At 38.7% G+C, this 72089-nt stretch overlaps 1 pseudogene; it reads right to left on the reverse strand.

The window, feature by feature from the left end:
* Positions 1 to 6842: 6842 nt before the first annotated feature.
* On the reverse strand, positions 6843 to 35157 carry LOC149190593 (uncharacterized; annotated as a pseudogene).
* Between the last annotated feature and the right edge of the window lie 36932 nt (positions 35158 to 72089).

Genomic DNA, 72089 nt, shown 5'->3' on the forward strand with positions numbered 1-72089 from the left:
TTTTTCTCTCTTTTCATGCGTAATCGTGGCTGCAGGGGAAATGGCTAACAACTACAGTTGCCTTTCACTAGAGAAAAAGTATCCTCATGTCTAGGAGTCATCCTTTGGACCTTGTAGTATACAACCATAAAAAGATATTGTTCATCCCAATGAGAACCTTAGCATGTCCTACTAGAAAAATCTCGTAAAAGACTGTATATCGATCGAAAAGAAAGAAGTTTCCAAGACTCAACTATGGAATTCAACATATATCACTAGTCATCGCCATGGAAATGTATTTTTGTTATTATTGTTATACAACTAGTTCTACAAGTGAGTTACTTGTGTGACTCATTGGCTCAACCGAATTCCGGAAGAAAGAAAAAGCTTAGCCTTTGGAATCTTCCCCTCTAAAATGAGTACCCCTCTTTTTTCCTCCTACCGTCATATGACCAAGAAAACAATAAACAACTCCCATAGTAATTTTTAACCACCGAAAACCTAACTACCTCTTCACAACTAATTTGCATTAAATTAATAATCTTTTTATAAACATGGAATATTAATTCATAATTTTATACATATATAATTTAATTATAAAATTTATATTTTAAAGTATTTATCTTATTTTTTTATTATAAATTTTAAAACTAACAAACATTATAATTTAAAAAATATTTTATTTTAAAATGAAATTAACATCATTATTATTTTAAAAACTAAAATTAACATGTACTTATACTACCTCACTACAGAACTAAACGAAATCGGAAAACCATATTTTCCACTGATCATTTATAATTTTTTTAATGATCATTTAAACCTTAAATTAATGGTAGCTTAACCAAAACAAGTTGTGGTTTAAGAGGCTCATAACTTTATTACGAGAAAACTAAGTATTTTGTAGTTAAAAAGTTCAACAAATTTAAAAGCATATAATTAAAATGAAATTTACTTTAGGGGAATATTGTTATTTATTTCTCTATTTAGTAGCTTAACCAAAACAAGTTGTGGTTTAAGAGGCTCATAACTTTATTAGGAGAAAACTAAGTATTTTGTAGTTAGAAAGTTAAACGATTTTAAAAACATATAATTAAAATGAAATTTACTTGAGGGGAATATTGTAATATATTTTTCTATTTATTTTAAATTTTTTATTATATTTACTAAAAAAAATTGTGATATTCAAAATATTTTATAATTTTTAATAACCAATAATTTAATGTAAATAATTAGTAAATTTTGATGAAGATTTTACAATCAAATAAATAAATATATTATTATAATAAAAATAATAAATATATTATTTTAATGTAATATAAAAAATATTTATTAATTTAAAAAATCTTAAAAAATTAAGATATATTTATACTACTAATACGAAGAGCTTCGGCATAAATCACATAAAGAGAGACATTTGTCGAGGCGTTTCGAACAACTTGTCTTGACGATGAACCACACTGGTTGGTTCGAAACGCGTCGACAAATGTCTCTCTTTATGTGATTTACGCCATTTAAATCATTTTTTTAAACGATCATAAATAAATATATTGTTATAATAAAAATAATAAATATATTATTTTAATATAATTTAAAAAATATTTATTAATTTAAAAAATCTTTAAAAATTAAAATATATTTATACTAGCTCATTACAGAACTAAACCAAACCAAAAAATCAAATTTTCCAATGATCATTTAAATTATTTTTTTTAAATGATCATTTAAACTCCTTAAACTCCTTACTAATAGTAGATTAAGTCAAACAAGTTGTGGATGAAGAGGAAGATCATTTTAAATATAAATAATTTAAAAAATAAGTTGGAGATGAAGAGGAAGATAATTTTAAATATAAATAATTTTAAAAATAAGTTGTAGATTAAGAGGAAGATAATTTTAAATATAAATAATTTAAATGAAATAAATAAATATATATATATATATATATATATATATATAATTAAAATAAAATTGATTTTAATTAAATATTTTTTTTTTCCATTTTTTTTACTTTTTATATTACTAATAAAAAAACATAATATTTAAATTTTTGCTCATAATTTTTAATATATTAAGATAATTATATAAAATAAATAATTAGTAAATTTTAATAAATATTAATTTATAATAAACATCAAAATAATTACTTTATAATACATTTCATATTATTAAAAAAAAAAAATTATTATAAAAATAATATATATTATATAATTATAATTTTGATATAATATAAAATAAGTGAAGCAAGATATCTGATATGAAGTCACGATAAGTAAAATCAGAATGCCACCTAATCGATAAGAATTTTGATTATCTGGCTTCCATTCCAAATCTTGTATATAAGCTCCAATGTATCGTTCCCAATGAAGAGTATTAACAGTGATTTCCCTGCAAAATTACTACAGTGATTTAGAATTATTACAAATGCATTAAGAGTATTAACAGTGATTTCCCTGCAAAATTGTGTATCTTCTTAAACACGCACATGTTTTCAGTATGTAGGTTGGCATGTTTTCAGTATGTGGGTTGGCATGCTTTCTCGCAACTTCCCATAATATTGATTAGTTTGGAACATGGATTTCTAGCGAAAGATCCCATTTGTGAATGCTATAAACAAATTCAAAATCCTCGGTAGATTTAGTTATTTATGTGAAGTGGAATATGTATTACATTCATAGAACATCAGCTAAAAGGGATGAGTAATTCAATTTTTCAAGAAGCTTAGTTAAAATCAGTATTAACCTTGTGTGAATCAGTATTAACCTTGTGTGTATATGATTATGAATATTTTTTTAGAAGGTTAATTTTTTTTCGATTTACTTAATTTTTCATAAAAATAAATTAAAACTATAGAATGATAATTATGAAATAGACACTTTATTAACATAAATATTTGATTTATATTTTAAAATCAATAAAATTTATATAATTTGAATAGATTTAATGGTGAAGAATTAATATTTTTTCATAAAATATCATAAATATATATTTATTTGGAATTGAACTCTAGATATAATTTATAGACTTAACTTGATGATTTAATACCAAAGAGCGATTCACTGCTACACCAAGGGCACTTTTAAGACATTTTTTCAAGACAATAAATCTTTTGTCTTAAAAAGTCACTTTTTATTTTAGTTATTTTACATTAAAATTTAATATCAATTGAATTGTCTTATATAAAATTTAAGACAAAAACAATTTGAGACATAAATATTTTAAGACGAAACTTTATATTTAAGACGAAAATAGTTTAAGACAAAAATATTTTAAGATAAAACTTTAAATTTAAGACAAAAATAGTTTGAAACAAAAATATTTAAAGACAAAACTTTATATCTGAGACAAAAACAGTTTAAGACAAAACTTTATATTTAAGACAATAGCCACTTAAAACGAAACACATTTAATACAATTAAGACAAAAACATATCAATTTAAGAATTGACTATGAGGATACATTTGCTCTTGTAGCTAGGTACCCATCCATTAGATCAATTCTTGCTCTGGCTACGCAGATGGGGTGGAAGATCCACTAGATGGACGTAAAAACAACATTTCTAAGTGGGGTTATTGAGGAGGAGTTGTACATTGAGCAACCAAAAGATTTTGAGACATTTAAATGAGAATCTCATGTGTGTAAACTAAAGCAAGTGTTGTATGGTCTCAAACAAGCACCCTGTGCTTGGTACACCAGGATCGATAGTTATCTCACTGGTTTGGGCTTCACGAAAAGTGAAGTGGATGCAAACCTCAATCACATCTTGGTAGAAGGTAAATTGCTTACTAATGTCTTATATGTTGATGATTTGGTTTTAACTAATGATGAGCAACTGATGAGATCTTGCAAGGAGGACCTTGTAAGGGAATTTATAATGAAGGACATGGGTCTCATGCACTGCTTTCTCAAGTTGGAAATATGGAAAGATGACGGGGAATTGTTTGTCTCTCAAGGCAAGTACACAAATGAGATACTGTAGAGATTCTGAATGGAGAGTTGTAAACCCATGGAGACACCTCTAACAAACAACTGGAGGAAGGAGGATGCCACTTCAGGTGAAGAAGTGGATGTTACCATTTATCGCCAACTAGTGGGTTCACTCATGTATCTTGTGAACACATGACCATATATGTGCTATGTAGTCAACCAGCTAAGCCAAGTTATAGTTACGCCGACCAAATTATTTTGGAAGGTAGTTCAGCATGTTTTACGGTACCTCAAAGGTACTACCCAATTTGGACTATGTTATAGATAGGCAGAGGGACTGAAGTTGTGTGGCTTCACAAATGCAAATTGGGCACGAAGTCCATCACACCGAAAGAATACATCAGGTGGAATTTTTAGTGTTGGGTTTGTAGTTGTTGCTTGGTACATCAGGAAGCAAAAAAATGTGGTGCTTAGCTCGGCAGAAGCAGAATACATGGCTGCAAGTCAAGCAACATGTGAGGCAATATGGATGAGAAAGATACTTGTTGGATTTTTTGGTAAGATGATGGATACAACTGTGATCTATTGTGATAAACAAAATTGCATCAAACTCTCTGAGAATCTTGTATTTCACAATTGATCCAAGCATATAGATATCTGATATCACCATTTACGGGATAGTGTGCAAAGGCGGATAATGTTGCTACACTACATTCCGACAAAGGAACAAGATGCTGACATTTTGAAAAAAGCTTTGTCAAGAGGGAAGTTCAAGTTCCACGGGTGCAGGATAGGGGTGGTTGATAATCCCTTTCTTGTTGAGAGGGAGTGTTTAAAAATGGAGCAAGAAATTCTCAATTTGATTTTGCATTGATTAAATTGATAAAATTTGAATTTCCACATCAACATACAACTTGGATGCAATTAACTTATGTGACATGGCTTGCGTCACTCGATTTAATCAGTAAATTTGAGTTGGAGGAGTTAGATTTTATTTAAGCATGTGTGATTTCTAATTTGTATCAATCAAAGTTAGACTGTTATCTCAATTTGTTTTCAGTTAAACTAGTTCCAACTGTTGGAGGAACTAGTGGAAGGTCAATTGTGTAGTGGGACTTCAGTGGCGAGACACATGTCGATGGTGACTACAAAGTGAGTTGTGAATTGATGAATCCAACAATAGACATTGTTGATGATGGTGAAGCTTCCAATAAAAAAGTGAATAACATGTGTGATCTAGTTGGTATGATTGTAGTTGATGATGACCTCTTTGTATTAGAGTTTGAGGCATTTAAGTTTGAGAATAGATTCAAAAGATGATATTATTGGTATTGACTACACCTTATTTGGAGACATCATTTGTATTGTAGGGGTTGGTACCTTTCCATTGGATGTGGTTGGTGATGTGATGACTACTCAACTTATAGTAAATATTCATACTGACTCTAACAAGCCTATGGATGCTTGTTTACAAAGGGAGACCCCTCTCGACTTAGCTCATTAGATTCTTTGTTTGTTCATGTCATTTGTTGTTCTCAACTTTCCTTCTCCAAGGGGTTGAGACTATCTACTTCCTTTATTTACATGGACCAGTGAAAGAAGAAGAATGGATCTTGTCTCCACAACTTTTCCGTTTCACTAAAGTTACAAATAAAAAGAGTCCAATTCTATAGCCAATAGACTAATAACCTCTTGATACACCTTTAGTGAGCTATGCATAACTCTCACCTATCACTGTAGCTCAATGAAATGGAATCTAATAGCTCTAGCGGGAAAGAGTCCAATTTTATGCCCAAGACACTAGTAGAAATGGAGTAGTTGTGAAGGCAACAATCTCCATTGGGGATTTCCATTTTTGCTGCAACAAACAAGAAGAATCTTGGTGTTGGAGGAAGAGATAAAAGATCTCTGCCAAAAACACAATATCATCGCTCTCTTGGTGCCATTAATTTTTGTTAACTCATTCGAATGCAGGTAATGCATAAGTATTTGTTAGTATCTATGAAATTTTCTCTCTTTCCAATAGAAAAATAGGTTCATCCTAATATTAATATATAAAATAAGGTTCATTAATATGTATGGTTCAATTTTTTTTTATGATCCTATTTCTCCAAAGGATATCCTTTTTTTTTAATTTTGTTTGGTATAAGATATGGTGATACCTTTAAATATGAGGTAATTTTGGGTAAAATTAGAAGTGGAACAACAAGTTGGGGTTTGAATTTCCTTTGTAGTAGTAGGCTACATGAAATTTCTATCGAAATGTTTTGTTGTGGCCAAACATACAATAACCTTTGGATGGAAAGGTTTGTTATGGGTGGTATGTTTTTTAGCCCTTCAACTCATTAAATTATTTGTTTGTTCATGGTATTTGTTATTCTCAACTTTCCTTTTCCAAGGGGTTGATACTATTTTCTTTATTCGTTTGTCATGGCCTAGTGAAATAAGAAGAATGCGGCTTGTCTCCACAACTTTTCCATTTCACTAAGTTACAAATAAAAACAATCCAATTCTATATCAAAGAGACTAATAGCCTCTTGATACACCTTTAGTGAGATATGCATGAAGACCTTGGATGAGGGTATAACTATAATCTAGGTTTTTGAACTCAAGAGTTGGTTGTTACATGCATTTAAAATCTACCCCTTTTCCCATTTGATCATTGTTTTCATACTGATTTTTTATATTCTAGATCATTTGATTAAAATTTTTAAGTATATCTAAATGTATTCATGATTTGGTAGACATATTTTGATGTAAATGAAGCTTCTATATCTTCAAGAAAGACCTTTCCTAGAGTGGAAAATGAGGTAGTGCAAAAAGTTATATGTTGAAAAATGCTTTGTTCCTAGTGTTTGGCTTATTATCTTCAATTTATTGGTTATATCATTGTTTCCACTTCTTTAATCTTAAATTACTTTGTTCACATTTTATGCTCATGTTTCTTGGGCTATATTGATCTCATTTTTTTGGTTTTTCTCTAGATATCTTAGTGAATTGTTGTCACTATATTTTAAATCAATGGTTGTAGATTCTTCATTGGCATCATAAAGTGGAGGCAAATAGCTGCAACTATTTTTAGTGTCATGGTTATATTGTTCACTGTTGTATAAGCACTTGAAATATCCTAAAACAACCCCATTATAGTTGGAATCAGATTCCCACAATCTATCTATGTTAGCATGATCAACAGGATCCAATGTTTCATGATGAGAATAAATTAGCAACACCATATTCATGGATCTCATGTGGTCACACTCATTCATGGATGATGTAGTTTAAGTCCATTACTTTTTTCTTAATTTGGATTATAAAAAAAGGATCCTTAATTTGGGTTCAAGATGTTGTAGCGATGCAATGTATTTGAAACTGGGAGTCCTTGAACCTGCATACCATTGTGCCATTGTAATATATATTGCAAATTACTGTTCTTACATTTTTTGTTTCTAGAGATGGTTAAAATTCTTGAATTTTTAGTAGCTTACTCTCATTATCGAGAGTTGCAGATTCTTCGAACAAGAACTATGGAAAATTAATATGTACTTTGAAAGCTTCAATATTCTTTGAGATTATCTCACCCTTAACAAGCTCTTTCTTTATCCAAGAGTTCTAGTAACTCTAAATATCATTATCTATTCTTCTAGGTGGATGGAATGCTATGTATTCCCACCTGCACATATTTAATCCATTAAAATATATCTTAATGTCAATCCTTTAATGCACCAACACGAACTAATAAATCGATGAAACTTAAACCAACCTGTTTCTAAAAATGGTATGTAGATGAATGATAAGATTGTATTCATTTGGACTAAAACTACCTCACTTGATATCAACTCTCAAGTAGTTGATCCATCATAATCTGTAGCTCTTTCCACAATGAATGTTGAATACTTGCAATGAAAGTAAATATGAACCAATGCACAATAATGCTAAGAAAAACCATAGTTTCAGTTGTTGTTAGGCATCTTATTATTGGGTAAGGAGGGTTTATAGCAATAGGCATTGTTGGTCCCACATTTGTTCAGCTAAGATTTGTGCAAGGATGGAGTTTTGGGAGTCTCTCGATTTATTGGAGATTTGACAAAGAGTCATGGCCTTACCTTCTCCACACCGAAGGAACCCTTGGAGTGGACTCGCCATGAAGAGCCTTGAAAAGCTATTTTCCCTACTAGACTCATTGTGCAAAGCCCAAAAAATCTATTTTTCAAGCTATTGATGCGATGATTAATTAAAGAAACTTTACTGACTACATTGAACGGTTATGTGCTTAAACCCCATGATAGGAGAATAAAAATATTCAAATCTGATGAGTGAGGCCCAATAAATGACATATGGCCAAAGCTAGATCCTTCAGAGGAGAGTCTCAAAACTGACCCTATCTTCATGACTCATCATTCTCTCTCACGGTTGAGGTTGCGTCTACACTTATGTTTACTATGCTATTGAAAAGGATCTATTAGATTTTCCACAACATAAAAAAAGCAAAGCATGTTGTAACATAGCCACAAATTATGGAAGTGGGATAGAGAAAGCGTTAAAGATTTGCCGCATGTAACAACCCTCACTAGGGATTCCTTGAAAAACCTTAGGAACACTAGATACTTTTTTTTTTAAATAACATCTTTAAAGTGCACTCAAAACACACTACCTCTAGACAAAAAATAACATCAACCATCTATATATATATATATATATATATATATATATATATATCAATAATTACAAAAATCAAAATCTTTCAACATAGCAACAAATTCATTGAGAGTTTATTAATTCATTATAGTTCATAGTCTCTCTTTAGAGTTTGGACTTTAATCTGTGAAACATGAAGATCAGAGTATTTTTCTTATTAGTCCTTGTCGTCTACGACATGGGACTATATTAATCGATTGTATTAGTTAGAATTAGTACTTATGCATATTAATCCAAAGTTTTTATGAACTTTACCCTATGCATAAAATGACAAATAGTTAGAACTAGTTTAACTGGTCATAACTCAGTAAATTGAGTTCATCTAATTACAACTCAAATAAACTCATCCTTGACCCCTAAAACTTAGGGAGAACATATACATGACTACAGAAATACTTCCAACTCAAAATTCCTAAGCTAATTAAGTTAATTAAACTTATTTAACTATTTACAAGTTTCCATGAGAATAAAATTCGATTTTAATTCTTAGTTTAATTCAACGACAAATTTAAATGGAATTTCTTGTTTCCAATTCTCAACACTCCCTCTCAACAAGAAAGGGATTATCAGATACCCTGATCATGTCTATGTGAAACTCAAATTTACATCTTCACAATGCCTTTGTAAAAATGTCAACATCTTGCTCTTCCTTGGGAATGTACTCTAACAACATAATCTACCTCAATACAAAAACTATGAGATGATGATAACGAATATCAATATACTTGGACTGATCATGAAAAACTAGATTTTCAGAGAGTTTGATACAAATTTTATTATCTCAATAAATCATTGTTGGATCCATTTGCTGACCAAACAAACCAACTAGGATCTTCCTCATCCAGATGACCTCACAGGCTACCTGACTCACAACCATGTACACAGCCTCTACCGAATTGAGTGCAATCGATCTCTATTTCCTGCTATACAAAGAAATTGTTGTTGACCTAATATTGAAGATCCCCCCTGATGTTCTCTTCCTCTCGGATGGACTCCCTACCCAATCTGCATCGATGAAGCCTTGAAGCTTTACTGCCTCTATATTTTTGTACCACAACCCATATTGAGAAGTGCCCTGAGGTATCTCAACACATGATTTTTCGCCTTCCAATACAGCTTGGTAGGCCTAACCATTGCTTGACTAAGATGGTTAACTGCATAGCACATATGCGGTTGTGTGTTCACCAAGTACATGAGTGAACCCACAAGCTGCATGTAAGCACTATCTTCCACTATTTCCCCTGAAGTGGCATCCTCCTTTTTCCAGTTACCTGCTAAAGGAGTCTTCATGGGTTTTTTTCTCTCCATGCAGAATCTCCTGAGTATCTCATTGGCATACTTTCCCTGAGACACAAACAACTCCCCATCACCTTGCCATACCTCCATGCTAAGAAAGTAATGCATGAGCCCCATGTCCTTCATCTCAAACTCTCTTGCAAGGTCCTCCTTGCAATACTTGATCAGTTGATCATCACCTATCAGTATGAGATCATCAACATAAAGTACAATGATCAACAATTACGTTACACCACTATGTGGTACAGGTTCACATCCGCTTCACTCTTCGTGAAACCCAACCTGGTGAAGTAGCTATTTATCCTGGTGTACCAAGCACGGGGTACTTTCTTCATCCCATACAACGCTCTCTTGAGCTGACACACTTGCGACTCACAGTCAAAGGTCTCAAAAAATTTAGGCTACTCTATGTACACCTCTTCCTCAATCATGCCATTAAGGAAGGTTGTCTCTACATTCATCCGATGTATCTTCCAACCCATCTGTGCTAATAGTTCCAATATAGATCTGATCGATGAGTACCTTGCAACAGGAGAAAAGGTCTCATCATAGTCAATCCCCTCTACCTATGAAAAGCCACTAGCCACATATCTCGCTATGTGCTTCTCCACACTACCATTTGTAGCTTTCTTTACTTTGTAAAGCCATTGGGATCTCACCACTGACTTGTCCTCTGGTCTCGGGACCACATCCCAAATACTGTTACGAACTATGGAGTGATACTTCTCCACCATGGCATCAACCCAAAATAGATTCTGCACTGCTTCCTCAAAGGAAGATGGCTCTATCACAACAAATCCTCTAATAAGATCCATGTATCTAGTGTACCTCTCAGGTGACCTCCTCTGCTTGCACTGAGATGTGGGTGCTCCCACATTCTCCCATGCATCATGCAACAATCTGGCAGCCCCTCTGGTGTGTTTTCTCTCATCTCTAGAAGACTATGTTTGAGTGGATGTCTCCACCCCCGGATCCTCTGCATGTGGCTGCTCTACATCAATTTGAGGCTCCTCAATCTTAGGAACCAAAAGTTCCTCAACTGCATGTAGTTATACCTCCCTCTCAAGGGAAACTTGCATGGACTCCTGTTATCACCAAAAAATTGATCATCTAGCCTAATTTACTAGACATATTGAAGTATACCATGTAAAGCCAATTTTACCATAGTAAAATTTCTTTCACTATGAGAAATTACTTAATAAACCACCTTTGTTAAGTAATTTATAATTAAAACCATGAAGAATAATTAAATACATCGCTATTTATATAATTTTCTTCTAGGAATAATTAATTAAACCATTGTTCAATTATTATTCCTTGTCATATTTGACCCAATCATAAAAAATAAACGGATAAATCATTAATTATCTTATTTTTCTCTAAGAATAATTAATTAATCACAATGATTTATTATTCTTTGTCAAATTTTACTAAATCCCTTAGGAATAATTAAATAAATCATTATTTGTTTATTATTCCTTAACCAATTTCCTGAGATGATAAATAGGTCATTTATTTATTTATTATTTCTAAATAAAAGTTTAAATACTTTTTCCCTCCTAACCAAATATAATAAAATATTCCAAGTGGTTATTCTAAGAATGGGGTTAATAATATTTTATTATTTCTCATTATTCGAGGATAACTCAATATTTTGTTATAAATAGAAGGATTTTCCATTCATTATTCACTTATAATTATTTTCATTGTCGCACACCATATTTTTGTTGGGTTTACACATTTTAGAGGAGAGAGACTCTCCACAAGTTGAAGAAGTTTGAGGATAGCCAAGATCCCTTCCATAGAGGGGGACTGGTAACATTTACTTGTTCCATTCACAGGTGTTATAATAAAACTATTCTTTGTATATCTGGTTTCCATTGGATGATTGGAGTTATTACTATTTCTTTTTTTGTTTAACTATGATTGTGGCATAGATCCGAATTTTGGTAGGTTTTGTTTCTATCAGTCGCTGCAGATCTACAATGTTTAGCAACCATTTATATTGATAAGATTGTTTTTCATCCATAATCTTAAGTGGGTTATTTTCGTACATCTTTGAGAAGAAAACACTACAACAAAATTGGCGACTCTGCTGGGTTTATACTTCAGATCCAGAAACTTGGGTGATCTTTGTTTTCAGCTTAGGGTTTTTTTTTAAGTCTCTTAATGTTTCCTAGATTGTTAACCCTAGATCTGTTAAATTTCTGACTTATGCAAGTTTTCTAGTCTTTTCCGCAGGTCACAGGAACCAGCGATAACAAAGACAACAATTTTTTCCCAGATTTTTTGACCGAGAATCAAGGAGAAAAAATCACACTTTTTAGCCCAAAAAGTGCGATCTAGAGTCCAAAGCACACCTTTTAGCCCAAAAAGTGTGATCTCACCTGAAAACAGGTCAATACCTGTGATTTTAAGGTTTCCAGGTTTTTATCAGATCTGTTTCTAGGTTTTGCCGAGAGCTATCTGTTAGGTTGTTTGACCTTTGTCTCATCCCACTTAGGCCTTGATCTACTCTGATTTACTTGTCGAAGTTGAATTTAGCCCTCTAGGTATTATAGTATGCTTCCACCTTTATAGGAGGAGTTTAGCTGAGTGAGTAGTTTGAGTTTATGCAGCACTTTCAACCATATTTTCCAGATCTGTACCCTTCCATTTCAGATCTATAAATATAGATTGTCACCATTCATAGTTTCATATTAAAACTTTTTTTTTCATTAGCATTAGGGTCCCATTAGTTTCCCTAGGTATTTCCCCCATCTCCCTATCTTCTTACAATGATATTCCTCTCTAGTTTTTTGCTTTTTCTGCACCACTTTCCAACAACCTAGTGTCACTTAATCCTAGTCACACCAACGATTACATCTCCTTACCTTCTTAGTGTGTTTTCTGTTGATTTAGCCACCAACCAGCATAGTGTTTGCAAACCCAGTTTGGGTGGGGTTTAGTTAAATTTTTTATTGTTCATTTTCTATTGTTAATTTGAGTTTATTTCCAGCAAGTTTTTTTCTCTTTTACAAACACGATCTGGGCTTAATCAATAAATACACTTTCACACACAAGCATACCTTAAGCGAAGGGCACTTGGTTTACAACGCCAAGAAAAGACTTAACATAATAAATTTATTTCCCCTCATTAAGGCAAAGGCATATTTTTTATATCCCTTCACCATTTCCATGTCACGTGTGTCTTACCACCATTGGGCCAACAAGGCGTTTGTTGCGGAGACTATTAGGCCTTCACCCCCAGTTTCTGCTTGGGCATATTACCCCTCCCCATTGGGTTTGAGTTCATAGCCCTCCAAGTCCCCATACCAACTCTTCTCCTCATTCATCTGATTCCTCATCTGATTTCGAGCCTCCTTCACTGCATATCGTCACCATATCTGGACCCACAGCTGGTGCAGGAACCCAACCCGGTGTTGGTTCCCGTTCTATCCTAGTAGTCACATTAAGCGGAACAGTCCCAGGAAGTGTTCTGGAAGCCCCCATGCTCCCCTTTATGGTTGGGTTAAGTCTACCATATTTTAGCCAGTTGATAAACGACCCCATACACCATGATGCTATTTGGCCTTCTATGCTGACTAAGCTTCCCTCAGACATCCCAAAGTTTGAGGGTAATGATGGATAGGATCCCACCAACCATGTCTGATCCTTCCACATGTGGTGTTCATCCAACTCCATTATTGATGACTCCATTTGTCTTCTGCTATTCCAACGCATGCTCACTGGAGACGCTGCAAAATGGCATGTAAACTAGCCCACTGCATCTCATTCCTTTTTTGTGGCGCTTGCTAAAGAGTTCCTTTCATATTTCTAGTTACCTCTCTTGTACGACATTGGTACGGAGCTATTGAACTCATTCCATCAGTCCTCTGCCACTCGACTTTTTGACCATGTTCAAGAGTGGCATAGAAGGAGGAGCACATGCTCTGCCCTGCCCTTTGAAGACCGTGTCTATCTAGATTGGCTTATTAGGAGCCTTTTATCACCCATTGGAAAATATCTCGCATCCCATTTTCCTCAGACTGAGGAAGAAGCTCTCCAAACCGCTTTAAAATATGACCTGATTTATGCACAATCGGTTATGTCTATACCGTCATTCCAGACCTCCCTTGTCCTGGAAGTGCCAATGCACCAGGGGAATCTCACGCCGCCGACGGTACCATTGGAACCCCTTCAAACCCTTCGCCATATACTCAGCAAAGTTATGCCCCTCCTGTTAGTAACATGTTTTCAGGGCCCCAACCCGTCTACCAAATTGTTGCTCCTCCTTATGCACAAATGAGCACTCCAGCCCCTTAAGCATTAACACCATAGCCTCCCATGCATCCTCAGCCCTAGGAGCCACCACCCCCTCAGGGTCAATTTTTTGCGCAGCAGAGTGTGATCAATCCCCAAAATTCAAAGAAAAAGAATAAGGGGAAGGGTAACAAGGGTAAACCAAGGTAATTAAGGTAATCAACCTAGTGAACCACAGGGGAACTAACCTAACACTAATAACTAGCAACAGGGAAGCCATCCCAAACAGAACAAGTCTATTCATATGAACAAGCCTTATGCATGTTGTGGTGTACCATCCATTATACACATGAGTGTCCTCTCTTACCCTGGATGCGCCAAATGTGGGAAGCTCAAGCAACTTCTAGAGGTCAATAATCGCCTCAGAATCCTGCGCCATCTCAACCCACAGTGCTTACAAATCTTTTCCCTCGGCAAGGATGTGTTGTTGCTCAATCTCAGCCAAGTCAAGCAGCCCATCCCTCACAACCTTCTCGTCCTGGTGACTACCATATCCTTATGATGAATTCTGATGAGGTTAATTCCTCCAGTATCAACCTGCAAACTCTGTCACGCCAATATGACAAGCCATCAACTTCGTCCGCCACTGAGTCCAAAACCAAAGCATCTTCTGAGCCTCTTACGACACAAAATTGTCTGCTATAGATCTCTCAACCAAAATTTGAGGCAATTCCCAAGGTCCCAAAGGGACTATTACATTGTAATGTGGCTTCTAATCAAGTTTCCCATACATACAATATAATATACGACTTGGCGCAATCACCTGCCGCCATGTCAACGCTGGAAGTACTCCAGTCGTGTCCATATCAAAAGAAATCTCTACTAACTGCCTTGGGTGCAACAGATCCTTCTGATGAATGCTTGATTGTCTTCCCTATTGATACATAAAAACATTCCCCATTCCCTTCATTCGTTGCTTTTGAGATACTAGTCCAAGTCCGTATTACCATCATCTACCGATGCATTATTGATGAAGGTGCATCCACCTGTGTGATGTTTGTTGCCATTTGGAAACAACTTAAGTCACCTAAGTTGTCCCCCTCTACCATCACTTTGTGTGCTTGGGACAGACACTCCTCCCATCCTCTTGGCATGTCACACAACTGTCCAGTGACCCTTGCGGGCAAGACTATCCATGTAGACATTGAGGTTATTGATGCCCCTTTGGATTACAACATTCTCTTAGGTTGTAGTTACACATATGCCATGTCAGCTGTCACATCTGTGGTTTTCCGCAAGATGTGCTTCCCCCATGAAGGGAATATCGTTACCATCGATCAGTTGACTTACTACGAGTTGGCATCCGTGACCTCCCCCGAGTCCATTACCTCGTTCATGTCAGATAAGCAGTCTTCGACTCCTCTTACCAGCGTTTCACCCAGAGTCTATAAAGATTCCTCATTATTGAGTGCTTTCCCTAGTCCTCCCCTTCTCATCTGAGAGCCTAACTCTATGAGTGTTTGCATGTTACAAGAGTCGTAGGCTGCTCTCAAGTAGTCTAGTACATATGATCAACAACTAGTTCCTTAGCACTATGTTTTTTCCATCCCAGTTGAGTCCTCTAGATACCCCCCAGGACCTCCTTCATTTGTGGGTGCCTCTCCTATGTTTCCACTAGGAACTGTTCCTCCAGGTCTCAACCATACAAGAGATATTCCGTCGGGACATTACCCTGCAGGTTAGATACCTTTCTTATTCCCACCTTTGGGAGTATTTTCTGTCCCTTTCATGGCTTCACTGATCCTTCCTAACATGACTTTTGGGATCCCAGTATGGTACATCAACCCCCCTGCAAGCATTCCGCCTGGTTAGCTACGAACTTATCATGGTTTGACCCCGCTTCAACCGGTCCCTACACAACCCCAATAGGAACCCACTCATGTTGCGTAAGCATTCGGACAAGGGGGAAAATCTAAGAAGAAAGAACCTAAGGACAAAGCTCCCAAAGCTCCTCCAGCCCCCAAGGCCCCAAATTCATCACCTTTGTGCGCCTTGTGTAAAGCTTTTGGGCATGCCACCAATAATTGTCTAGAGCTTCCTCATCTTAAACCTTTGGTTCATGAAATGTTCCCTGAGTCAAATATCCCTGAAGTCCATGTTAACTTACCGGGTCCACCCAAGAAAATCAAAACGTTACGTACAATTCACCCTTGTGCCTTATGCGATCATCATGGTCACTATTCCCATTATTTCCCTTGTCTCGACGAATTTCATGATTGCCTTGAGGTGCTTCGCGAATATGAGACCACTCATAGTGGAACACCTACTCCTCTACCCGTGGATTCTGGTACCACTAGTAAAACAGAACAAGGGGACTCTAGTCCCACCATCGTGATCCCTCCACCTGATGTTGAGATGACGGACACCATTGGCCATATCCTTTACCTATCGTCATCCTTGAATTCCTCGCAAGAAAACCTTTCTGAGGTTTTTGTGCACACTTCTATCGAACCTCTTTTGACAGAATCCCAGGTCTCAACATATGTAGATCCTCCATCTACTAGCTCGATGTCTACCATTCAAGATGATATGTATGTGAACCTTCTTTCTCAGGTTGATGCAACAAGTACCACTGCCACATCATGTAGTCAGTCTTCCTCCCATCCGGCCATCTTCCATTATGATGAGGACATCATGGAAGCTATGTCTACCCTTGATTACCCTTGCACTTAGGCAAGGGGGCATATTTTTTGGAGGATTCTGAAGGCCATTTCCTTCCTAATTCTCCTAGTGCACTCTACCTCAAGAAATGTTGCTCATAGCACATCCCTTTGATTTGTGTGTCTTTATTTCTGCCATAAAGTTAGGTAGATTACATCATCTCATCTATTGTCTTTTGCACCTTTCAAATAGATCCATCATCCACACCATATATCGGTCATGATGATGGTGTGAATCTCTTCCCCTAGAATCTATCCTCAGCAGCCTATGCCATTTTTACCCCCTTGCATACGTTAGTCCTTTCGAACGGTGTGTGCATTGGATATGACAGCAATAACCAGTCCAAATATGATGCAGTGATAGGTTTGTTAGTCGATGCCCTTTCTCATCACATCCTTCATCTACATATTCATTTAGATTCCTTGCTACTTGTCATGCAATTGAATTGTGTGTATCATGTGCATAACCAAGTCCTATTTATAGAATACCTATGAGTTAAGCTGTTGGTACGTGAATTTGAAACCATTACTTTCAGTCATGTTCCTAGAGCCCAAGATAACTATGTAGATACCATTGCAAATAACATTCTAGATTGGAATTTATCACATATATACCACATAATCCAACCATAAACAAAACAAATGTCGAACCATCATCGTCATATTAAAATGCATAATCCTATTATGTATCACATAAAACATATAAGTATTTGGAGTCCACCACTCTAAATACATATAGTACACCCATAGCATACTGGGGGGAACATAGGCCCCTACATCTCCTTATCATCCTTTGGAGGATCTTGTGCCAAGTTGGGTTGAGATGCTTGAATCCTTTTTTCGATAACTCAAAACACAATGGTGCTTGTTGCACAAAATATTGTCACCATGACATTCTGCAATCGGTGTGAGTCTATTACCACTCATACCTTCCTCCTTTGCAAGTCTTAAACCTCAGTTCTTCATGTCAAGCCTTGAAAAATAAGAGAAAGCCCTTAAAAGTCTCTAAAACTCTAGTTCCACACTTTCTCTTAGCATTACCTGTGGTCCCGCACCTATTGGTCATGTCCCCTGCGTACCTGACCGCTCTGTCTCTATGTAATGGGTGCGAACCCTTGTAAAAGTCAAAAAGACGCAAGTACATTCTTAAAAACTCACTTTGGGTTATTTCTCGAAGCTTCTAGAGAAAATCTTGAGGTGGCAAGTTCGCTCCTTTAAGGTTCATGCATCCCATACCTTAAGGAGCTAACCCCTTGATGTGAGGAGCTTATCCCTTTGAAGGAGGACTCTATCCCTTCATAGGTGGACCTGTAACTTCCTTCCTCTGCACTATAACATGGGGCATTTGGCTGGTTACTGAGGAGGTTGAAAGCTGAATATTTTTGAGGTGAAATGTTGTTGGAATTTAGTCTTCCTAATTGAGCTTGAGAGGAGAGATTACATACCTTTTTTGATCTCATTGGGAAGAGTGTGAGGCTTGTCAAAGTAGAGGAGATTCTTGCTTGGACCCTGGGAGGAGCTTGTACAACATCAAGGCACCAAAGGTTGTAAAGTTCTTCTTTCAAAGTTAATACAATCAAGTTTATTTTTCTCAATAAGATGTGTTTTATGGTTTATTTCATGGATTCCTTGATCACCATGATGAATATGATTTATTATATTAGCTATGCAGGTGTTATTTGATGTGTTCTTGTTTGTAATTGCAAGTTCTTAAAAGGAAACTCTTTCGAATGTTTGAAGCGTGGCTACCACAAACTAGCGTTGGACTTAAGGTAGGGTCTAAAACACCTCTTAGTTTTTATTAATAAATCACAATATATTTAGAGAAAGGTGGATTTTCTTGTCCTGCTTGTCGCTAAATATCTGTTGATACTAGGGAGATCGGTCTTGTCTGCAAGAACGATTTATCCGGTCGAAAAATTGGCGACCATACTGGGGACTGGAATTTGGTTTTTGCCTTTCCTTTTTCTTTGACTTGAGAAACTTTTTCTTGTTTCTGATTTTTGCTTGATGTGTGTGGGATTGGGTAGTTTTTAGGATCTGGAATATATTTTGTTTTTTTCGAAATTTTGAAGAGGACCACACTTTCTTTTACAAGACAGTGCAGACATCCCCGCACTATTCCTTTAGTGCACAAAGCGATATTGCATCTGGTTCTACTGGAAGCCTGCGAACCCTGTCAAAATTTTTGAAAAAACTAAATTGTTTTCGTCTAGTTAAGCTTAGCATTTATTTACGCTTTTTAGTCTCTGCCCAGATTTGCATGTGTCCTGTCAAAATTTCTTGTAAGTGAGTTCCATTGGCATTTTGGTTTTAGGTGATTTTCTAGAAATTTTGCGTGTCTGGATTGATTTTCACTTGGTATTTGTAGTAACTCAGAGATTAGAAGCCTAAGAAACCTCAGATTACCCTGGTCTTTTTGGTCTTCTTGATGAGTCTGACTGATTTGTGAAATCTGCCCTTGGTGAGACATAGATCTTGTTTTCTCTTTGCAAAGCTTTGAACAAACTTGTTTGAAAGTTTTGAATTTCATTTTTATAAAAGAAAACATAGCTGAGTGTTTTTTGATTAATTTGTTATTCTGAATGAATTAATCCTTAGTTTATTGAATAACTAAGTAAAACGTCCTCAAAAAGAAATTTTTTAAGCTTTTACTTCAATTAGGTTTTTAGAAATTTTTAGATCTCAAGCTTAGTTTTTTTATAGTTTTGAGTGTTTTCTAAAAATTGTAGAATCTCTTTTGAAAGAAGTTGTTTTCTGTAGTTTTTGAGTGTTGAAAAAGAAAAGGATTTTTTCGTGAGCATAATTAGTAGTCTCGTTTTGAGTTTATTGAAAAAGAAAAAAAGGATTTTCTTTTCATTTATATGTTGAAGAAAAGATTTGTTTTTCAAAGAATTGCATTCTCAACTCTTTCTTTAGCTAGAAATTCATTGAAGAAAAAGAATTGTTTATCATCTTAGGTGCATTTTGAGAGTTTTGGAGTCGAGTCTTCACACCATAAAGTTTCATCTCCATTCCTATTGACTTAAGAAACAACCAATAAAAATAACGCTTAAAGTAAAATTGATCTAGCAATCTTTTTATTTCTAGGGCTCTTATCACCAACATAGCTTAGGCTAGTATCTTGGAGTAGGGAGTAATTAATTCTCCAAGATAGTTAAAACAAACAAGTAGCTATCTCTTGCGGTAGGAAATAAATTCCAATTGTTACATGTATGCTCTTGGAAGCTCCTCTTAAAGGAGTCAAGCACGAGATCATATCTGAACCAGTGAGGTAATCAATCCTTCCTCATTGGGAACGCTAGCAGATATACACATATTAAAAATGGTAAACCTCGGATAGACCATTGTCGAGGAGCCTGGGGTCACTTGTTGGTAAACCATGGATTATGTCAAGGAGCCTTCAAGGGGATTAAGCTTTGTTACTCTGCCCTTGCGTGTGTATCGGATCGTAGACTGTTCCTCCAGGTATATTTGTTTCTGTTGGTAACCTTAGTGGCCATAATCTATAGGATTCTTTCCTAAGGTGACGGTGGAGGGAAGATTCCATTGTACCCGGAGCTAACGTCGACTAGACTCACTTGGACTCTCTGGGGGGTTCTCTTCACTCGAGATGGTTTTGTGAAGAAACTTGTGCCATTCTATTTCATTAAGCAGGTTTTCGGGGTAACTGTTCCAACCGCCCTTTCTGTATTGAATTCTGCAACGTTGGATTTCATCACCAACCAGTGTTTTTGGTACGGAAAGTTACTGTTTGTGTGTGGTTTGAACTCTTAGATTTTTTAGGCGTGTAATTCAATCGTTTGTTTCTTTAGAGACTTTAGGTGGTTTTATTGAGATTTTCTTTATTTGCGTGTGAAGTAATTAAAATATTTAATCATGGTTGAATTACCGAGACAATCCCGTAGACTTCGGGGGAAACCTCCTAAGTATTCACCAAGCCAGCTTGATGGGCTATGAGCTCTTGTAACTCCTAGTGATAGTAGAGTTGGGTCACCGGAAGATAGAGAATATTCTTTAATTGTTCATCCTGATTATCAAGTTCAAGCAACAGAGTATATTTCTGAACCAATTTCATTTTCCAAAGTTGCTAGTAGTATTTCTTCTACTAGTGAATTAGCTAAAGAACCTAAAATTTCTGAGCCTGAAACTGAACCTACTGCTACTCCATCCTCAGGATTTGCTTCTCCAACTTCTAGTGGTCTTGGTTAACCCAGGGTAGGAAGGATCATTACCCAAAATCTTCCTTCGGGACTCATTTCTATTGAAGAACTTGTTAGTCCAGAAGAAGATATAAGTCTCCCTGAAAATCAACCAACTTTAGAACTTAAGGAGCGTGAATCAATTTTCTATAGTCCACCTAGGAGGGACGCTTGGTACGTCTCATTGACCAACTTTTTAGAAAATCCAGGTATTAGTTTTTCACCACCTCGAATTTCTTTTCATCCAACACCTAGAGGTTATTATCCTCCTTTGAATATGTCGAGACAGTCATCCATGTTTTCCCAATCACCAAAAACATTTTTATATGGCAATCCTTCTGTTCCTTCTGGGTATCAGTCACTCACTGGTACTTTTTCAGGAGAATCTCTTCAACCCATTGAACATGGGATATCAACTGGTAATAACGGAACTCAACCGTTGAGTGTATAAGAAACTCTTATGATGTCTGGTACTATTCCAAATCCGCAACCTCAAGGTAGTCAGTTACCGCCTGGGGGGCAACCTCAAGAACAGTACATACCTCAAGGTCAACCCCAGTATCAATATATACCTCAAGGTCAACCCCAGTTTCAGTATGTGCCTCAAGGTTATCAACCTCAAGGTCAGTACCCAACCCAAGGTTTCCAACCACCTTCTAGTCAATCATTTGTACAAGGAGCTGGAAATGTACCTTTGAATTATCAGCCCTATCCTCAACCCGGTTATGGTCCTCAATATGCTCAACCTTCTATGGGTCCATACCTTGGAATGAACATGGTGTGGGATCCATCTCAATCTCAACAGATTTTGCAACCTAATGTGCAGTTTTCATCTCAATCTGGACAACCTTTGGTTTCTGGTTCAACCCAGTAACCGGTCCAGTCTACTATTCAAACTTATGCACCTGGTGTAGCTCATCAGTCTGGGCTTAGTTCGCCTCGAACTCTGCCTCAAACGACTACTGCAGCTTCTGTTCAGTCTACCCCACCTACTTCTGGAGTATCAATAGCTCCGGTTTCTATTGTTCCTGCATCAACTCCTCAAGCCTCTTTACCTCAGTTGGGACCCACAATTCAGACTTCGGTTCAGATGCCTGTAGGACAACCTGGTCCAAGTATGGTTATCACAAGTTAACCATAATTCACTTATCAACCGTACTAGGGACAGTATCAATTCGGTCCTGTTGTGCAAAGCCCAGTTTACCAATATCAACCGTACCCGAATACACTTATCAGCAACCTCAACAACCCCAGTTTGGTCCAGTTAATCATGGTTTTCCAGGAGGATATAATATTCCAAATGCGATTCTAATTCCAATTTATCCTGGATATCCTCCTCCTGGGGTTGGTCTTATGACCCAGGGTTTTCGTGACCCTAACCGTCAGTTACCGTTTATTGCAACTTTGGACTTGCCTAATTTGTTGCACCTTATGAATGATCTGATTAATTATCTTCCGTTTTGGCCGCCAATGTTGAATAAGTTGCCATTGATATCCCAAAGTTTGAAGGTAAATCAGGAGAGGATCCATCAAACCATGTGATGACTTATCACCTCTCGTGTGCATCTAATTCCATTATAGATGATTCAATTCGCTTATGTCTTTTTCAACGCACTCTGGTTGGTCTTGTGGCCAAGTGGTACATTGAGTTACCGCGAGCCTCTTTTTATAATTTTAGTCAGTTAGCCACTTCGTTCTTAACTAATTTTCAGTTGCCTGTCAGATATGACAATGGCACGGAATTATTAACTTCATTAAAACAATCAACGTCCACATATATTTCAGATCATATTCATGAATGGCGACGTCGACGATGTTTAGTGAAAGTTTTTATTCTGGATCAAATTTTAGCAGAATGGTTTGTTAAATCATTATTACCTAAAATCATTGAGGATGTAACTAAGGCAGGAGTTGTTACTGAAGAGAAATTAATTGCTCAAGCTCAGTACCTAGACCTCGTCTATACGCAGTCGGGTACTTTACACGAAAAAATCCCTGACCTTCCGAAACAAAATCAAATAACTGCAGCTCCTTCAGGGTCTCATGCAGCTAATGGTATGATTGGTTCAGTTAACACCAAAAGCAAGAATAAATCTTCAAAGAATTCTTCTCCTATTATAACTTTACCAGATTCCCCGACAGGAGACTCTTCCACTGAAATTCCTGCCGATATTCATGTCATAGAATCATCTACGGCCAAATCAAAATCTGGCGGTAAAAAGAAAGGGAAGAAGAAAAATAAACAAAACTCAAAAGAGAAATTAGATAAAGCTAAATCTACCGACGAGAAACATAAACCTCGCTATCCTTGTCTCATTTGTGATGAAGAGCATTTTACAAGAGATTGTCCACATCGCGCTGAGGTTGCGAAAATCGTCAAAGGTTCTCAAACGCCTGTTGTCTTGAAGGATCCTTTTCCTAGTCAAGATAGTAAGATGATTGGTTCTTCCTCAAATGCCTCAGAAGAACCCATAATGATGATGTCTCATGTCAGGATTGCGACGCGATCACAAGATTATGGTATTAAAAGTCTTGTTGGTGGTAAGGAAGCAGAATCTTCTAATTCAAACCCATGAACTTCAATTCCTTCTGGTTCTGATCCGCTACAGATCGAGAAACCTAACCCGGACTTAGTTATCAAACCGCCTGCTAAAGGTATACTTCAGAAGTCAGCTTTCAATCCGCATGTGAGAGTTGCTCAGAATTATAACATTGTTGAAGACTTAGCTATTTCCCCTTCAACAATGTCGGCTTTGGAGGTGTTGCAATCATGCCCAGCACAGCGTAAATTACTTTTGTCGGCTATAAGAGCTGTTGATATTCAGGATTCAAACCTTATAATCTTCGATTTAGATAATAGTACACCTCGCCTACCTCATCAAATGGCTTTCCAGATTCCATTGTTAGTAAAAAACAGACCTTGCTTTAGGACTGTAATTGATGAGGGCGCTTCTACGTGTATTATGTCGATCCAGTGTTGGAGATTGCTTGGTTCTCCTACACTCAATCAATCCCTGACGATTCTAAAGGCTTTTGATGGTTTTGGGTTCCATCCTTTTGGCATTCTATAGGATTTACCTATAGGGGTTGAAGGCAAAACTGTTAATCTAGATGTGGAAGTGGTTGATGCCCCTCTAGATTACAACCTTCTTTTGGGTCGCAGCTGGTCTTACGCTATGACTGCTATTTTTTCATCGGTCTTTCGGCTTATAAAGTTTCCTCATAATGGAAATATCGTAACCATAGACCAGCTGACTTATTTTTCATCTGACCCAGCCTCTTCTAAAAGTATCCAACATGTCGGTAAAACAACTATCCCTTATAAGGATGTTGGGGTAGGATTGATTAAATATTCTGGTTTACTAGGAACTTTTTCTTTTCCTCCTCCTAACGTATCACCTTCTACTACAACCATTCATATGATTTCATCAAACACTATTGTTTTGGTTGATCCTTGGATCGTACCTTTCGAATCTGAGGTGGATTCATTTGGTGATGCAATGCCATTGAGTCCCTATGAAATTGCATATCAGGCTGTACAGTCATTTTCCAACCCTTCTTCAACCGAAATTGATCCAATGAATGTGGTCCATGTAGAATCACTTTCAATATCAACCTCATATTCAACAACTTTTTCCAAGCTTGTTCATACTGATGAGCAGATTCGTGAAATTTTGTCTGTTGATGATTTACCATGGGAAGATCTTCATCATCGATCTTCATTTTTACCTGAGCTTGATCATTTTGAAAATGATTTTTCATCTATTTTTACTACTAATTATGTCAAAGAACAACAGAATCCATTGCAACATCCTGATTCTGAGTTAAATTTGGGAAATATTTCTCGAATGGTTCCTATTGACATTTCAGTTAAACCAGGAATTGTTGAAAACATTCATATAGATGCTTTATGTACGGACAATGAACTCCAAACTTATAAAGCCCTATTTCAAGAATTCTGTGACGTGTTTGCCTGGTTATATGAAAAAATTCCAGGAATCAATCCAGCAATTGTTGTTCATGAAATTAAAACTTACCCGGATGCTAAACTTGTCCGGCAACGTTTGCATCAGAAACATCCGCGGAAAGCTGTTGCTATTAAAGCTAAAGTTGAGAAATTACTTCAAGCAGGTTTCATTTATCCAATTCCTTTAACGGATTGGGTATCGAATATTGTTCCTGTTAACAAAAAGCAAGGAACGATAAGAATATGTATCGATTATAGGGATATTAATCGAGCTTGTCCTAAAGACAATTACCCAACTCCCTATATCAATCAAATCATTGATGATTGTGTCGGCAGTGAAATTTTCTCCTTTATGGATGGTTTTTCTGGTTACAATCAAATCAACATACTCCCTGCTGATCAACCAAAAACGGCTTTCACTTGTCCATGGGGGACATTTGCTTATTGCAAATTACCTTTTAGATTAAAGAATGTCGGAGCAACTTTTCAAAGAGCTATGTCTTACACGTTTCATGACATCAAGTACATTGTGCAGCCCTATCTCGATGATTTACCTGCCCATTCATTACGTAGAGCCGATCATCTCACTCATTTATGAGCAATATTTATGATATGTAGTCATTATCGAATTAGGCTGAATCCACACAAATGTGTTTTCTGTATAGAAACGGGTCGTTTACTGGGATTAGTTGTTTCAAAAGCCGACATTCGTGTCGATCCCTCGAAGGTTGAAGCTATTGTCAAATTACCTCCTCTTTCGACTCTTCGCCAACTCCAAAGTTCGCAAGGGAAAGCAAACTTTTTACGTTGTTTCATTCCTAACTATGCTGAGATAACAAAGGGTTTTACCAGGTTGTTGAAATAGAATACTCCATTCTTTTGGGACGAGATAGCTAACAAATCTTTTGATGCACTTAAACACGCATTGACCCATGCACTATTATTTCATCCTCCCAGCTACAACCAGGATTACTTCTTGTACCTCGCCGCTTCTCATTCCACCATTGGGATGGTTTTAGTTCAGGAAGATGAATTCAATAGTGAACATGTGATTTACTATCTTAGTTAAACTCTGAATCCGACTGAGCTTAAATATTCGCATGTGGAGAAATTGGCCTTGGTAGCTATTCAAGTTGTCCAAATATTTTCTCATTACATCTTATTACGCAAAACTACCGTAATTTCTGACTGTAACCTTATGATCTATATTTTGACCAAACAATTGCTAGGGGACAAGTATTCCAAATGGATTGTTATCCTACAGGAATTTGACTTGGAATTTGAAAAATCCAAGGCAAAGAAATCTTTGGTATTTGCAGAATTGATGTGTGATTTCCCGCGTGTTGATACTGAAACTATGGCGGAAGAGCCCATTGCGAATGAATCCTTGTTTCTTATCAGTACTCTTGACCCATGGTATGGAGATATCGTTGTTTATCTCCAAACCCAATCTTTTCGGCCTGAAATTTCATGATCTCAGCGATGGAAAATACATTTCCAATCCCAACAATACAAAATTATTGGAGATACACTCTATCGTCGTGGGGAGGATTCTGTTTTCCGGCATTGTTTAACTCATGAAGAAGCTGAAAAGGTCCTAAATGACTGTCACTCTGGAGCATGTGGCGGTCATATGTCTGGGTATGCCACAGCCCAAAAGATATTGCGCGCTGGTTATTTTTGGCCGTCTTTATTTAAATATTGTATCTATGCGGTCCAAAAATGCCACAATTTTCAAATTTTTGATCGAAAGATGCGTGCTCCACCTACTCCTCTCCACCCTATAATTGTCGTCGGCCCTTTTGTAAAGTGGGGTATCAACTTTATTACATGTAACCCTCACTCGTCCGGGGGGCATCCGTATATCATCCTTGCGGTAGATTATTTTACTAAGTGGGCCGAGGCGATGCCTACATTTTCAACAGACGGCAAAACTGCTGCAATTTTCATTTTCAATCATATAATTACTAGATTCGGTGTTCCTCAAGCGATTAGTACTGATCATGGGAGTCATTTTCGAAACATCATGATGATTGAACTAACAGATCAACTTGGCCTGCATCACGATAGTTGTACTCCATATTACCCACAGGCTAATGGTTTGGTTGAAGCTATCAACAAAGTTCTAGTCATTATGATCCGACGAATCATTGGTATTCATAGGTTGAATTGGCATAACATGTTATTTTCAGCACTTTGGGCGTATCGAACCTCAGTAAAAACATCAACTGGTTTCACTCCTTTTCAACTAGTTTACGGTTTGGAAGATGTGTTACCCATTGAATGTGAAATTCTGTCATTGCAAATAGCCATAGAATTACTCCTAGCCACTTCCGAAGAGGAGAAACGTTTGTTGTACTTAGCTCAGCTAGATGAGAATCGACGTGATGCTGCATTGGCAATCGAAACTCGTGCCAAACGAATTAAAGCTCAGTGCGATCGAAATGTTACACCTCGTAATTTTTCGAAAGGAGACCTAGTCTTACTATACGATCAAGCAAACGATAAGCTAGGGGCTGGAAAATTTGTACCTATGTGGCATGGTCCTTATGTTGTTAAGCAAACGCTGGCAAAAGGGGCCTATGAATTGGTAGATTTTGACAATGTCTCTTTGGGTAAACCCAGAAATGGTTTTTATCTAAAGAGATATTATGCTTAAATCTGGGTGTGGAGATTTTAGTTAGATTAGTTTCTTTCTAGCTGGTGTGTTTTAAATTAGAAAAGTGTGCTTAGTTTAGAGAGTGTTTTTATCATTATTCCTGCTTATCTTGATTTTACTCTTGATATTGCAGATGTCGACGTCTCTTCAAACATACATTGGTTTCACTGATGGTGCTTGTTGTAATACACGAAACATTTCTTCCGCATCTTGGGTTATCTATTCACCCTCTGATGAGTTGGTATCTATGCATGGGGTAAGCCTCTGTCAAACAACGAACAACATTGCAGAGTATAGTGCAGTGATTGAGTTATTATCTAAATCCATCTCATTCAGGATTCGGAGTTTGATTGTTAGGTTAGATTCTGAACTCGTTGTATTGCAACTTAATCGAGTTTAAGCCATTAGAAATCCGGTGTTATTAAGATTATTTTTTAGAGTTCGTCTCTTGGAACGTGAATTTGACTACATTGAATATCAGCATATTCCAAGATATTTAAATACATTAGCAGATGCAATTTCTTCTCAAATGTTAAATAGACATTTGCAATAATCAAACAGTAAATTTAAAAACATTTCATAACATGTTATACAAGATAGCCAGTAATAGTGATATAGCATAGCATAGAAGTGTGTCAAATATACATCGTCTTCGATCATAGGTTGAAAAACACCTTATGATCGACAAAAATGATAGTACAAAAATAAAAATGTCGTATGAGTCTACAAAGGCGATCATCCTATCATTGGTGATGATCACAATAAGAAACCACTGCTTGGGCCACCCTACAAAGGAACCTCCTGAAAGGTCCTAGGACCCCAATCACATAGCGTTGTAACCTAAGTGGAATATCATCTATGCTAGTCTCTAGAATATCTGATGTCAAATGTTCTAGATGATTTTCCAATTCGGTCAGGGTCTCAGTAGATTCGTCCCGTGGGGCTGGTACTGCTGCAGCTGGGTGTCTCCTCTCATAGGGCCAGAGAGTGGCTGGTCTCCGTGGACCCACATCTGCATTTGAAACTTTTACTATCAGTTTCGGACGATTTAAAAACAAAAAATAAAAATAAAACTTAGAAAATGTTGAGAATGATTTTACCTGAATCATCCCACTGCTCCCCTGGTGGAAGAGTCATGTCTGGATCACCACGATAATCCATCCCAGCATATGGAAAATCCTGAATCACAAAAAGTTGGTTCTCCAACCAAAGAAAATACTCAGGCAGAAATCAAACAACCTTTGAACCCTCCTCAGGATGACGGGCCATAACTGCAACCCATCGCATTAGCTTAGGTTCTCGGGGAAGTCCAACTCCAATGGAAAGATGTCGTGGGACCAACATTGGGACCCTCTCTAGACCAAAGCTCACAACTAGGAAACCATATCCAAAGTTTTTTAGTTGTCCGTTCTTTGCTCTAGTTAGTTGGCCTTTTACATTCACCAACACAGCTTCGCACCAGTTGAAGATGGTGCCTCGATAACAGTCTACTGCCATTCACATTTGGGATACGGTAGCTACATGCAGTGTTGCGCTTCCATAGAGTCTGGTGACAATAAATGCAATCACTTTAAGTTCAGGATGGGAGATAGTTTTGATATCAATCCCTTTGTCCTTTGTTTGGTCATTACAAAACTCTAGTCGGAGACTATCGACAGATCGGCCACTTGGCCTAGTCCCGAATAGAGATAATCGTTCACCTCTCTTAGGAAAACCATTCAGGAAATAAATTTCCTCTAGCTCAATTTCGAGCCGGTGGCCACCAATAATGAAACATTGGTCCTGTATATTCCACCTGTCCACCAGCCATTGCAAAAAGTCTACTTGGGCCCTCATGCCAGGTATGACCCAGAATTTAAATAGCCCGCATGCCCTCAATGCATCCAATGAGGGTTGATGATTAATTGTGGCAAGGTCCACATCTTTGTGCTCCCGTTCCCGCCAAATGAGCATTTTGTATATCCTACATTGCAAAAACGGTGGATTAGAACATTTTAGTTCAAAAAATTTTGGGCGGAAATGAAAAAATTAGAGTTTTAAAACCTATTTCGCGGGGTCCGCACCCGCTTGTTAGGGATAGTGCATAGGTCCGCACTCTTCCCAAGCAGCAGGTGCAGGCCCCTGGCTCTTTCCTTTGTAGGAAAAAGTCGGGGTCCGCAGGTTTCGCATGTTGCGCCTGCGGCTCCTCGCGAATGGTTTTTTAAACTAATTTTTCCTTAAAAAATCAAAATGGAGGCCTAAAAACGAAATACAAATGGTTGAAATGCAAGATTAAAGTGATGTGGATTACCTGGAGCTCACAGTTTTCGTTTCCAATGGACGGATTTTCCGCAATCTTCACAGGAAGTTTCTTACCCAAAATCTCTCTTTTCTCACTCTGAAGTCAAATGGTAAAAATGAATTTACAAAAGCCCTTTTTATTTTCTTTTTTGAATAAATGAATTTTTAATTTGTTTATTTTTCACTTTAGAAAGGTAACTTTTGATGCATTTTTATTTATTTTAAACAGGTATGAGTAATGTTTGAGTTTGTGTGCAGAATATTGGATTTTTCAGGGAAAATTGATCATTTTCAACAAAAAACATTGGAGTCCTCTTTAAGCTCTTTTCTAACTCGTAAAATATGAAAAGATTTCCAAGTTTTTCTTTTTAAGCTCGTTAAAACGGAATTAAAAGGATGGTCCACTTACAACTCTTTTCTGACCGTATAAACATGAAAAGATTGTCAGGCTTTTGTCGTTTCAAGTTCGATATTGGTTATAAAATGGCGTGTCGTTGATCGCCTTTTTACTTTTTCAGATCAGAGACACTAATTATGAAAAGTACTCCTTGATCGTAATGGTCAAGCAGTTCTCTCAAGTATTATTTTATACTTTTTCGGGCTTGGGAGACACAAATTTACGAAAAAGGACAACCATGGAGTTTTCTTAAGTTTTTCTTCCGACTCCCTAAAATTGAAAAACACCGAGTTTCTCCTATATTGGACTCGTTAAAATTTAACAGTAAAGGACCTATTCAATTTTAAACAGGAATGGACCACTCCTTCTTAGGGTTCAAATTTTAAACTAAGTTGGACTCATCCGAAGGATGAGCTTATAACCAAGCAAATGTTATCATCCCCAAGCTTGTCAAAAATAAAGAGGTACTTGCCAGAAATGGTGGGGGAAAAGAGAGAAAAATGAACCTGTTTGTTATACTTTGTGTTTTAGAAAAGCATTTAACCACTCTTGAACACGACACTTTTTGTTCACCTGGGTTGGGAAATCCTTTGCCTAACAGTTAATCAAACCATATTGAAAGTCTTCAGTCGGTTTCTGGGTATTAGCTTTGGGTCAATTGTCACCAAACCATCTGTAGTGTAGTTATGTGTTCAAGAGGTCAGTTCAAATAAACCATTCATCTGAAAAATATCTGTCATCCATCTTGACCATCCCTGAGTTAGTCCTTGCCAAATATATTTCTTCAAACTTGATCTATGATTTCGTGTTGTGGGCTTGCCTACGACAGATCTCTTTCTATCGAATTTAGCTCATTGTCTAGAAAGATGATCTAGAAATCATCAGTACCTTGGAATCTGCATGCTTCAATGGCAAGTTTCTCGCGTTCAACGACAAGTTGTATCATTGACCTTCGATCAAAGGATTCTATGACATGTTCAAAATCAGCTCATCTATTCATATTTCATGGATTGTATTGAGTACTTTGAGAGCCATTGACATTACTGGTGGTTTCTCTCACACTTGTTAACAGTTCACATCATCAACTGGCAATCAAGTGGTTTCTACCATGTTCAACTTCGACATGTTCATTCACATGGATAGAATCGTACTAGTTCGGGAAGCAGAAATCAAGACCCTGGATCTAGTTTCCACCATCCAGGCTGCGAGGAATTTTGTTATTCATTATACAGTAGACTATTCATAAACAGATGGTTGCGCCCATACTGTGTCTACATATGTCTATACTTGTGATGTATTACAAAATCATTCCTATATCAGAGTAGTTTAGTTATTTTTCTAGTCAGTTTTGATCTGAGTATGGGAATGCCTACCTCAGCGATGATATGTTCACATATATATATTTTGTATTGAATGTTTTTACAAGATCTGACCAGGGTGTCCACAGGATGATCCTTGAAATGATAAAGTACTTCACTCTTCTTAGATGACAAATGCTATCCTCATCTATTACAGACTTCGCACTTTAGGGGGCAATCTGTTGCACAAAATATTGTCACCATGACATTCTGCAATCAGTGTGAGTCTATCACCACTCATACTTTCCTCCTTTGCAAGTCTTAAACCTCAGTTATTCATGTCAAGCCTTGAAAAATAAGAGAAAGCCCTTAAAAGTCTCTAAAACTCTGGTTCCGCACTTTCTCTTAGCATTACCTGCAGTCCCGCACCTATTGGTCATGTCCCCTGTGTACCTAACCGCTCTATCTCTGTGTAATGGGTGCGTGCCCCTGTAAAAGTAAAAAAGGCGCAAGTACATTCTTAAAAACTCACTTTGGGTTATTTCTGGAAGCTTCTAGAGGGAATCTTGAGGTGGCAAGTTCGCTCCTTTAAGGTTCATGCATCCCATACCTTAAGGAGCTAACCCCTTGATGTTAGGAGCTTATCCCTTTTAAGGAGGACTCTATCCCTTCATAGGTGGACCTGTAACTTCCTTCCTCTGCACTATAAAATGGGGCATTGGGTTGGTTACTGAGGAGGTTGAAAGCTGAATATTTTTGAGGTGAAATGCTGTTGGAATTTAGTCTTCCTAATTGAGCTTGAGAGGAGAGATTACATACTTTTTTGATCTCATTGGGAAGAGTGTGAGGCCTGTCAAAGTAGAGGAGATTCCTGCTTGGACCTTGGGAGGAGCTTGTACAACATCAAGGCACCAAAGGTTGTAAAGTTCTTCTATTTTCAAAGTTAATACAATCAAGTTTATTTTTCTCAATAAGCTGTGTTTTATGGTTTATTTCATGGATTCCTTTATCACCATGATGAATATGATTTATTATATTAGCTATGTAGGTGTTATTTGATGTGTGCTTGTTTGTGATTGCAGGTTCTTAAAAGGAAACTCTTTTGGACGATCGAAGCGTGGCTGCCACAAACTAGCATTGGACTTAAGGTAGGGTCTAAAACACCTCTTAGTTTTTATTAATAAATCACAATATATTTAGAGAAAGGTAGATTTGCTTGTCCTGCTTGTTGCTAGATATATGTTGATACTAGGGAGATCGGTCTTGTCCGCAAGAACGATTTATCCGGCCGACAGTGCTCCACAAACTCCTCCTACTAGGGGGCATCATTCCCACCTTTTCATACCAAATCAGTCCCCTCCATCACATATGTTTGCAGTCAGTATCCCATGCTTGGGGGCATGATGTTTTTCCCCTGGCCATCTTCTCAATTGATTAACATAAGTCTCAGCCTAGATCCCATTGGATCTAAGTATGGTCGATTATCCTCCCATTCCTTGGATAGTTTGTCCTACCGGCCCCTCCGGTGAGCCATATGGCCATTGCATATCATAGACGTTTGATACCACATCTTCAAATATTCTACTCCATGTCCACGTAATCCCCATGTTTGAATTAGTGGGCAAGGATGATTCTAGACCTCCTCTAGTAGTTTATTCTCGTTTTCCTCTTCCCTTAATTCTTCACCAGTAACCATCGTTCCAAGAAGCATTAAGGCCATCTTTAGACAAGTAAGGCTACTTGTGTGAAAGTCCTAGACCCCGATTCTGATGGTTAGTTTATCCGCTACGATCTCCACAAGATTTAGGGCCTTTTCCTCCTCTCCAAATTCACCACAGATCACTTAGCAAATGAATTCAAATTGGAGGGAAAACTTCGTTTCTGTTGGCTTGAGGGGGCCTGACCCAAGTTCAACGTTAATTTGCCAAACAAATCCCTAGACTACTGGCCCTTTTGGCATCAGCCCGCAAAGCGCGAACCGAAGTCTCACCTTAAGCAATATGGGGGGGTGTTGGAACTAAGTTTCTGCACCCTGAGATGGTTGTGATGTCGTTTGATTCCCTCTATCCCTGCCTTCGCGCAAGTCGCTTCGCTCTAGGGCTTACAAGAAGAACCCTTTATTCTATCCTTTAATACCTTCGCGAAATGGTATGATCGACCTTCGCGCATCCCTAACCTGCTGCTCAAGTACTTTTTCACTATTATGGCAGTGTGCTGTGCAAATTCCCTAATTAATCTAAGGGACTTGCGTATCTTATCAAATAATTATAGTTAACACCGCGTAAATAGATAATCGTAATAGCATTCAATTATTCAACGTAATTGCTTTCATTCGCGCATCACATAAGCATAATAAAGGAAATTCATACATAACATATCAAGATGCAATAAAAGAACAAAGACACAGGAATTTCCGAATATTTCTCTTTATTAATATCTTCCAAGTGTTTACAAACTCTTTTTGCCCTGCGCACACAGCTGCAGGGGTTCGTGCACTTAGCTGCGGACTTCTACCCTAGGCCTCTGCGCACTTAGTTGCAGAGCCTCTAAATACACTATGACCCAAGACTTAGACTTGTTACTTCAGAGCTACGACTCTCTTACATTATTCATCATTGTATCTCTCCCAAACTAATTAGATCTTAACTCTTTTTATACAATCCCATGGTCTGCAGACCATGGGTAGAACTCTTACAACTAACTTTGTTTTACAAAACTAAGGGTGGACTACCATTTATGACACATAACACCTTCGTGCTTTGTGACCACAAAATGTGGAAACTTTACCATTTTATTACAAAATTTAACTCAAACATGGGCTTTTAGCCCCAAAACTGCCCTTGGGGGATCCCGCTCCCAACAGGCCGCCAACACAAACATTGTGAATCGCCCTCAAGTTACTCGATAGGCACAGATATCTTTGCGTGAAGCCTATCCAGCTCAACCCGTATGACCACTACCTCAGCCATGCATTGAGCTGCCACTTTCTTTGCGTCTTTCACTGTCTTCTCGGCCACTGCTCCTGCGCTGTCAGCTTGAAGCTTTTGTTGCGTCGCTTGCAGAGTCACAAGCTTTCCTTTAATATTTCCTATGATTGTGTAAGCTTCCTACAGCCAAGGCTTTAATTGCGCCTTCAGCACTTCTTCCTTGTTCAACGTTATGTCCACCTGTTCCTTCAGCTGCTTGGCCTCCTGTAGCTTGGCTAGCCTCTATGTCAGCGCGACGGTTTGTGTTGTGCCCTTAACTTCATCGTAGCACTGTTGTAGCTCATGCTCTTCTGTCTCCAACCTCTGTATATTTGGGTCCTCCTGCAAACTTTTCAAGACCTCAAATGACTGCTCAAACAACTGTGTGCAGTCTGCTACTGCACTCTTCACCGCCGCTACTTCCTCTGTGACAGTGGTTGCCCGATATTCCTTTACCTCCTGTGGTGTTGAAGGTTGGGCCATCAACTATAGCTCTATAATCTGCAGGTTCAACTCCAACTGAACCCATGCCATCTCTGTCTGAGTGTTGCGCACCCCTGTGGCCAACTTGCGGATGCGGACCTCGACTGGTTCTTCCTTCGGAATGGCCAACTCTGGGACTATTATGCATGCCTCCTCAATGACCTACATAATCCTCTTTCTCTGATTGGTCGCCTTAGTCTCAACGGCGATGGAAACATTTCTCTGTAGGGCCATCTGTTTTTTGTTGATCCGTTGTTCACTGATCACCTTGAGGGCGCGGTGCTCTTGAGCCCTCAATTTTGCAATTACTCCATCCTGCAAGAGGTGGAGTGCTTCCTGTGGAAGCGCTGCTAGGTTCAGCCCAACTCCCTTCAAGGTGCTGGCAGTGGGCTTGTCAACCTTATTTTCTATGGTCAATGCTCCATCCGGTAGCATTATAACACTGGAAGCCTTCGTGCCCAGCATATCGGCAACCTCTGAAGTGCCAATAGCCAAGCTGGTAGACACCGTACCAGCCTGCGACGCGCGGTTCTGCAACTCCTACAACCCGGTCTGGATGGCCCCGAGGATGATCTACTGCTGTTGTTCAAATTGCTGCAAGGCCTCCATGGTGACACCTCTGACTGTGTCACTGATATCATGTAAGTCGCCCTCCGTCAATGTGATAGGGTCTAGCTAGGTCTTGGTCCCCTTGGATTTCTTTATGGACCCTCCCTTCTTCAGCTCTCTTGGGTGCTTAATGCAAGCGGATGTCTCTTGAGGGTTCACGTTGTGTTGTTTTGTGTCTTTCCTCTTCAGTCTCAGGTGAAGGCGACCTCGTGCCTTTATCAGAGCCCTGCTCTGTGCCACTTGTCTACTTTCCTACCTGTTTCGCTTGGGCCTTCTCAATGGCCTCCTTTTTCCTCTTCTCGACCAGTTGCGCCATCTTCAGCTTGGCCTCCTCCTTCTTCTGCGCGGTGGACTTGCTTCCACCCACCACCAAGTCTATGGTAGTGTGCCACTCTGTTGGCCATTGATCAAGAACCGCATCGATGGCATCATTCGTGGCCAGATATGGTAAGTCGTACCACATCTGCGCACGGTCCTTCAGCGCCCTGATGGAGACCGATGGAAATCAACTTTGAACTCGGCATAACTCTACAAGTTAGTGTACACTGTGGGTGACAATCGCGTCTTACGATTGATGGCCATCTTGATATTCATCTCCATCAAGATCTAGAAGATCTTATTGTCATGAACTCACTGCGCGTCCTTGGTCGCCCACAGCGAAGCATACTTTGCTACTTCAGGGAGGTTTGGCACCAAAGGGAACTGGCTATCCTCTGGTAGCTCCCATGCTACCAGCACAATCGACAGCAAGAGCCACGCATAGTGGAAAATCTTGTTGATCTCTTGTGTTTCGCAGCAGTTTGCCAGGAACTCTCTGCGAAGGTAGTCCGACCAGTTAAATTGGACTCCTTCAGCGCACTGTTGTACAAGCACGATGACAGGCACTGGCACCTCGTCAGTGCGACACTTCCACATCACCTTCCCTACAAGGATCTACATTTCTACCTTCACAATGGGGTCGTAGATGCTAGAGATAGCGTACCCACATGGCTTCTTCACTAGTTTGAATTTTTCCTTCATTGACTCTGCAAGAGCATGCTCGCCACCCTTGCCGCCAAAGATCATCGCCGGATTCTCACTTGTATATGGCAGGTGTGTTATTCGGTGAATTAACCTATCTATCATGGGTATCGTCTCCTCCAGCCACAAACACCCATCATGCACAAAGCATAGCAGATGCTTGATGACCAAAAATGTCACCGGGGTGCGGTTGTAGTGTGGCACCCAGAGTAGGTTAAGCAATCCTGCCTTCTCTACACCCTTGAGCCACCTCCATTGCTCTAATGTTGTCATTTCTGTATTTGTATCTATGATGCGACCCATCAGCTACTCATCCGCCAAGTGTGGGAACTTCTCGTGGTCCACTAAGTCCCAGTCTTCAAGCTTCAGTATTGACACCCGTGCCAAACGCAAATCGTCAAAAGCAATTTCATTCGGTAGCAGAGGGGTTTGCAGGGGAGTTTTACTCTCATCAATGTCCTTTGGGACCATGGACTTAGGCTTGCATGGAGGGACATACTCCGACTGTTGGAAATAATACTGAGAGGGGGGGTGAATCAATATTATCAGATCAATAATTTAATTTTCAAAACTGATTTGTATACGCTACTTCAGCTCAGTGAACTAGTGTGTATGCACAACTGTACTTAATGAAACCAGCATATATGCAAAGATCTTTTGATTTACCCAAATTATCATGTATTGAACTTTAATCAGTATATCAGGAATTCATTAGACAGTGCAGTAAAAGTAGAATAAAGCATCACACATAAGAAACACACATGAACACCAAGATATAAGGTGGAAACCCAATGTGGGTGAAAACCACCTTCTGTTGTCTTCTCTTTCTTCTTTTAACAATAAGAAATTTCTATTTACAATTTTTGTATTGGTGCAGTCTTATACCAGTACGCAGGGTTCTACCTACAAAAGGCTACAACCTTCTCTCATTCTCCAGCTTCTACTGGAAGGGAGCTACAACCCCCTAGCTCTTGTACTAGCTGATATGTTTGCTTAGTACGTAGGCGCCGACCTACAGAAGGCTACGACCTTCTCTTTTCTTCCAGGGACCACGTTTCATAAATTTTCAGACTGGATCCATCAACAACATCATTCAATCATCAAATATATCTGTATCAACCAATCACCTTTTGAACCAACCATAGCCAAATCAATCATTCACTTAGACCACCCATCAATCTGATCATTCAGAATACTGTCACCAAAATACAGTAACCAGAACCCAAACCAGAACCCAGAACTCTGCAACAGTAAAGAGAAACAACTGAAATATATTTTATAAGGTATATGCTACTTCCATGTGTCGAACCTGCGTGTACACGCGCTTTGCTCAAAGCCAACCAGCATATACATCTGCAAATATAAATTCAGAGTTCTGCAGCTATTCCAGACTTTAGTTATACCCAGATCATATCATTTACAAAATAATATATGCGTTAGTATTCAGATCTAGAATATACATGAGCAAAAACACATAATGATAGTTCATTTTACGCCTTAAGTTCCCGATCCATCATTAGATCTGATCTCTCATCATCAGCTAAGGTTCATCCTTGGTTTAGATCCAGCAATGCACCATAACCCAATAACCTGCATACTAGATCTCACACTTCATCATATATTCGATACTTGCACACCTTGGCCTAATGATCTTCTCCTCCTTTTATAGTTTTAGGCCTTTCTCAATACCATGGACCAAAACCACTTAGGACCAATACCTTGGACAAAATACGTAGGGTCAATACCTCAGACCAGATACCTCAGACCAATTCCATGGATCAAAATACCATGGACCAAATACTCCGGACCAAAAATTTATTTTTCCAAGGTATACGCACTTTTCCTTCTGTGAAAGTGAGTGTGTACGTATACACGACTTGTATACAGTGAACCTGCGTGTATACGCAGATTGGTCAATGGTGAACCTGTGTATACCTCTCTTTCTTTATTCTATGAAGACTGATTTATAATTCTTTGATGTTTACCTGCTATACTGTGATCTTTCATCTGAGTGAGTTGCCTTCTGAACTGATTCCTTGAAGCTACCCTACATTTCATCACATCTGTAAACACTACTATCATGCATTCTGTCACATCTGATATCTCTTCTGTAGATTCATCTAGTTACCATATGCAAGTGAGTTGTTCTGCTACAAGTGGGTTACCATCAAGTACAACACATACATCATAATGCCAACCGCGTAATAGGGTCCGCACCCTAGGCTTCAACCTCCTCCACTTTGGCTCCCACATCCTCATCATCCATTGAGATGTCTTCAATGTCCTCCTCCTCGGGCTCTAAGTTTATGGCCTTGCCCTTCTCTTGTGCAATGGGTTTTGGTGGGTTTCTCCTTGGCGATGGGCACACCGGTATGGTAGGTTGCTTGCCCTTCTTGTCCTTCCCAGTTTCCTTGGTTGGGGTTGGCTTCAATCTTGGCATTCTTGATGACCTAGGGACCTCTGCCAATACTTCGGCCATTTCCGGAGTAGCTACTTCTGCTTCTATCTCCATTTCCTATGCTAACTCCTCTACTACTTGCTCAGTATTTATAACTTCTTTGGGTGCCGACATAATGCTCTCTAACAGTGCTCACGTCGCCTTTGGCAAGTTTGCAAACTCAGGACTCTCTTTGAAAGTCTCGAAGAATTCTCAGTTCATGGATGCCTGAGATCTCAACAACTCAATTCTCAAAATTCCAAGTGTTTTTCGCTAGATAGCCACTTGTAATTTATAGGGAATTTTGAATTCAAATTCAACCGTTGCCCCCAAATTCGGTTCATTAATGCCAGATTGGTAGCAGATTTTCAAGGATCTGAGCCATAAATTTCGTCTTAAATGTTGGCCTCATGCTCCATTTGGCCTCACTTCTGCTATCAAATCATGAATAGTGACTTTAACAGTCAATTTCCGACCAACCTGTGCAATTTCTTCCTGGGTAGCGTAGCTCCCTCCACGCTGCCATGGACCTAGTGACACTTCCTTGCTTCGCACCATCATTCAATCGCACAGCTCCTCAACCTGGGCAATGTAGTTTATAGCCCTGCACCTCCTTTCAGCTGCCTGGAGCGCTAAGACTATGCTACCTTCATTTAGTCACATGGTCGGACCGCCAGTGTATGGCTTCAGGTGATTGCCATTCACCTTTCCTAGGAAGGGTTCTCCATTTAATTTGACCAACTATACCGCTCCTCCATCAGTAATATACTTAATGATATAGGGCCCTAACCAGTGCATTCTGAATTTTCCTGGAAATTTATCAAATTGACTATCATATAACAAAACTAGGTCATTTACCTTAAATGTGCGCAACTTGATGTGCTGATCATGCCATGCCTTTTTGCGCTGCTTTTGGACTTGTTGGTGAAAGCTAGCTAAAAGTATTTCTTCCTCCAGTTCATCTAGTTGTGCGAGCCTCTCCTCTAGGGCTCCATGATCCATCATACCTGTGAGTGCTGCTATGTGCAGACCAGGTACAATATATTCCATAGGCATTACCATTTCAACCCCATAGACGAGCCTAAAGGGGGCTTTTCCAGTCAACTTCTTGCATGTCATTCAATAAGCCCACAGTACTGCAGGTATGCGTAGGTCCCAATCACTTCGTTGAGAATTACAAACCTTGGTCAGCGTGTTCTCGAGCACTTTTTTGAATGCTTCCACTGTCCCGTTAGCCTACAAGTGGTAAGGTGTGCTCTTCTAACGATATACTTGAAATTTCTCTGTTAACGCGTTGATCGTCTCATTCAGGAAGTGCGTACCACAATCACTCATCAAGATCTTTGGACAAACAAATCACGTCAGTACATGCTCAAATAGGAACTTCATGGCAGTTGTGCCTGTGCAATCCTTCACAGGATGCGCCTCTACCCAACGAGTCAAATACTCTGTCGCGATGATGATGTACCTCGCTCCCATCTTTCCTTGGGGCTGAATGGGACCCACAAAGTCTATTGCCCATTTCTCAAAGGGTTGCAATGTCATCTGAGGATTCAAAGAAATTGCATCCCTTTGCGATGGCCTGCCAGTCCTTTGATAGACATCGCACGCCCTGCAATACACTTTTGAGTCCTGATGGAGGGTTGCCCACCACAACCCTACGCGTAGAATCTTCTGCGCGGTCACAGTCCCTGCATAATGTCCTTTGGCAATGCCCCCATGAGCATCCGCAAGGATGGCGCTTCTTTAAAACTCAGGTACATACCGCCACAATATCTCATCAGTCCCCATCTTATACAAATGCTCAGCAATGACAGAGAAATCTGTCACACGCACCACTAATTCCTTCTTTTGCTGGACAATGTATCCTTTTGGTGCAGTACCTGTCATTAGGAATTGTATGATATCCTCAAAATGACCATCCGCGACACACACTACAAATAGCTGCATGTCATGGAATCCTTCTTCTAAGTTAGTGGGTTCCTCTCCTACTTCGATGCACGACAGATGGTCTAGTCCTACATTCAGTCATCTAGGCTTTACAATAACTTCAAAATCATATTCCTGGAACAATAAGAGCCACCTGCAGATTCTCCCCCCCAACACAGGCTTATTGACCAAGTACTTCAGTGCGGAGTGATCTGTATACATCTTAAAATGGCCTCCCAGCAAGTAGTGCCTATACTTCTGGAGTGCATACACCATGGCTAGCCCTTCGCGCTCGGTGGTGGAATAGTTCTTCTCCGCTTTGGATAATCTTCAACTTGCGAACGCGATAGGATGATCCAAGCCTTCTCTTCCAGCCTGTGTCAGTACTGCTCCCAGCACTATACATGACACGTCGACATGTACATGAAACTCCTTCTTCCAATCCGAGAAGACTAGAATTGGTGTAGTGACCATCTTTTCTTTCAATATATCCAAGCTCTTCTTATAGTCATCATTCAAGTAGAACGTGACATCCTTCTTCAACAATTTTTCCATAGGCGCGGTGATCTAGGCATAGCCTTTGATAAACTTTCTGTAATATCCCGTATGTCCCAGGGTAGCACGCAGCCGTTTCGCACTCCTCGGCGCTTCCAAGTTCAATATCGGCGCGATCTTCGTAGTGTCTACCATCAGTTCCTGTCTACAAACCACATGCCCCAACAGGTTCCCAAAAGGAACACAAAATAGATACTTCTTGAGATTGAGCACGATCTGGTATCTTCAACAAGTATCCAGCATCAGGTGCAAGCTTGCTACATGGCATTTAACCATCCCAAACACAGTCCAATCATCAAAATATATCTCCAGGAACTTACGAATAAATTCCTTTAACGCGACAACAACTACGCGCGAGAAGATCATAGGCGCATTCTTCAATCCAAATGCCATTACAATGTACTAAAAACAACCCCACTCAGTCGCGAAGGTTGTCTTTCTCTTGTCCTTTGGTGCGATTTTGATTTGGTAGTACCCAGAGAACCCATCAGTGAAGGAATATGCTTCCTGGCCACCTACATTGTCCAACACTTCATCAGTGAATGGAGTTGGGAAAGGATCATGTACACAAGCGTCATTTAGCTTTCTGAGATCCACACATATCCTTATTTCATCCTTTTGCTTCTTTTCCTGTACCACCATTGGACTTACCTAGTCAGATTCTTCCACAGGCTAAATGATGCCTGCCACAAGAATCTTGTCTAGCTCTAAGCGGACCTTCTCCTTATAGTTCGGATTGAGACGGTAAGGTCTTTGTTTAACTGGATTTGCATCGAGATTTAAAATGATCTTCATCATACCTAGGTCCCCGATTATCCCCTTTAGATCCGTGAAATTGGTAGGGAATAAATCCTGGTATTCGCAGAGTAATTCAATGATCTTATCCACTATCGTGTCGTCCCAGTAGTCTCCAATCTTTGCGAATTTGGGTTCTGCCTCTGTACCAATGTTTACTTGTTTCGTTTTCAACGGCGAGTTTATATCATGGTTCTTAATCTATGGTCCTTGAACCTTGTGGTGACCTTCTGTTTTTGGAATGTTAATCTTCCGCGGATCCTCGTTCTTTTCTTCAGCAGTTGCATTATAACATTCTAGCACGTGACTCAACTGAATAGCCCATTTATGCTAAATCAAGTCTAAAGGATCCTGCGGTATCCTTAAGATTGCTTCTTTCACCTCTTGTACCACTTCATCAATACTGTCAAATGTGTCCTCAAAACTAAATGTCATCATGAATCCCTCACACAGGACATCCCATTCGCCTGTCCCATGGCAGAGCTTGGTTTCTACATACCAGTTCATCGGGACAATATCCAAGGTGTAACAGAATAAGTGCACCCACTCAGGCTAGGGCTTTTCTCCATAAGCCTGGGTCCATTGGCCAAATACACGCATGGATCATCCTACCCATCATACTTTTCTGTCATTCACATCTTAGGCTTCCTGAATCATGTTCTTATCATCCTCCTACATTCGCGCCAATCATCAAAGCTTCCCTTATGCGTAACCACCATCTTGTGGGCGTAGCGCAGTGCCCAATCCAACGCCTCGAAGCGCTGCTTTTCTGGTACCTCCCTTTCAAATGCATCCATAAAGATATCTACCTCATCCAAACCATCATAAGTAGGCAGATTTCTTACCTCTTAGGAAACACAGCGTAGCGATCAGGTCATCTTGTTGCAGTTCAACGTAGTCACTTCATGTAACCGGTTCTTCCAGCGCTCTAGCTCTTCATCGAAGTTCGAAGTGCAGGAACTCTCATGATCCCATGTAATTCGTCCATCTGCGGTGGGATTCACCCAATCTTGGTCTCACGCTATTATTATATAGATACAGTCCAAATTGTCATCACTCTTATAATCGCAAACTGATTCCATATAGCGCGATCCCTCAGCAGGATCTAGAGGTACTATTACGCGTAGCAATTTCTTCTCAGAGATCATCTTCCGCTTCTTCAGATTGATTACCCTGTTCATATCAGTGGCCCAGTCAATTCCTAGGAGTGCAAGATAGGGATTTCTATCGTCCACTATCTCTATTACTTCAAAATTAGCCAGTGCGCTCACTCCCTTAATATCCACAGTCACCCCCTGCAGCCACCCCATGGGGATGATCTTCTGCTGATTAGCCATCCTTAGCTAAATCAAAGACCATTGCAGCGCGGGTCTCCCCATTCGTTCCCAAGTTTGCTTCAATAGGACATTCACATCTGACCCCAGGTCCAAAATAACCTGATCCATTTCATACTCTCCTATCTACACGGTCAGTCTCATCTCCTGTCTCGTTCTTGTTTTATGCTTGCCAATCTTTTGTACTACGCACGGCTCACCTGGCACAGTTTCAAAGCATTTATTAATGAGCTCTTGTAACTCTTTCATAACCTTTCTATCGTGTAGTAACTTCATACAGGTTTCCAGGAAAGTTGTGAGCATAGAGGGGTCCATCTCCTACTCATACTTATCCTCGCTTCCTGAGGTGGACACCTCAGTGAAGCTCTTCTTAGCTTCCATGAAGGTTTCACATGCGCACTCCAAATCGAACTCAGCCTCCTTCGCCAGAGCTTTTCAAACCCATGTACTATCTTCTAGCTATTTCCCCTTGTCATCTCATGTCGTGATTCCACTCCTGAGCACTATATTTACATTTGGATCCTGTTCGCACAGCTCAAACCTCATCATCTGTAGGTTCTGAGTCGGCGGAGGTGGTAGCGCCCCTTTGTCACATATCCTCGCTATCAGCGTAGGGCAGTCTTCCATTTCATGATCAAACAGCGTGAAATACTTGCACGACAGACACATTGGATTAGTGCAATCGCGGGCATAGTGTCCTGGTCCTCCGTAGTTGCAAAAACTCAATTGTCCTCGACCTCTACTAGGTCCTCCTCTGCCTCGGCCTCATCCGCGCCATCCCTGCGCTCTGGTCAGGGGGCCACATTTCGGCCTGAACCCTATAGGCGGATTTCTATCGATCATCAATTCATAACTCCTGCAATTACACTCATCATGCCCTACCGACCTACAAAAGTTGCATGACAGATGTTGCGATGCCTGTACAAACTTCTACAACAAATGACAGTTATCTGTGGCATGTTTTCCTGCTACCTGACAGATAGCACACCACAATGCAGGTCCTGCTTGATCTTCTGGCCTTAAAGGCATCGGTCCTCCTCCCGCAATATAGTTCGCAAAGACTGGGCAATGGTCTTTGTCATATCCCTAACTCTTGCATTTCAAGCACCATACCTCCTCGCGCACCTTTAGTCGAACCGTCCTATCCTGCTTTAGACTTTGCATCTCAAGGCACATATTCTTCAACTGCACATGGATCTGTTGAACAACTAGATTTGGATATTACATCAGAGTTTCATGTAGTCTCATGGCAATCTCCAAGGCCTCCGCTGAGTGGTTATCTTCTGTTGTGATAGTGCGACCCTTAAGTGTGGTAGTAGTGAAGCCACAAACCACTCACAATGTTGTCTGTCTATCAAATTCATGTTGGCTTCATGTATTATACACTTCAACCTATGATCTATTTCCTAAGGTGTCTCACTTGGTTTCATCGCTATTTCTTTAAATCCCACAATCAATTGTGCCTCATATTTAAGCCTATTGAATTCTCTATTCAGTGATGTCTAGATGTCTACCACTCCAGCATTTGGGTTATCATTAGAGTACTTAATATACTAGGTTAGTGTGCGATCTTGCAGAGCACTAACTGGTGTTTCCTTCTTTATATGATCATTTGTAACATCTTGAGCTTCCAATACAGCCCTCACAATGAACCAAAATTGGTCTGGGTCCTCATTTCCCAAGCCTTTGAACAAAGGCATCTTCACTGTATTTTCCATACTAAATTGTTGTGGAGGTGGTATGGGTGAAGTTGGAGGCGATGGCGCTAAGGTCGGAGGTGGTGTGGGTGGAGGTGGTATTCATGGGAATCCTTCTCTTATTAACTGAATATCACTTCGCAGACTAACCTTCACTATCTCTTCCTCGTCACCTTACGGAGGTGAAATAAATGGACTATGCTTCGGTCCATTTTTTCCTTCGTTCTTGTGAGTTTTTTCACTTCGCGTAGTTGCGAACATCAAGGTAGCTGCATAACTTGTTTTTTGCACAATAGCATTTTAATCTAGGTATTCAAATATTTTACGTACTTACCTTGCGGTCCTTTGAAAAAGCATCACTCTACCTCGTTGTAGCTGACTGAGGTGTTGACCACGAATTCAGTCACAAATCCTCCTATGACGCGATCAAGCCAGTGATTGGCAGCGCAGACAATCTTGTCCTCCAATGCTTCCAATTTTTGTATTAGCTCCGGGGTCCAAACAATAGGACTGTGAAGTTTCCACCTCCCCTATTTATCTACTAGCTTCGCTATCCACTCGTATAGTTCAATTGGGAACGAGAAGAAAAATATCTTGTGGATATCTGTATACAGGTATATGTCCAACCATTGTTCCTTTGTCAGTCGCGGGTTTCTTTTCTCCTGTGTCGCGAATTCGTGGATCTTTCTATCCAACCAATCTCCAATATCCTTCTTAGTTGGATTCCAGTGATACGACATCACACATCTCTTATGCAGATTCTGGTCCTGGCAACGGAAACATTTGTTGGCTTGAGGGGGCTTGACCTAGGTTCAACATTAATTAGCCAAACAAATCCCTACACTACTAGCCCTTTCGGCATCAGGCCGCAGAGCGTGGACCAAAGTCTCACGTAAATTAGTATGGGGGGGGGGGGGGGGGGATGCTGGAACCAAGTTTCCGCACCCTGAGATGGTTGTGATATCATTTGATTCCCTCTATCCCTACCTTCGCGCAAGTCGCTTCGCTCTAGGGCTTGCAAGACGAGCCCTTTATTCTGTCCTTTAATACCTCCGTGAAAGGGTATGATCGACCTTCGCATAGCCCTAGCCTGCTGCTCAAGTACTTTTGTATTGCTATGGCAGTGTGCCATGTATATCCCCCAATTACTACAAGGGACTTGTGTATCTTATCAAATGATTATAGTTAACACCGCGTAAACAGATAATCGTAACTGCGTTCAATGATTCAACATAATTGCATTCATTTGTGCATCACATAAGCATAATAAAGGAAATTCATACATAACACATCAAGATGCAATAACAGAACAAATACACAGAAATTGTCGAATATTTCTCTTTATTGATATCTTCCAAGTGTTTACAAACTCTGTTCGCCCTATGCACAAAGTTGTAGGGGTCCGCGCACTCAGCTGCAAACTTCTACCCTAAGCCTCTCCACACTCAGCTGCAGAGCCTCTACCTACTTTACGACCCAAGAATTAGACTTCTTACTTCAGAGCTATGACTCTCTTACATTATTCATCATTGTATCTCTCCCAAAATACTTAGAGCTTAGCTCTTTTTATACAATCCCATGGTCTGCGGACCATGGGTAGAACTCTTACAGCTAACTTTACTTTACAAAACTAAGGGCAGACTACCCTTTATGACACATAACACCTTCACACTTTGTGACCACAAAATGCGGAGACTTTACCATTTTATTACAAAATTTAACTCAAACATGGGCTTTTAGCCCCAAAACTACCCTTGGTGGATCCCGCTCCCAACACTTTCATAGAAAAATCCACAATTTTTCTGTCACCCATTGTGACAAAACCGTAGCTCAGTTTGATGAACCATCAACACTATTGGAAATCTCTCATTGATTAATATAATGGGTCTTCCTCAGTTTTTGATGATTTGATACTTCACCAAGAAGTCATTTTTCCAAGAAGGGTCACTTCGTCGCTTCTCAAAATTGAATTTCTTCACACGCGACACTTGTACCTTAGGGATCACCTTCCTTTAATACTTTTCGTACCACATGTCAATTTTCATCATGAGTAACCATCTTTTACTCATGTTTTCATGGTCCCCACCAGGCCTATTCTGTGTGGCAGTGTCATCAAGTCACCCTTGTTCAGAGCATTCACGATGAGTCACCCTTGCATCCATGGAGTCTGCTTCACATACCATTCTATCATGTCACAGTATTCCATCCATATTTTCATACAATTCATCTTGTGTTGCCCATTTTGGCCTCTAGTCATACTATCCACATCCCCTCCAGAGTTGAGTCAGTGGCTTCCAGGTCAACCATGCACTTTATGCTCTGACAAGGGAAGTCATTTGTTTGTCCCTCAGTACAACTTTTCTCATTATCCCTGGTGTCATTCCATCATTCACAATACTATTTTCCCTCATGCCTTAGTTGAGCATCCTCATTTTCTCATCTATCCGGGGCCCTATTTTGTCGACATCAACTCATTTATTCCAGAAGAACGACCTAGAGGGCGGTGTATCTTGGTTCTAGATTCCATTCTTGTTTGGTGCCTCGGATTGAGCAAAGGGACTCATTATTTCCTTTTGACTTGGTTGTTTCATGTTCTTGATTCATACACTTGATGGTCCAATGGTGTAGCAGATTGTACCAGTGATTCTCGGGTGTGCGTGAGATGTTTCAGACCTCATGAGGGGTTCACCCTTCAGGTAGCCCCGCACATGCTTGGATGCATTCCTATTATCCTACAGCCTCAGATGCAGTTCCACAGAGTTGATGGGGTCGATTCCTACTGATCGCAGTGTCCATAGCATGCACGTCTCCTATAGATGACCCATTTAGTTTTGCAGAGTCCTTCCCTGATTAATAGGGCTTCTTTGATTGTTCTACCCTCCCTCCCACCCATTTTTTGAGGGAAGGGCCATTATATCTCATGTACTCAGATATTATGGTATTCAGTCCTAGCTCATGTTTTTCTGGGTGCATTATGTATATGGGACACATTGTATTATTTTCTTGCTCTTTTATACCAGCATGTCATGTACCATTCAGCATGTACTTCATTGCTCAGTTTTATGTTTTTTAGCACACCATTATTTTTGTACTAAGTTATCTCGGCAGGTGTGGGTATGCCTCCCCCGCCTCATTGAGGTCTAGTACCACAACATAAAAGGATACTTTCATTGGTCTCGCCCCCTCTGTCCCTATCCTCTTTCGCTTCAACTTTAATGGTCTCTCTCTTTCTCTCTTTGAATCCATTGTGTTGTCTAGTGATTGTGTATTTACAATGTACTTTAGTCATACATTTTTCTCCTAACACTCATACATTGAGGGCAATCTGTTATCACCAAAAAAATGATCATGTAGCCTAATTTACTAGATGGATCGAAGTACACCATGTAAAGCTAATTTTACCATAATAAAATTGCTTTCACTATGAGAAATTACTTAATAAACCACCTTTGTTAAGTAATTTATAATTAAACCCATGGATAATAATTAAATAAATCACTACTTATTTATTTTTCTTCTAGGAATAATTAATTAAACCATTGTTCAATTATTATTCCTTGTCATAGTTGACCCAATCATGATAAATAAACAGATAAATCATTAATTATTTTATTTTTCTCTAAGAATAATTAATTAATCACTAATTAATTATTATTCTTTGTCAAATTTGACTAAATCCCTTAGGAATAATTAAATAAATCATTATTTGTTTATTATTCCTTAACCAATTTCTTAAGATGATAAATAAATCATTTATTTATTTATTATTTCTAAATAAAAGTTTAAATATTTTTTCCCTCCTAACAAAATATAATAAAATATTCGAAGTGGTTATTCCAAGAATGGGGTCAATAATATTTTATTATTTCTCATTATTCGAGGATAACTCGATATTTTGTTATAAATAGAAGGGTTTTCCATTCATTATTCACTTTTGAGTATTTTCATTGTTGCACTCACTATTGTAACTCTGATTATTTTCATTGTCGCACACCATATTTTTGCTGGGTTTACACATTATAGAGGAGAGAGATTCTACACAAGCTGAAGACATTTGAGGATAGCCAAGAACCCATCCCATAGAAGGGGACTAGTAGCATTTATTTTTTCCCTTCACAAGTGTTATAATAAAACTATTCTTTGTATATCTGGTTTCCATTGGATGATTGGAGTTATTACTATTTTCTTTTGATGTTTAACTACGACTGTGGCATAGATCATATTTTTGGTAGGTTTTTTTTTATCAGTCACTGCAAATCTACAATGCTTAGCAGCCATTTATATTGTTGATATTGTTTGTCATCCACAATCTTAAGTGGGTTATTTTCGTACATCTTTGAGAAGAAAACACTACAACACCTTCTTCTCATCAAACTTGACATCCTTGCGAACCACTGTCATCCTGTTGGTTGGCAAGTACACTCGATAGTTGTGAGGTGTATCAGTGTACCCCACAAATATCCCCAACTCTCTTTTCATCTCAAGCTTCTTTCATGCATCTTTGGTCACATGGAAATATATCAATGACCCAAAAATCCTGAAGTGACCAACATTTGGCCTCTTACTGGAGAAACCCTCCTCTGGTGTCTTCATCCCAAGTTTCTGATGCAGGCTTCTATTATGCAAATAGACCACTGTGTTGCATGTGTCATCCCAAAAGTGTAGTGGTAGGCCTTGATCATGCAACATCACTGGTGCTGCTCGTACAATGCTTATGTTATTCCTCTCAGCCACCCAATTCTATTGTGGGTTATGGGGTGTCATCCACTCCTGTTTAATCCCTTCTTCTACACGGAAGTTCTTAAACTCATTTGAGACATACTCACCACTGTTATCACTCCTCATAGCTTTAAACATATTTCTTGACTCTTTCTCAAACAATGCTTCAAATTCACAAAACTTTTTGAAAGTTTGATCCTTCTTCTACATGAAAAATATCTAACATTTACAAGAAAAGTCATCAACAAATATAACAGAATACATGTGTTTGGTTGTGGATGTTGTCGAGAATGGTCAACACATCTGAATGGACTCGCTCTAGAATAGCCACTGGTCGATCATCTCTGTTGTGAAAGGAAGTCTTGGTGTATTTTCCCAAAGTACACCCCTTGCATGTATCAACATTCTTAAGTGTACCTTTTGGAATCCCATTACATATCTATTGCATGATCTTCAAAGCCCCATGATGCAAGTGGTCCAATTACCTATGCCGCAACTCGCCAACGTCTCGCCTTTGCACCATCTATGATTTTTTGCTCAAGGAAACACAATCCTCTACCTCCAACTTATAGAGATTCTTCACCCAAATCCCAATATTCTTTACCTGACCCATGGCTATGTGTCTAAGGAACATCTTTCCTTTGCTAAATACCACATCATAGCCTTTGTACTCCAACATGGTGACTGATAATAAGCTTTGCTTCAACCCGAGCACATACATAACATCCCTCAAGGTGAGAGGAGCACCATGCTCCCTCTGAAAAGTAATCATGCCCAATCATGTAGCACTATACCTCCCATCGTTACCCATCTCAATATGCATCTAGAGATCCTTCTCCTCTAGGTCATTGAACAAATCCTTGTCATCAGTCATGTGGAAAGAAGCTCCATCATCATGGTACCATACACTACCCATCATTGATGACACCATGCATGCAATGAGAGTAAAGTCCAATTCAAAGTGACAGGCCAAAGCCTCACTCGTCGTCCTCCTGAGGAATTCTTCTTGGACTTCTTGAGTGGACAATTTGTAGCAAATGGCCCAACTCATGACAATGAAAGCACTTAAATTTTGATGTGTCTTTCTTCTTACCTCCATGGCAAGAATCTAATTTGGAACAGGAAGCCTTCCCTTTCCCCTTCCTTGCCTTACCTTCTAAGGCACAATTTTCTTCATCATCAGTCTTTGATGAGGAACCATCTCTGGCAAGGAAAATTTTAAGAACCCCCCCAAATTTATAAATATAATAAATGGGCGATTCTCCATGGTATATAGGAAAAATGGAAGGCGATTTTATCAATAATATAATATGTATATATAATTTTTTGGCGAATCTCTCACCAGGCATGGCGAATATTTTACTCAATTATAAAATCTTGTAAGATCTTGGCAAGTCTTTCACTAAATAATAAAACTTTGTATGGATATAAGACGATAGAATTTCCCCTTTAAATAGTGAATGCTCACATGAATACCATGGTATTACCATGGGTCAATACCATGGGTTATCATAAACCTGGAGCTTAAAAATTACTATTAGTAATTTATAAAAATTAATAAAATTAATAGTTGATTTTTATTTTATTTTTTATTTTAACCAAGCTAAAATGTTTAACCTACATTAAATTACAACATCCATTTTTACTCTTGACCAAGCCCCAAGAGGATCAAATATTTTTTCACTCTATGCTAGTTTGCATATCACGATATTTGATACCTCTCGGGGCTTAGTAGATCCAAAGATGGATCTATGCTATTTTAATTAATTCCCCCATTTAAATAGGCTACATTCCAGGTGAATACCATGGGTCAATACCATGTGCCATTTTGGTGAATACCATGGGTCAATACCATGTGCCATTTTTATTTTTATTAATTCTAATATTAGGGTTAATAATGTTTTTTTGCATGGTATTAAAAACAATCTAGTCCATGGTATTTGTCCCATAGTATTTTGCCCATAGGTTTCACCTAAATATAACCCATTTTTTGAGTGTTCGTAAATATAAGGTGACTTATGGAGTAAATATAAAAAAATGTTTTATTTGTTTACCATACCTCTTGTTTATTTATATTTTTATTAATTTACCATACCTCTGTTACAATATGGTATTTGGCCCATAGGATTCACTTAAATAAAACCTCTTTCTTGAGCCTTCATAAATAGAACGAGGGTTATGGACTAAATATAAAAAGAGGTTTTATTTATTTACCATACGTCTAGTTTATTTATATTTTTATTTATTTACCATACCTTTTGAGTAAGTATAAAAAGAAATTTTATTTATTTACCATACCTCCACTTTACTTATATTTTTATTTGTTTACACCAAGTGAATTATGGAGTAAATATAAAAAATGTTTTATTTATTTACCATACCTCTCATTTATTTATATTTTTATTAATTTACCATACCTCTTTTATAAATATGGTATTTGGCCCATAGGATTCACTTAAATAAAACCTATTCTTGAAAATGGGCGAATGGATTCACTTAAATAAAACCTATTCTTGAAAATGGGCGAATGGAAGGTTGTAACTCCTAATTTCAAGGGCTAAATTTACCTTTTTTACCCTCTCCCTTAAAATAAGGTGGGCTATTTGAGGTGATTTATAAAAATGTACTATGATACAAAATATTCGCCCACTAAAAATTTAAAACCCCTTAATTTCGCCAAAGGGCGAACATTCGCCCCTAAAATTATCCTTGATCTCTGGTGTTCCTTCTGATCTCCTCCTACATCAAATCCAACCATAGTCATTCCCTATTTGGCATCTTTTCCCTTCCACCCACAGAGTCCTGATAGCTATTCCAACTCTTATGAAAGCCTAGGAGAGCTAGGTTCATCATATCATCCTCGACAATTGTTATTCCAAAACTTCAAAGTTCATCTCTACAGGTTCTAAACTTACTCAAGTAGTTTGGAATGGTCTCGCCTTTCTGCATCTTGATTTTTCGAAGTTTATCTTTTAGTTCCAACTTCCTATGGTCACTTCTATTCTGGAAAAGTTCTGTCAATGCTTTCCATATAGCATATAGAGTTTCCTTCCCATGGAGACTCGAGACACTGTGGTCTCGAACTCCCTCAAGGATTATCCACCTCGCCTTTTCCACACACTTCTTCCATTAGGCCAGATCTTTTGCATCAAATGTTGGTGGCTTAGGAATGTCTTGATCAATGAATTCCTTCAAGCCATTATCCTCCAACACGACCTCCATCATGTCCTTCCAGACTATATAATTCGAGCTGCCTTCTAAGGCATACTTGAGCTACAAACCGTAGAACACCATCTTCCGATCCTGAAGTATGTAATGCAAATTTGAATTTCACTTGTAACCCCGAACTCAAAAAATTTGAAATCTCCTCTAGTATAATATCTTTAGCTCCGATACCATCTAGATTTTCATGTAGATTCACAAGCTCATGCAATGTACTAAAGCACAGGACAAGAATATACTTCTACTTTCAACCAATGGAAGGCAATGGATCGATGAAAACAATATGAACAAGAAGAAGATAAATCAATGGCACATAACACAATAAGTTTCTCTAGTGAAATCCACTACTCAAAACCCCACTTATCTGTATTGCATTAATTAGAAATATGAGTGAGGATACAAATCTTGTTCTCACAAGAATAATTCCACACAAGTACGCTCAACTCTTTTCCTCACAAGCCTGCTCTTAGCAAACACTTAGCCAATTTCCACTGCCTACCAAGCCCCTATTCTCTTGCACAATTCGTAGGATGAATGGCTCGTATTTAAAGGGAATTCATGCTTCCAAAACCATCCAATCCTAGTTAGGTCCTTTTCTGATTACATGCATGATATTTACAACTTAGTAAATCATACAACTGATAGTACATTGTCCCTGCACTCTAGTCCCAACTGGGTCTTTCTCTTAACTGACATGCATGATTTTATCATGAGGGAATCTTCAATTAACTAGAGTAACACTTGTGGATGCACCACTGCACCAACTGACTGCTAATCCTATACTAGTTCCACAAATAGCTAGAACTAGTTTAACTGGCCATAACTCAGTAAACTGAGTTAATCTAATTACAACTCAAATAAACTCATCCTAGACCCATAAAACTTAGTGAGAACATATAAATGACTACATAAATACTTCCAACTTGAAATTCCTAATCTAATTAAGTTATTAAACTTGATTAACTATTTACAAGTTGTTATGAGAATAGAATTCGATTTTAATTCTCAGTTTAATTCAAGGACAAATTAAACTAGAATTTCTTGTTGCCATTTCTCAACAATATTTGTCTTCCACACTATGTTATTTGACTTTACTAGACATATTACTTATATGAAAGATGGATCTTTTATTTCCCCATGGTATCTTGGTTTCTCTTGGATGTACTTTGAATGGTAGTTTTGGTGTCATTTTTGGTTTTTCCTTTTTGAAATGGGTGTGCCATTTTTGTTGTACATTGAGGAAAATTCAGCAAGGCATACATGCTTAATGGCACTAGGTCATCTGATGTAGTAGTCAATGATGGAATTACACATTACATTTTCGGAGTTATCATCTTCTTGCTTTAGAAGGAACAATGGTTTGAGGATAAATGTGCATTCATCCATTGTTGTTGTGTTTATGAATATGCATTCTCGTGAACTATGGTTCAATGGAAGAGAAAGTGTTATATGGACTGCCTGTTGAGCTGACATCTGTTGGAGATTAAGAAAAGAATTTCCCAAGGAACGTATCATTTCAATAGCATTTAGTTTTCTCTTTTCATGTTCTCTTCTTATCCTTTTAAATGCATTTGTCATTGATTTGTAAACTTTTTGTCATATAAGAAGTGAAATATGATGTAGTTGCATATGCATTAAGGACAAATTGTGCATCATTATTTGCATTCCACAGTTGCAGCATATTCCTTGCGAAGGTATTGTTTCAAATGTGAGAGGATTTTGTTGCAATAAAATCATTGGTTGCTTCACTGTACTTTGAATTATTCTAATGTAATCAGTTTCGGTTAAATGCAATTCATCTAAAAATTGGTGAAAAGTATTGTTTTTGTCATATTGTTTATTCCAAGAGGTTATATAGAAAAATTAATTTTTTGTTTATTGTGTTATCTACCAAGTCAATTGGTTCAAGAACTTTTGTGCTTCTCATGGGTAGCATTGGGAAGTTGTATCTACAATGTGAAATTTTTCTCTTTTTACAACTTTTTGTGTGGTGGTGTTCATGTATTTTTGCAAGCTCTGGATCAAGGTGATCTGTGCTACAAGTCAAATATTTGTCAACAAAGTTTTCAATGTCAGAGTTACTATTGACTCCATTTATTGGTGCATTTTCCCCCCATAACAATCCATGTTCATGTTCACTTTGTGTATTTTGGAATCCAGTTACAAAGTAGTAATCAACTATCTTTCCGAAAAATGGTTTTTCTTGTGATATCATTTTCTTTAAGGCACAATTCTATGTCTATAAAAATGAGTACAAGAGATAGTCAATGTTACAGTCTTCTATTGTTTCAATATGCTTTATTTTTTTTCTTTTGTCATGTAATGTGGTCGATTTATTAACTAATGGAGTCCATCAATGTTCACTGCTTGTAAATGTCACAAAGAAATTCGGTGGCCCTTGTTGACATATCATGGAAAAAAAAAAAAAAAAATCATATGTTGTAGGAAGTTAGGAGATGTTCTTATGTTCTTGAAATCCATGTAATCGATATCATTTTTAAGAATGGTATCCAAGTTTTCTTTGTATTTCATGTATTTTACCAATAATTCCCTTCCTTTTAATTTCCCTTTTTTTATTCTTATTGAAATGCATGCGAGAAATTTCTCAATTATTATTCGCAATGTTTTAAAAAACAAGTTAGCTATGTGGCAAGAGAAATCACCACTATAGTGCATTAACTCCCATTGTGCAATTTTTTGGTAGCAAACTTGTTCTACAATGTTACTATCACACTGGTCACCAAAGAAAAGGGTTGGAAATTTCATTTCCTCTGCATATCTATCTTTGAAAATTCCAAGCGGATGTTCTCCTTCAGCTAGAGAAAGTTCAATTAGTTTGTCTTGTAAATCATGGATAGAGTGAGAACCTATGTATCCATGTACCAATGTCTCATTGGTATTTCTTTTTCTGAGTCATTACTTGTTTCAATTTTGTCTTCAATGTTATCATTTTCAATTGTGACATATGGACTAGTTGATTGTAGGACACTATCTAGTATCCACATTTTTATTTATGTGTATGTTTTCAGCTTTGTAAAGTTGTCAAGAACATAGTTCTTTTAGTGCTTTCATGACATTATGCACACAAAATTTTTCTATTTGAAATGCATTTTTATATTCCAGTTGTCTTTTCAGCGCAATAGTGACCGTTGTTGTGTTTTCCATAGATTGTGGCAATGAAATTTGAACAATGTTTGTTTGGATAAGAACATTGATAATAGATCTTGTTAAACCTAGTTGTGATTGTTTGTGTCCCAATTGTCTTATTTGTGCAAATTCAATTCTTAATGCCACAAGACGTTCTTCAAGTTCCGAGAGTGTGGCTACAATTGGCAATGGCTTGTTTCACCTAATGTTCTCAGGTGTAACAAATTGTGGCAATTTTCTATTTTGAAGTGCTTTTTTGCAAACCTTTCATATTACTTTCTGGTGCAAACTCTTACAACTTTCAAACAAATATATATATATATATATATATATATATATATATATGTTCCTGTTATAGGACAAAATGACCTCCTCATCAACTCAGAGGTGAAAGACAAAATGACTGAAGCAAAGACCACAATTGCAGGCCTTGAATCCACACTAACGCTGGCTTTACACTGCTAACCTACTTTATAAAGCTTGTTACCAAGCATAAAGGAGCGTTAGTCACCCTGCTAACTCAAGTTGTTAGACCAGGGGGAGCGTTAGTGAACCTAAGAGAATTTCAATGAGTCAAGCCAACGAATCTGCTCATAAATATCTAGATATTAAATCCCTAAATTTTCTCAAGAAAAGCAAGGAAACTCCAAAAATCAAGATATTTGGAGAAATTCCAATTTGAGAATGAAGGCAAATGGGAAAAAGCTTGTAAACAGGGCAGGTTCATGGCTTTTTCCCTAATGAACTCTAGGAGGAACTTGGCAACCCTGATTCAATTGCTATATAAGCATTGAGAGGGTCATTGTGACAAGGATCAGAGCATTTGGAAGGATAGCCCATAGAGCTGTCGTGAACTGTCATATTCTTGAAGAAGCTAGCTGAAAGAGGGAGAGAGAGAGAGGAAGAAGGGGTAAGGAAGGCTGATACAACGGATGGTTGTAATTACTCTTTCATTTTGAATATAGAACTACAACTGTGTTCCCTACTCCATAGTGTCGGTAATGTTGTTCATTTATTTGTTCATTTTGATGCTTGTCGAGATGAGTAGTTAAGTTATACATTAATGCATTTTTTTTGTGCATTCTTACATTAGTTTTCAGAAGTGTATGTTGTGATTAGTTTTCCTTTTCCTTTGTACAGGAATTTTCTTGGAGCCAGCCTTGGAGGAGTTCTTCTTGCCGCATAGAGATCCCCAAGCAAAGCTAAAAGGAGCTAAAGGTAATCCTCTTTCCATACCCTGTCAATTTATGTTTGATAGATGAACATGTGTGTAACTTGGTAGCTTTTGTAGATAATCTTATGGTCTGTCGAAGGTCCCGGGAAGACCTTTGAGGGTAGTTTTCACCCCATGCATTTTACCCCATAGCAGAATTGGCGACTCCGCTGGGGACTATACATCTAGTTCCCGGTCAACCTGGACTCCTCTCAGTTCTTCTCTTTCTTCTAAGAGCTTCCTACTTCTTCAAATCCTTTTCTGATCCACCATCTATCTTGTTACATCCTGCTAGTTTGCATTCTCCTCAGAAACTGATCCTAAAGGCCCTCTTTTTGAGCTATTTCCCTCACTAACACAGGTTTCTAGTCTACACAAAGCTTTATAAAGCTATTTGACTATGCATAGGGAGCGTTAGTGGCCAAACTAACTCTCTGTTTACATTGAAACAGAGCACTAATCTCCCATTTCCATGTTTTCCAGAAGTTTCCGTGGACCAAAAGGGGGGAAACTTGTCTCAGGGGCTAAAGTAAGATCTGCAATAGTATTATGTTAACAAATTTGGTGTCTTGAAAAATTATTTTTAAGAAAATGTTTTAGTTTTTCTCTCTTAAAAGACATTTTTTTTAAAGAAAGACTGATAAATTGTATTGATCCTTCTGTCGAAATAGTTGTAAGCTACTTCATTTTGGTTTTCAGTGGTTGTTAGGAATATTGGGAAAATAATCTTTCGGTTATGCAAGTGTTGAATGGCTTTAGGTGCACTGACGAATCCATGAATATGTGAAAAGATGAATGTGTAGAATAAGACTTGTTTGCATAAGAAATTGAAAATAAAAATTAGAGCATTGTTCTGCATGGTTTATTGAGTCGAGAGTCTCACCATATTCATACGTCAACACCCCTACAGAAGACAAATAATCAGGTACACTAAAATTTACATTAAAATCAATGAGTTATTCTTTTGAGAAAACCAACATCAGCTAGATTAGGACCTTGGGATAAGCATGTGAGTGAACTGCCCAAGGTTGAAAATCAAAACTAGTGTCGTTAACAAGTGAAAAATCCTTCTGCACTCATATTATTAGGACCACTCCACTAACAACGGATCGAAATACGAGACAACATCAGACTGTAATTGAAGGTAGCCCGCCTTCTCTTACAAATCCTTTGGGCATTTGTGTATTGGGGGTCCCTTCAGGGATTTTGGAACTGAGTCGAGGACTCAGGTATCCTGCCCACATAGTGTGTTGTTTACGACTATGTCCCCCCTGGTAATGTCTCTGATTTGAGGTATCTCTAGTGGCCAAAACTTCTAGGTACTTGCACAAGGTGACTGGGACGGGCTCTCCTGGTACCTAAAATAAATGGACCTACTTTGTCTTCAGTTTTTGGGAGGGTGCTCATCTTCACGAGAGTACTTGGCCCCTCAATCTGAGGTTCGGGCGAAGCTCAAAAGTAACCGTAATCATACATTTGGCCATCCTTCTCTGTTATTCATTGAGATACTAGGTTTCATCTCCAGTGATCGGTGCTTATCAGACGAGGTACTTTCCCTCTGTTTGTTGATTGATATATTTAGTGTATTTTTTCTTTTTAGGTACCTGAGTGCTATCATTTTTGAGACTTTAAAGAATATCACATTAAAATTTATTTGATAAAACTTAACAATCATCGTGGCTACATCCAGCCCTCGTCGTCACTCTAGACGATTGTTAGGACTTCCTCCACTCATTGTGGAGGATTCATCGAATTCCACTGACTCGGATTCCTCATCTTTGAGGAATCAGTCTCCTAAATCTCACATGGGATCCATGTGGACAACCGACGATTCCAGTTTGCTGAAGGATTTCTTCATGGAAGGATTCCTTCCTCACTTTAACACTCTGCTTACAGATCCGTAGGATCCTATCATTGCTCCCGTGGTACCTGTACTTCCTTCTTCAATAGGTGGAACTTTCCCATCTATTCAGTTGATGCCTCAAGGGTTGTGGAATTATAGAGACATTGTTGGTCCTCTACCACTTCCCTGGTCGACAGTCATCACAACACCGGTAATGTGGAATCCCGTAGTCCCGTTTGTCCCAGGTCCGACAACTCACATAACACCCTCTATCAGCGGAACCCAACAGATGCCAGGTTCCACTCCTATGGTGCCACAATGCATACCTTCAACTAGTGCCACATATAGTGTTCCGTATAACACTCAATGCGGCACTATGGGTGCGGTTCCAGTTTACCAACAACAAGGTCGGCCGCCAATGTACAGTTCCAACCCCCAAATTCAGATATCTGGGGGGGTTCCCAATATGCACATGCCAGTGGGGAATGTCATAGTTCCCCCTCCATTCTCAGGCATGCATGGATAGTCGCTGATTGACATGAGTGTTCTCTCTGTCAATCAAAGCCATATGGTTAGTTCTGTGTCAGTTGGGAATCCACAAGGGATACCCAACCAATCCATGGGGGCACCCTACTCACAAACTCAAATGAGTCAAGGGGGCACCACTTATACTGGGGGAAATTCCATACCCCAGTATCAAAATCCTCATGGAAATCGACTCTACAACATCGTACCACAAAGCCGCTGCTACACCATACAACCCATGTACACTATGGGGAACCAGACGATGGGAGGAGCACAAAGCTCCTCAAGTCATTCGTCATCACCATGGTCCAAGTCGGGGGCACCCAACAATCTGCCTTTTTTGGCAACGTTGGATATTCCTGACTTATACAAGTTGACAAACGACCTCATCTTCCACAACTTACAATGGCCGCCGATCCCGCATAAAATATCGACAGACATTCCAAATTTCGATGGAAAACAAGGGGAGGATCCGGGCACCCATATCACCACCTACCATCTTTGCAGTGTTTCTAACTCCATGGTGGATGATAGTGTCCGGTTACGTATTTTTACCCACACCCTTACTGGCAATGGAGGAAAGTGGTATATTGAGTTACCACGCGCGTCAGTAAATACCTTCAATAATTTAACGATGGAATTCCTGAAGCACTTTCAGTTATGTATCCATTATGAGACTGGGACAGAGCTCCTTACTTCATTTCATTAGTATATCGCCACCCACATCTTCGATCATATTCATGAATGGAGACGTAGGCAGAGGTTAGTCAAAGCTCCCCTCCTAGACTTCCTCTTAACACACTGGTTCTGTAGGTCGTTACTTCCACAAATCGCTAGAGATGTCACTCTACGTGGTGCAGTCACGAAAGACCAATCCATATGTCGTGCCTAGCACTTAGATTTTATTTATTCACAATCTGGCACTCTCATGACATAATCCCCCATGCTCCCGGTAACCCCAATCCTCCCACCACTCAGCACCCCGGAGTACACGTCGACGGGATTGTCGGCGCAACCTCTGGGGTCGTTGTAAAACAACTCAGTGGTTCCATTGCCAAGCTGGCAGTGGACCCCTCTACCAAATCGACTGCTCTTCCTGCCACTATGATTAACTCTGTGTAGTCTACACAGAAATCCGGTGGCAAGAACAAGAAGAATGAAAACAAGACCATTCCTTCTGAAGAGCAGTCATCTAAGCAACCCAACTTGAAATAGAAGGTTGCTGCACCTACTAATGAGGAAAATGATAAAGGCACCAAATATCCATGCAAACTCTGTCTTGAAGACCATGTAATCTAGCGTTGTCCGCGTCTTCAAGAATGCACAGATTACCTTGCCAAAAACGATATTGGTAAGGCACCTACTGTCCTTAGAAATCCTTTTCCTACTCAATAGCAACAAAATCTCATTGCCAACCAACCACAACCCACGCCAGGGGGCAGCAATGGTTTGCAACATCCTTCAGCTGGTGAAGGAATTTCTACCATTTACACATTTGAAATAGTATAACTAGCCACAAGAGCCAAATCTTATGGAGCTCCTATCGCTCCGGCAGCAAAACCATCCTCAGGTCAAAAACCATCGCCACCCAATGATTTGCATATCGAATGGCCGGTTGAGGACTTTGTAATTCGACCCCCCAAGGGGTCACTTCAACGCATAATGCACAATACATCTGCACGTGTTGCACAACACTACAACATCGTAGAGGACTTGGCGCAAGCACCGGCGGCTATGTCGGCGCTCGAAGTATTGCAAACATGCCCCAGCCAATGGAAAGATTTTCTTTCGACTATTAGAGGTATTGACCCTGTTATCACCAAAATAGGACCCTGATAGGCTGCTGATCAGACTATCTCAGTGTAAGTATTTCAAACCAATATTTTAGCTAAGGCTTAGCCTCCTTAGCCTGAGAGGGCTCTCTCAAAGGGTTAATGATATTGATTAAAGATATGGATAGATGGCTAACTCTATGGTTTGTGATTTTATATGTTTGTAGATTGGAAGATGGAGACTTGCTACCATTGGGCTATGGAGTCAGTGACAGAGATAAAGATAACAAATAGCTCTTCTTATAAAACTGAGGCTTGTATATACTTCAATGAAAGAGTGACACATTCAAGAAAGTCTCAATAACTTGAAGTTCATAGGAGTCAGAGCATGTGGGCATGAATTCTGAGTAATGATACATCATGGTATTCAAAAGGAAAGAATTTAAAGTGATAGATCAGAGTTTAATACCTACATGGAAGTCAGGGCATTCAGCATTTAAACATTCAGAACATAAACTCATATGGGATCACACAGTTTATGAATGTATACAGGAAGTCAGAGCACATTTAGTGAATTCTGAGTGATTATACATCCATACCACTGTAAGAATTAAGGAAAGGACAACATCACATATTCTGAACATAAAAAATCCTTCATGAATCCTGAGAAGTAAGCATTAAGACTATGGAAGTAAATCATTTCAAAGATAAAAGATGAAGCTCACTGAAGTACACTAAGAATCTCAGCTTCAGAAAAGTCCAACTGCTTCTGTATATATCAATCCCTGCATATCATTTACAAAAGTAGTCTTTTTCTCTAACATTTTCCAACCCTTTGCTAATTCGACCTCTTGCTCTATATAAAGCATTTACAATTAGGATTCCATCATCCCTCATCAAGAGAATTCGAATTTTCCATCAGTGACACCTATTCTAACCATAAAACAAACCATTAATTAGAACTAGTTGTTAACTAGGAGTGCTAGTGACCTAATACAACTAGGAGTGTAACTCCTTATTATGATTACAACAACCTTATATAAGCAATTAAAGCATTATTTGACAGCTGCAACCTCATGAAGTCGAATTTGATGAAGCCTCCCATGTGGTCACCCAACTGCTGATGACAAACCCTAGAAATTAGGGAACATGTTTCCCTGTTTTTAGGTTTAGATCCTTGAAAATTGGCACGTGGGACAGAGCCTTTATCTCTTCATCCATGACACGTTTTATGAAACTGAAGGAGGTTTTTTTAGCCCATGTTTTCCAGAACAAAAACCTCTCCTGGTTTTTTAAAACATTTCTCCAGCTGTCCAGAAACTGTCCTTGAAAAACACGTGGCAAACAGGAAAAATCCGTTTTCTGAAAGTAGGGTCTCAATGAAAGCTTAGTATATCCCAACTGAAAACACTTATGAATAAAGTGAGATAGGTTATTGTATTTAGAGAGTTTATTAAGAGAAACCTCCCTCATAATTCCAAAATACATCTTCTTGTAACCAGAAACGGATCTTGAAAAAGACTGCTGAAACCAGAAGACAAAGCTTGACTTTCAGCAGTTTCGTAGCGCAAGTTTAACCATAAATTTCTCCCACCTCATAATGGAATTGAAGAAACTGAAAGAGGTTTATGTAGTGAAGCTTGTTAGGAAGAAAAGCCTCTTTCAGTTTGCAAAATTAAGTTCTCGGCTGCTCAGGAAAGCTTTTGGAAGTTAACTAGTAAAAACAGTTTTTCTGCTAAAACAGGCTGCTACAGGGGTTTCGTAGCGCGCTACGAAAACTCCTAGTTCAGTGATTTCGTAGCTACTTTCAAAATTTCTCCAAAATGATGTGAGATATGACTTATAAACACCTGGTAAGACTTCTAAAACATGGAATGAGGCTGTCAAACATTATTTGGAAAAGAGATATGATCTTAAAAGACTTCTAACCTTATGACCTAACCCTTAAAGCATGAAATGACCTAGAGACCCTTTAACACCATGACTAGAAGAAGGGTTTGTAAATGAGAATGACACTAATTGTGATGAGATGACTCAAAAATTATAAGACTATGACTAGAAACAAGGCAACTTTCCAAAGCTTAGAGACAAAGATTTTAGGGTGATAACAGACCCTATGGATTCCATGCTTGATATTTTCGACATGGATAAGTGTAAACCTCCCCTTTCCCACCAGCTTGCATTTCAAGTGCATATCACTTCGAAAGGTAAAGGTATACATCGAACTGTCATCAATGAAGGTGCTTCAACCTGTGTCATGTCAGCTTCATGTTGGCGCACCCTGGGATCTGCAACCCTAACCCCACCGTCAAACTCCCTGAAAGCTTTCGACGACCACACCTTTATCCCAAAAGGATACCTAGCCAGTTTTCCCATCACTTTGGCTGGAAAAATAGTAACATGGACGTAGAAGTCGTGGACAAAAAACTTAACTATAATCTGTTGCTGGGTCGCAGTTGGACATATGCCATGATGGTCGTCGTATCCATTACCTTTCATATCATCCTATTTCCATTGGATGGAAAGGTCATTACAGTGGATTAGTTGTCTTTCTACACCCTTGATTATTCACCATTACTAGGTGGCTCCGTACCCCTAGTAGGAGGTGGAACTGACTCTTATGTCAGTTTAGGTACCAGTCTACTAAAGGCTTCTTCCCTAATGGGTTGTTTTCCTCTTCAACCGCCCCAGGTTTCACAATCGGTCAACATGCTTTCATCAATTCCTCATGAACTGACCGATCCCTGGATCCTCACAACTCCTTCAGACCTTGACACATTCGGAGACCAAATGCTACTGTCACCAGCTGAATCGGCCAACCAACCCATTCAACCCGCATCTCTGATCATGTTGGTTATGGCCGACGGTACCACATATCCTCCCATAACAGCTCCTCCTTTAGATCCGCTCGATCAACTCCCATCTATGGACGAAGCTATTCGAGAAATCATGAGTTTTTGAGAGCAACATTGGGAGGATTGGCATCTTTGTGTTCCAACATCTAATTCGGACATGATGCCTCTTCAAGTCCTGTCCTCTGACATAAACGAAATCATTTCCCCACCCTATACAATCATCCACACTTTTGGGGCGGAAGGAAATATGGGTGACACTTCCATGTCATTTCCCATAGATATTCCAATCACGACATGCATCGTGGAATACACATAGATGCGAGAAGATTGCAATCTTGAGGAAATTGCAAGCTCCACCTGCCTAAATGAGGAATTCCATGATGAATTTGTTTGGTCTCACGAGGAAATGCCTGACTTTAATTCGTCATTTTTTGCGCATGAGATCCAACTTTACGATGAGGCAAAATGAAATGGGTGGCCAATCCCTTCCCTAGAAATAGTCGTTGAACGCATGCCCGGCCCTACTACCGAAGAAGAACGCCTACTATACCGTAAACAACTGGATAAAACCTGTTGAAATGTCAATTTGGCACTCGCAGCTCACAAGGAGTGGGTATAAACCCAATTTGCGAAAGCGGTTAGGTTTTGTTCTTTCCAAGAAGGCGACTTCGTATCACTCTATCATCCAAAAGATAACCTCTTGGAGGCATGCACGCTTCGACCCATTTGGCTAGGTCCTTATGTCATAACGAAAGTCTTCCCCACAGGGGCATACGAATTACAAGACTGGGAAGGAGTCCCGCTCAAGGAGCCCAGGAATAGGCTTTACCTAAAGAAGTATTATGCCTAGTATTGTACTAGGCATATGCTATGTAATTCTAGATAGAGCACTTTTAGGGATATTTTATTGCTCTTTAAAAAATATAAACATCCCCGAGCTTTCGTCGTTGTGCTCGTTAAATCTATGCAACGATAGATAGAGCACTTTTAGGGATATTTTATCGCTCTTTAAAAAATATAAACATCCTCGAGCTTTTGTCATTGCGCTTGTTAAATCTATGCAATGATAGATAGAGCACTTTTGAGATATTTTATTTCTCTTTAAAAAATATAAACATCTCCGAGTTCTTTGTAGTAGGGCTCGTTAAACATATATACCGCAATCAATAGAGCACTGTTAGGGATATTTTATCGCTCTTTAAAAAATACAAACCTCCCTGAGTTTTCATCATTGCACTCGTTAAATATGCAACGATGGTCAGAGCACTTTTTGTGATATTTTATTGCTTTTTAAAAAATAATAAAAACTCCGAGTTTTTCATCATTTGCACTCATTAAATATATGCAAACAATGCTCTGAGCACCTCTTTTTTTATCATTTTCCAGCTTATAAACTAAAAAAGAGCAAAGGAGCATTCTTTTTAGGCACTTTTTTCTCTCTCTTTAAACTGAAAAAATCCCGAGCTGTGTCTTGCTGCTCGTTAAACTTGCTAAAGATGACCCAAGCATTCTTTTAGGTTCTTTTTCTTGCTCGCTAAAAAATGAAAAATCCTGAGTTTTTGTTACTGAGCTCATTAAAGTGTCACAGCAAAACACGAGTTTAGTCTATCGCCTCGCACTTGTAACAAAATGAGGTCGACATCTATTGAAAATAGGTTTCTCTTCATCTGGGTTCAGTAGATTAAAATACGAAAAAGTAACCGATCCGGGTATACTATTAACCTTTTGTCGCACCCGTTAACAACTATGACAAAGGGACCACTATGGAGTCTCTCTTTACGATCTTTTCAGACTCTCTAAATATGAAAAGACAACCGAGTTGTCTAGTCTGGACTCTTTAAATACACAAACAAGATAGAGTCGTTCTTTTTACGATACTTTTCAGACTCTTAAAACATGAAAAAATCGACGAGTTTGCCTATTTGGACTCATTAAACTAATCAGATAGGGCAAAGAGTCATTCTTTTTGCGATCCTTTTCAGACTCTTTAAACATGAAAAGATCGATGAGTTTACCCGTCTGGACTCATTAAAAACTCAAACGGGGAAAGTGGACAATACAACTGTATTCTGTATTAGAAAGCGTGGTTTGGTAGCCATCGTTCCCTTGAACATGGCACTCCCTCAAATAAACCTTCATTTTGATGGCCTCTCAATATGTACCCTACAATCCTATGAGTTTTAGCCTATATACCCTGATGTAATTACATCTCTGTATCTTAACACTCTGTAGTGTTCATGAGTCTAGTGTTGTCCGGATAAAACCGTTGTTGTGCCTTCTATTGTTCAAGGGTCCCCATTTATTTCCTCTATTAATCAATCCTACATATCCTTTCATCATGCCCTCCGTTGTTTAGACCCAAATGCTCAAAAGATTCCTCAAAAAGCAAAATCATTCTTGTCTAGTTTCATGTCGACTAATATAGGACATGTCATTGCCTACCTTTCGACAGGTTTCTTCCTATCGACTTCAACACTCTATCTAGGAAGATAACCTAGAAACACATTTAGTGCCTTGGTACTTGCAGACATTAGTGGCAGGTTACCTTGTGTTTGATCACAGGTTTTCATTATTGACTTCTGGTTAAGCGATTCTACAAGTGTTCGACGACAAAGAAATTCTTCACACTTGCTAGTTTGCACCGTGCATCTTGGAGACCATCACCATTATCGGTGGCCTTTCTCGCATCTGTTAACGGTATCCATTATTGACTAGTAATATGATGATTTCGTGCATGTTCGACATCAACACATCTTATCACATTTACCGATCTATGTTGTTCGGTGAAGCGGAAATCAAGACCTTGGGTAGAGGCTTGCATCATTCAGCCTTGTTTCCTCTCCCAAGCCGTGGATATTGTTCTTTAGAGACAGCTATTTTAGGATGATCTATTATGACCATGGAAAATTTTAGGGGCTAATGTTCGCCCAGTGGGCTAATTTTCCATGATTTTTCCACAAAAAAGATTCGCCAATTTCCAATTTTATAAAAGACGATTCGCCCAAATTTTAGAATATAAAATTATTTTACCTTAAAAATCGCCAACATTATAGAGAGACTATATATAAAATAATTATAAATTTGATTAATTTTACAAATATATCAATAAACATTTGCATATTAGGGATTAGTGAGATTCGCCAATGTTTTAAACTTCAAGCTTGATTATGACATTGGACATGCCCTGTGCCATATTGGCGGCCAACATTGTTATATCTCAGATGATAAAATTACTCTGACATAGCTACTGAGCATGGGAATGCCTGACTCAGGACATGATTTTAGCAGTTTATATATATGTATCTATGTTGTATTAGGTTTTCCTTGCTGCCTAAAACTTCTCTCTCTCTCTCTACAAAGATTTTGACAACAAATTACAGTTTTTTCTAAAGTATTTCGGCCATCGTCTCTGCCTTTGATGTCATACTTTAGGGGGCATATGTTATAGGACAAAATGACCTCCTCATCAACTCAGAGGTGAAAGAAAAAATGATTGAATCTGTTAGGTCCCTATAATACTAGTGATTACCCCATTACTATTGTAGTTATATCCCTTATTAATATTTTTGTGCCCCTATTGTCCCCATATTGTTATTACTGTGCCCCATAGAATCTCTCTATTGTTATTTTTGTGCCTTTATATTATTATTGTTAGGTCGACTGGGTTATATTGTGACTCCTTAGACTCCTATATATAGAAAGGAGGTTTTGTCATTTGAATCATCAAAGAATCATTCATTTGTGTAATGTAAAGGAGGTTGCCCCCTCGAAGAGGCTGAATTCTAAGGTGTTGATCTATCTATTCTATCTTTTTGTGAGCTGGTTTCATAACATTTGGTATCAGAGCTTTAGATTCTAAGGTTTCGCTACTCCAAATAGGTCATCATGGCATTTTCGCTATAACTTTTTTTTTTGCGATGTTTCAGAAGCGAAAAAAAAAAAAAAAAAACAAAAAAAAAAAAACCCATTTGAGATGAAATCGCACTAAACCTTGGGTTTGAATTTCAGATCTTTTCGCGCTATATTTGTGGAGATATTATCTGAGGAAGTTGGTCTTTTTACAGACTCGTGAATTACATTCCAAACAGGTGACCTGGGAAAATCGTCATAACTTTCTCTCTAAGCATCGGATTGAAGTTTCGTAAGAAGGTACAGAAAGAGGACAAACTGTAGTTTCTTGTATATATTTTTCAAAGCCAAAGGTCAAAACAGGGACATGTGGCATGTCGTACAAGTTCGCTCTACTGAACTAGTCTATAATCAGGTCACTGTGGGAGATTTGGCATAACTCTTCCATGGAGAATCCAATTTGGATCAAACTAGTGGCATTGGAAAGAGGACATGGAGGGCTACTGCAGGTCAAAATTTTAGAACTGGATGATCCGAAATTACAAAGATACATCAGAGGAAATATCAAGCTCCTACAAAGTGAAAAAAGGTGTGTAGATTTTTTTAAATTTTTGCTTAAGCTTGGTTTGAAAAATTATTTTGAAGGAATTCAAAGGGCATAGTAGAGCATTATTATCGATAACTGATGCCCCGAGGAAAGAAAATGCAAACACCTAGTAAGCAACCTGAAAGCTCTAGCATGACTCATGAAGAAGAGGAAGAAATGCTACATGATATATCAAAATTACAAGACCAAATGCAACAAATGTCACTCTCACAAAAGCTAACAGAAGCTAAGATAAATGGCGTGGAATCTAAGATAAAGAGCGTGGAAGCTAAGATGGACGATTTGAAGAGAGACAAGGCATATTTGAAGACAGACATGGCAGATTTGAAGACAGATTTGACAAATTTTCTACAAGAAATACTCACAAATGGTGAAAGGGTAGTAAAGGAAACTCATGATGTGAACAAAAGAAATGTTAATCATGATTTCATAGACTCTAATGTTGGATCAAAGACCCACCATATTCCAAAAATCGATATGAGGAAGTTTGATGGCAAGGATCCCGCAACATGGATATTACAGATGGAGCAATTTTTCGATCTCAATAATGTGAAAAACACACAAAAGGTATGTATTGCAACTTTATATTTGGAACCAAATCAATTTGTATGGTATCAATGGCTTTGCTCTCATAAACAAATTATCACTTGGGCAATTTTTACGGAAGAACTGATAGCACATTATGAGGATACAAAAAGCAACACTTTTTTTAGTTAATTGATAAGTCTCAAACAAAAGGGTTCAATAATGGAGCACGTTGAAGAGTTCCAAAAATTGAACATAAGGGTAAAAAATATTCCAGAGGAGCATAGATTTGATGTGTTCATAGGGACTTTAAAGGATAATATCCAACATGATGTTCACCTTTGGGAACCTGATTCATTAGAGAAGGCATTTAGGTTAGCAAGAAAAATGGAAAGCAAAATTATGGTAACCAGGAATCATACCACTCACAACTATAAAGATGGAAGTGTTGTTGCCCCTAGTCTTCCACAACCTATAAGGCTGACACCACAACAATTGAAAGAAAAAAGAGCAAAAGGGCTTCGTTACAGTTGTGATAGCAAATACACTAAAGGTCATAAGTGTGCTGAGAAGAAATTATTCTACATAGATTGTGAAGAGGAAGAAGAAAAGGAGCAAGAAAGGTCAAAAGAAGAGGATATACTCCAGGAACAAAGCCTAGATAAAGAATAAATGAATCCGACCATATCTTGTAATGCATTGGCGGGAATTACCACTCCTCAAACCATCAAGATAGAAGGACAAATCAAGAAGACAAAGGTAATAGTGTTGATTGATTCAGGAAGTACCCACAATTTTATTCATTGTAAGGTAGCAAAAGAATTGAATTTCTTCCTATATCTAGCACCAGAGTGTCAAGTGATGGTTGCAAATGGAGGAACAATAAATTGCTCTGGAAAGTGCCATAATATCAAGCTATCCATGGGAGAATATGTATTGTCTAGCCCAATGCTTTCCATTCCAATGGGAGGTGCTGATGTTGTACTAGGAGTCCAATGGCTACAATCCTTGGGTACAATAGCTTTTAATTTTCAAGAACTTTTCATGAAATTTTCTGCGGAAGGAAAGGAAGTTGAATTAAAGGGTATTGTAGGGAAACCGAGAAATATAATCAGCTCTAAGAGTATGACAAAGCTTCTAAAAAAATAACAAAGAGGTGTAATTGCACAATTATGTTCGCTAGATGTTTCCACATCAAAATCATCTATTTCTCCAAATCTCCAAAAATTCTTGGACAATCATTCCAAGGTATTTGAGACTCCCAAAGGTCTCCCACCTGTTCATGATCATGATCATGCTATTCATCTGATTCCAGGAAGTGTTCCTCCAAACATCAAGCCGTACAGATATCCCTATGCCAAAAAGAGTGAAATTGAACGTATGGTTGCAGAAATGCTAGGGGCTGGTATAATTCAACCTAGTCAAAGTTCTTTCTCCGCTCCAGTAGTATTGGTGCACAAGAAGGATGGATCATGGCACATGTGTCCGGATTATAGGGAGCTCAACAAGCTCACTATTAAAGATAAGTTTTCCATTCCTATCATTGATGAATTACTGGATGAATTGCATGGATCAATTTACTTCACCAAGTTGGATCTTCGTTCAGGATATTATCAAATCAAAATGAAGATTGAAGACATTCCAAAAACAACATTTAGAACTCATGAGGGGTCATTATGAATTTTTGGTCATGCCTTTTGTCCTTACCAGTGCACCTTCTACATTTCAAGGTTTGATGAATTCCATTTTCAAACCCTTCCTTAGAAAATTTGTGTTAGTATTTTTTGATGATATACTAATCTACAGCAAGTCTTGGAAGGATCATGTTAAACATGTTGACAGGGTGCTACAACTATTGGAGGAGAAACAATTATATGCAAAAAGATCCAAATGTTTCTTTGGAGTGCAAGAGGTGGAATATCTAGGTCATATTGTATCTCATGAAGGAGTTAAGGTAGACCTTATCAAAATTAAAGCCATTAAGGAATGGAAAATCCCCACATCCATAAAGCATCTACGAGGATTTCTCGGGTTGATAGGGTATTATCGCAATTTTGTTAAAAATTATGGGAGAATAGCAGCACCTCTAACAACATTATTGAAGAAAGATGCATTTTCATGGACTCCAGAAGCAACAAAGGCCTTCGAACATCTTAAAGAGGCAATGTGCCAAGCACCAGTCTTAGCTACACCAGACTTCACAAAAACCTTTATTGTTAAAAATTATGGGAGAATAGTAGCACCTCTAACAACATTATTGAAGAAAGATGCATTTTCATGGACTCCAAAAGCAACAAAGGCCTTCGAACATCTTAAAGAGGCAAT

The sequence above is a fragment of the Pinus tabuliformis genome, chromosome 3_1 (genome assembly GCF_031772625.1).
Source record: "Pinus tabuliformis cultivar Carrire ecotype Pingquan chromosome 3_1, CPIR1, whole genome shotgun sequence".
Taxonomy (NCBI): Eukaryota; Viridiplantae; Streptophyta; class Pinopsida; order Pinales; family Pinaceae; genus Pinus; species Pinus tabuliformis.